At 41.7% G+C, this 68,876-nt stretch overlaps 2 protein-coding genes across 3 annotated transcripts in view; both read right to left on the bottom strand.

Moving 5' to 3' along the window:
• The window catches only part of gja9 (gap junction protein alpha 9), a 1,593-nt gene extending 124 nt beyond the window's left edge, over positions 1–1,469 (bottom strand). Inside the window, exon 1 of the mRNA XM_033045326.1 lies at positions 1–1,469. This exon is cut by the window's left edge and continues 124 nt beyond it. Within this exon, the coding sequence (XP_032901217.1) occupies positions 1–1,469 (1,469 nt within the window).
• Positions 1,470–14,821: 13,352 nt separating this feature from the next.
• On the bottom strand, positions 14,822–58,291 carry rhbdl2 (rhomboid like 2). Of its 2 annotated transcripts, none has more exons than XM_033045324.1 (8): positions 58,060–58,291; positions 38,406–38,671; positions 36,620–36,768; positions 35,607–35,719; positions 28,472–28,572; positions 23,535–23,595; positions 22,502–22,563; positions 14,822–19,247 (listed from the first exon to the last, which is right to left on the bottom strand). In XM_033045324.1, exons 2-8 carry the CDS (start codon positions 38,631–38,633, stop codon positions 19,068–19,070), a joined length of 894 nt encoding a protein of 297 aa, XP_032901215.1. In that variant the 5' UTR covers positions 38,634–38,671; positions 58,060–58,291; the 3' UTR covers positions 14,822–19,067. The 2 variants fall into 2 exon arrangements, with proteins under 2 accessions (XP_032901215.1, XP_032901216.1); XM_033045325.1 differs by lacking the exon at positions 14,822–19,247 and adding an exon at positions 22,283–22,338.
• Positions 58,292–68,876: the final 10,585 nt, after the last annotated feature.

Here is a 68,876-nt window from a genome sequence, read left to right as displayed (position 1 = left end):
CGACTGTCGCCGTTTCCACTATGCTTCGACTCTGAGCTGGATTCACAGATTGAATCAGGGGAGTCAGGTCTGCTGGTCCGTTTGAGGTCTGTTTTCGAAGCTGCCCTGGCCCGGGTAGCATTGAAGCCACATCTTCCCTTGTTACTTGGCTCGGATTCTGTGGCAGAGCCGCTGCCTTCAACCTCTGTGCTGCAGTTAAAATAGGCACTGGCTCGACGTGGCTTGCGACTGGCGCTGGCTGAAATTGCAGTGAACGATGCCCTACCTGCGTGAAGGGTCGGGTATAACAACCCGGCCGTTGATAGTTCCATCTGACTGGCTGAATTGGAGCTTGGTGTGGAACTGCCAACGGGAACGGAGGCAGTGTTAGAGTGATCCAACTCTTCGCTACGTTGCCTTGGAATCTCAGATCCATTTGACTTTTTTTGTCCTTCATTGGCGCTGGGGGCTGCATTATAAGTTGAGTTTTTCTGATTGGCCACGGGTTCTTGCTCCTCGCCTTTCTGACATAGTTTCTGGTCACATTGAAGCGATTTGAATTCAGGCGGCGGTGTGAAGATCGGATATATGATGGACTCCACTTGTTGCTCAAGCAGCAGATCGTAGCCGCTGGGGGCGGAGGGGGTCATCATCTGTTGTGAGGGCCGAGAGACGGCGGCACAGATTTGCTGAACACTAGAGTTTTTCTGCGATTTGTTCATGTACATGTCTCCCACTTCCTCCTTCAGTCTGGGATAACAGCCAAAGAGCCCCAACTCGATCTTCTTGCAGCCCAGGTGAATGATTTCGAGGATGTTTAAGAACAAGGAAACTGCAGCAATACTCAGCATGAACAACATGAACACGGTCTTCTCGGTGGGCCTTGACACGAAGCAATCGACCACGTTGGGGCAGGGGAACCGCTCGCATTTGTACAGAGGATCCAATCCCAGTCCGTAGAGCAAAAACTGCCCCATCATAAACCCCACCTCGAACACAGACCTGGTGAGGATGTGCAAGATGTAGGTCCGCAGAAGAGAACCTCTCAGTGGAGCTTTGTTTAACTTTCTGCGCTCCAGCAGTCTCAACTCGCGTTCCAACCTGCGCCTATCTTCCAACATTGTCTCCGGCTCTTCCAGTTCACCCTTCAGCTCGACTTTTTTCTTCTGCCTCATCTTCTCCAGCGCCCTCAGCCGGTACAGGGCGTGACCCATGTACACCAGGGACGGAGAAGACACGAAGATCACCTGCAAGACCCAATATCGGATGAGGGAGATGGGGCAAGCTTTGTCGTAGCAAACGGTGCGGCACCCTGGCTGCTCGGTGTTGCAGAAGAACTCTGACTGCTCGTCGTTCCACACATCCTCAGCGGCCACGTTCAGGACAAGCATGCGGAATATGAAAAGGATGGTCAGCCATATTTTCCCAACGATGGTGGAGTGGATGTGTACTTCTTCCAAAATCCCTCCAAGGAAATTCCAGTCGCCCATCCTCAACGCTTATTTCAGCATGGAATCCTGACAACAGGGGGGAAAAAAGCCGTGTTAGAAGCGCAATTTGATGTTTTGTGAATTGACATAAAATACAGCATGCTGAGTAACTCAACGGGTCGGGCAGCATCTCTGGAGGACGCGAAGAAGGATCCCGACTCGTCTATCCATGCCCCCCGGAGATGCTACGTGACCTGCTGAATTACTCCAGCACTTTGTGCTTTGCTCAAAATCCCAGCATCCGTAGTTCCTTGTGCCTCTATTGTAAATTGATACGTTTGTTAGGAAAGGTATTTGTGGGTACTGAGTCAAGAGTAGTTGGACCTAAGAGTCAGATCAGTTATGGTGTGATTTCTACAATTATTGAATAGGCTCTATGGGTGAATTCTTGTTCTCACATTCCTGAACCTTAAGAGTACTCGGTGGTGCCATAGGTGAATGGCAGGTTAATTTATTTTTTTTGCATTGATGCATGCAACATTTGCAAAATGGCATGAGGGAATGCCTATTCAAAGTACCTAATACCAACAAATACTCGAAAAGATATGATGGATACTCAAATTAACTATTTAATCAAATATCATAGGGACACATGTGATACTTGGAATCTGTGCTGTAGATGGTGCTGAATCATAACCTCACAAGTCCGAGATGTTCGGTTTCCCCCCACACTCCAAAGACGTGTGGGTTTGTACGTTAATTGGCTTGGTAAATGTAAAAATTGTCCCTATGAATGTAGGATTGTGTTAATGTGCGGGGATCGTTGGTCAGCGCAGACCCAGTGGGCCGAAGGGCCTGTTTCCACGCTATCTCTAAAAAAATGAATGGTCTCGCTCATTTGAATAACTTTTCATTTCAGATGAGGGATGATTATGAATATTTTACATCAAGTGGTAACACAATATACCTTGTTCGTCCTAACAGTGATCTTTTTCTATGGATATAGTCCATCAAAGAAAGTACATATCTATTATCAGTCTTGATCATCTTCACAATCCCTTTAATGAAAGCTAAATAAAAATCAGTGAAGTTCTTTCAAAAAGATTAACTCCCCATGGGATTGAAAATGTTACCATTAGGAATACATATGCCATAAACGAGAAGGGCCAGAGAAGGAAACATTTTATGGGGCTGTATATAAATGGATTGGAACAATGAGGGAAAGCTTATCTACAAAGATTTGTGCACAAATGGAGTTCCTTGCATCTTTTATGATCAGGGAGATAAGATTTTCTCTGTGAAGATGGAAGGGGATTTGTAATGAATTATGCCTGATTGGAATCCCAGAGATGCTGGCCACACTTTGTCACTTCCCTTGCAATAAGATTCCACTAAACCTTAAAATACCATCACATGGAATCCAGTATGGCACACCAGTCTTCACGGGTCAAAAGACAGGTGGAACAGCAACACGTTAACAAAACAATTGTTTCATATAATTATCTGAATCTTAACATAATAGTGTGAAGAATCCCTGTACCCAGCAATTTCATTTAAACTGATGAAGGTTAGGGAGACCACACAGGGGAAAGGGCTGGGTGGTCTCTAACACCAGGAGGAAGATTGGGAAGAGGATCTCCTGTAGAGTCGGGATATGAAGTTGGGGAGGGGATCAGTGCAGTGTCATTGCACCACATTCAATCACTTACCTACTTCCAGAGTATCAACTTTGTGTTGGAAGAGACCCTATTGTCTGCCATTCCTATGTAGCTCTGAAAGATTCATTCAAAAATTACATTAGGAATTTGACAACATTTTTGAATTTTTCAACAATTCTGTCATTTAAGCATGTTGGAAGATTGGAAAATCCACAAAAAATATTTTCTTGTCAGGCACACAAAACACAAAACTGTTAATGCTTTCAAACTTCACACAATGTACCACCAACACTGTTGTCAAATTAAAATAATAATACATTTTATTCAGAGTATGATCACTGTAATTAGCTGCACATTTGTTTTTGTTATACTTTAAAAAAAAATGCCATTTCTGGAATGTTAGTGATTCAGCACCTAAAAGAATCTACTATTCAAATGAAGTTCCAAATGGCTGCCTCATTACAGTGAGCACTCTTCAGATTTACACTGAATGCAATTTACAGAATATAACAGGAACTTCAATGGATTGTTAAATCCATTGAAGCTCCTGGCTGTAGAATCCAAACACATACAAACACGTCTAAGCCTCAGGTTCAGCAATCCACTGCCAAAATGGGAACAGAGTTAAAGATACGTTTTGATAGCTGTGCTAAGTAATGCCAAGTGTGTCTGTGAGTGGTGCTGATCTCTGTTACTTTGCTGGGGCATTTATAGCAGAGGTGAATCAATTTGCAATGGATTGCATTGTGGTTGCAAAAATAAACTAAATCAACATCCCTGAAATAGTGAGATGGATGCCTGGAGGATATTCTGTCCTGCATACAAAATAATTAAAATAGAACATGTTAACGATAAAGAAGAAAGATTCTGGATTTAATCAAACATCAAATCAAAATTATCTACACATTTCTTGATTAAATTATGCATTTGTATGTAAAACTGAGGTTAAAATGGATTTTGTAAGGACGTTGAACTGTAGATTCCATCTGATCAATAATGTTTTTTTAGAGTCAGGAACAAATCAATGGGTCATGTCCAATTTCACACTTAACTGAATAGTCTCTCATGTCATTTCAAGACTATATGTTTCTATCTAACCAAGAGGTAATATGATTTCCTTCAACATAATTAGGACAGAGCAAATATTATTGATGTAAGAATTAGGTTTGCTTCATGCTCACTTCTTGATGTTCTGGGTTTCTGAATGCTGCACACTTAGAGTGGCAAATAGCAGAGTAGCTTCTATGTGCAGCAGTCGTTGAAACACATCCTGGGAAAGTAATCAGCACAGATTGTCATGGTGAACAATGCCAGGAGTCATATATAATGAAGATATAAGAGACTGCAGATGCTGGAATCCTGAGCAAAAACCTAAGTGCTAGGGGAAGGCACCACCTGTGGAGGTAAATGGGTAAACAATTGTTTGGGTCAGGACCCTTGTACAGATTGCCATGTAAGTGAGCCTGTATGAAGTGCCAAAATAAGTTTGCTGTTGTCCTTATGAGGTCAAGGTCAGTGCCATATTGAACCAACTCCATTTTTCGCTTCAGGCACTGTTCAATTCACTCCACATTTATCTCTCCCTTTCTAATAAATTAATGAATAAGCACTCATGCTCATTTGCATCGCCAGACATTCATCTTAGCACCATCAGCAACCCACAAGTACACTTTGGGGGAATACCAAGCACTATTTAAGTGACTAATGCAGGTGCCTTGCTCAGCTCTCAAAATAATAGTGTAAGTCAGATGACTCTTCTTCTCTGAAATTGGCCGTGGGATTTTTGCAGACTGCTTCTGCTGAGATATAAAACGTTGCTGCATTGCCAAAGTCACATATAGCCCTACCAACAAAATGGGGAATCTACCTTTTTTGATAAATGTGATTTTTACATTAGATCTGGCTGTAGTGCAGGCATTGCAATAGGACAGGCATTCGTGGAAGCTACTCATGCCCTTGTACCTATTTCTCTGCCAACTTCATGTAATGAATGCCCTTTGCACAATACAGCTGTCTTCTGCACATTTTATTATTCAGAAGCCTGTACAGGTTCCTTGAATCCTGGATCTTCAAGAGGTCTCTCCATCTACCATCTCCCCTTCTATCATTGTAACCCACTATTGTTCCCTCCCTGCTAACACTCTCCAACAGCTGAAAGTGTGCTGCCTGCATCGTGGAGTAAAGGGGCTGTCCCACTTGGACGACCTAATTGCGAGTTTAGAAGAGTTTGAAAAAATTACATGTTGAAGACCTTCGACTATTTAGAAGACCTCCTTCGACCTCCTTCGACTATGTTAAAGACTAGCTTTGACTCGCTACGACTAACTTCAGGAAAATTGGACACCGAATAGTGGAGAGTGAAGAAGACCTCCTTCGATCTCCTTCGACCTCCCTTCGACTATGATGAAGACTATCTACGACTATCTTTGACTACCCTTGATTACCTACGATTAACATGCCGACCTACTGCGACCTACTACGACTAAACCTACGAGTAAATAAAGTATCGCTTTTTTCCATGGTGACCTTTTTTTACTCGGGGGCATTTTTTAACATATTGAAAAAAACGCCGCAATCTAGCTGAGGCCTCGAGTACGCAAAGACCACTCTCGAGCATGAAGGAGAGTTACGAAGACCTCCTACGACCTTGTGTCGACCATACTTCGAGTATGAGTCGAGGGCAAAATCGCCAGAACTCGCGGATTAGGTTGCCCAACTGGGACAGGCCCTTAACTTTTAAGCACTCTTCCTGCAGTCAGAATTTTGAGAGAAGGTGCTATGAATAACTTGTAACCTGAACCCTACTGCTCTCAATGAATTTCACTTATTGAAATAGCATTAGGAAGACTGGTAATAAGGATTTTAAAGCCTGCCAAATATCTAGACTAAAGTCTAGGGGGCCTATGTTACCTTATGGTGATAAAGACATTGTTTTTAAAAAAGAAAACGCTGGAAACACTTGGCAGATCAGGCAACATCTGTGCAAAGAGAAATAGTGAATGTTTTGGGTCAGACACCATTTGTCAGGATTGGGCAAGCGAGAACACAAGTTTTCAGTAACAGTGAAGGTGGGAACGGGATGGGTAGAACAAAGCGAATGTCTCAGAAAAGATGGTACCAAATGAGTGAATGTAATAGAGTACGATTTAGTAGCACATTATATTTTATTGTTGTTAGTACCATGGCTGTACAGATCAAACTATAATAAACAGAAAGGAAAATAATCAAACCTAAATGATGTTAGGCAGAGAAGGCCAGTTCTGATATAGATAGAAAGGATGGGTTTGTGAACTAATGTTGGAGAATTCGTTATTGAGTCCAGGAGATTGCATCATGGAGGCTTTTTCCCTCCAGCATGTTAGGCCTTGCTGAAACAGTGTAGGAGGCCTCAGGCAGATAGATCAGAGGAGTGGGATGGGGAATTAAAGTGGCTACAGTAGTAGGCTCTGTACACCAAGAACTAACAATGTGATAAAACTGTCAATTAAATGTGAAGAGAACTAATGCCTAACATTAGTACACATAGTAATGTGGAACATATGAGCTGAAAGCAAAACACTACAGTAGTAGATCATATGGCCCACCATTGTTCAACCAGATCACTACTGCTCTTGTGCCCAAACCCCTTTTTTCGTGCTCCTTGATTCCTACTTGAATGTTTTCAAAAGATAATTAACTAATAGACAAGGATTCATCCATGAATGCAGTTGGTATAGATTTGCATAATACATTCAATCTGGTTCCTCATAAAAGTTCATTAACTAAAATTACAGCTCATTAAATTGAAGGCAAATTACCGGCCCATTCAGTTAGATTCAATAAACTGGGAACCGGCCCCACCCCCAAACCTCCCATCTCCGCCGAATAAAAAGGATTTGGCACACGCTCAATCTGGAAACAAGTGGATAGCTGTATCCCCAAGGAATCTTATGGGTCATATGTTAATTTATTATTGGCCAAGATAACATAATAGTTCATAACCTTACCTTCACGGTGCAAATACTACGTTCATTCTCTCATCCTTAAGGGGCTGTCCCACTGTACGAGCAATTTCAAGAGCTCTCCCGTTTAAAAAAAAATCAAACTCGTGGAAAGTACATAGCGGGTACGTCGGAGCTCGGGACATCTCTTAGCGGTTTGTAACGCTAACAGCAGGTATTTCAGATTCAGATTCAGAAAACTTTATTGTCTGTCGTAACAGAAAATCTTCTATGACGTGGCTCAACATACAAACAGGACAATGTACTGATAAGCAGTCATACAACACAGATTCCTGTGAGCACACACAGTGTGTATAGATCTTAAAAGCAAGTATAAAGATTAAAAACTGTAAAAATAGGCAAGATAAAAGTTGTGGATACGTGTAAAGTGACAGTGCGTCAGGGTTAATTTGTCCCTTGTTCATTTTTTGTTTAAGCTGTTTATGGCAATGGGTATGAATGAGTTTTTGTGGATGTTTTTCTTGGATAGGGGGACTTTGGAAGTTGGAAGGACTTGTGCAGGGGGTGGGTGGTATCCTGTATAATGAGGTTGGCTTTCCTTTTAACTGCCTGGGTGTGGAGTACTGATAATTGATTTTGAATGTTGCCAGTTATTTTGCTTGCTTGATTGATGATCCGGGAAAGCTTTGATTTGTCTTTAACAGAGGTGAGGGTGAACCAGGATGTGATGTTAAAGGTGAGTACAGATTCTATAAGTGATTTATAGACAGCTGTTAAAATGTCCTGTCTGACATCAAAGCTCCTGAGTTTCCTCAGCAGGAACAGGCGTTGCTGTGCCTTCTTGTACACAGAGTCTGTGTGCTGGGAGAAGGACAGGCGGGTGTCAATCTCTGTGCCCAGGTTTCTAAAGGCCTCTACCTGCTCAACTGTCTGCCCATTCAGCCTCAGAGGTTCAAAGAGAGGTTGGGGGGGAAGATGTTCGCATCCCCCCACAACACAGCTCCTTGGTCTTGGAGATGTTAAGCTCCAGAGAGCTCTCTTTGATCCACAGCATCAGGGTGTTGGCCTGCTGATAGTAGGCAGCCAGAGAAGTGTGATCCTTGATGTGGGCCACCAGGGCCATATCGTCTGCATACTTAAAAAGGGAAATGTCACTGTTATTGTTTGTTATGTTGTTTGTGTAAATGGAAAATAAAATCGGTGATAAAACACAACCCTGGGGAACACCAGTGTTTAAAATCATGTTCTTGGATTTAAAACCATTTACCACCACATGCTGAGGCCGGTCCTGCAGGAAGTCTTTTATCCACAGGATAAGTGATGGGTTGACTTGTAGATCCAGAAGGCGGTTGCAGAGGGTGACCGTGTTGACTGTGTTAAAAGCGGAAGAAACGCAGTAAGCTTTGGGAAACGCAGTAAGCTCGGGAAGACTCGTGAAGATTTTTCAACACGTTGAAAAATGTCCACGAGAGCCCCGAGTACCTCCGAACGGCTATTACCATAATTCTCCGAGTTCAAATCAGGGGAAACTCGGGAGAACTCTTGAATTAGCTCGTACAGTGAGACAGCCCAATAATCAGTGCAAACACCGCATGTTTCGTGCCCTACACGCACACACACACACACACACAGTGTACATGCTGAATATCCATGAGAGACGCTTTCTCAAGGTGCCATATCTGAGCTGCAGAAAGTAGCCAGAAGATCTTAAAATTGATATGGCTCAGACCACATGGAAGAATTCCTATGACTGAACAATGATTCTCTCCATATCCTTCAGGCACATAACCAAATGCAGGTTAGCATGAAACAGATCTCTGTACAATAGACAAAGAAGCACAGAAGAGGGAAGACAAATGAAGTTGCTTCCTCTCAGTGGAAAAAACATCTACTATTGCAGTTTTGTTTGAGATGTGGGAGTTCAAATTAACCAATTAGTCTTCTTCCATTTTCATCTTGATGTATATTTGTAATATCCCGAGTAAATTTACCAGTATTGCATGGATGTTGGATCCAATCTCTTCCTTCTTCCTGCTGATCTTTTCAATCTTTAGTTGAAGTTGTGATTCTGACTTGTTACATCATGGCTTGTTACACCAATCCCAACAAGAACGCAAGAGGTATCCCCACCATCTACTGCATGCACATAAGGCACTGCCTCAAGATGGCACCATCTATCATCAAGTTCGTCCTGCATCCAGGCCATGCACTTCTCGCGCAACCATCAGGCGGAAGGTACAGAGGTCCCAAACCACCAGATTCAAGACTAAGGTCTTTCCTTCCTGTCGGTTGAAGGAAAGACCTGTTGGTTTTTGAACAACCCTACCTCGGCGATGGAACGCTATGAACCACCTCTTTCACTACCAAGTACTGTTTTCTTAATTGAGTTTTTAATTGTCTTGTTTTTAAAAACAGCCCTTTACACTGCCTTGTGGAATTGATGTGCAATTTATGTAATGTACCTTTCCGTATGCTATCTCAATCTATGTGCCTGTGATTTTTAATGTAACTCGACCTCATTGTACTTGTACATGTAACAATAAACTTGACTTGACTAAAGCAGCAAAACCTCACATTCCCTACACAAACTACCCATGTCACTCTTGTTAACTGTCCTCAAAGCAATGGAAAATTCTGTCCAAAAATCAATATTGCTCTATTTAATTAGATGTCAGTGCTGTGATGAATTACTAAATGAGGCCAATCATTACAGTTATTTGCATTTAAAGGAGAACTTAACCTTCCAAATGTATTCCACATTCATGAATAGATTGGGAATTACTGGAAGAAGATTAAAAAACTGTGCAATATAATAGTTTACATCTATTTTACACACATTAGTCTGCATCATAGACTACAGTTCAGCCTTCAACACGATAGTCCCCACCAGACTGGCCGGGAAGCTAATGGAATTGGGGCTCAACACCTCCCTGTGTGCCTGGGTCCTGGACTTTCTCACCGCCAGGCCCCAGGTAGTCAAGATGGGAGGGAATACATCGAAGTCCCTCACCCTGAGCACAGGATCGCCCCAGGGTTGCGTCCTCAGCCCCCTATTGTACTCCCTGTACACACATGACTGTGTGGCTAGGTTCAGCTCCAACTCAATAATTAAGTTTGCTGATGACACTGTGGTGGTGGGCCTGATCTCAGACAACGACGAGAAGGCCTACCGGGAGGAGGTGGCAGATCTAGCACTCTGGTGCCAGGATAACAGCCTCCTCTTGAACATCAAAAAAACGAAGGAGCTGATCATGGACTTTAGGAGGGCACATCATCCGAGGACGTACACTCCATTGAGGATAAATGGGGATCCTGTGGATAGGGTGAACTGTTTTAAATATCTGGAAGTCCACATCTCCGAGGATATGACATGGGCATCACACTCCTCAGCACTCGTGAGTAAGGCAAGGCAGCGCCTTTACCACCTCAGGCAATTGAGGAAATTCAGAGTGTCTCCGAGGATCCTCCAGTGCTTCTACGCAGCGGCGGTGGAAAGCATCTTGTCCGGGAACATTACCATCTGGTTTGGGAATTGCTCTGCCAAGGACAAGAAGGCTCTGCAGAGAGTAGTGCTTTCGGCCAAACGCACTATGGGAACTTCACTTGCCCCCCTGCAGGAACTATACATCAGGAGGTGCAACTCCAGAGCCAACAATATCATGAGAGCCCCTTCCACCCCTGCAATGGACTGTTCCAGCTGCTACGGTCAGGCAAACGCCTCCATTGCCATGCGGTGAGAACGGAGAGGTTGAGAAGGAGTTTCTTCCCAGAGGCCATTCGGACTGTAAACGCCTATCTCACCAGGGACTAACTCTACTGAACGTTTTTCCTTCCATTATTTATTATGTAAAAGAATATGTGTGTTATGATTGTGTTTATAGTTTGTTTGGTTGTTTGGTTGTTTGTCTTTTTGCACAAAATCCGCGAGCATTGCCACTTTCATTTCACTGCACATCTCGTATGTGTATGTGACAAATAAACTTGACTTGACTTGACCTGGTTGAAAATAATTTTCCTAGATCCTTAACCAGACAAGGACAAAAAATGAGACAAAGTCCGGGATTAATTCAACAGGTCAGACAGCATTCCTGTGGAACATGGATAGGGAACGTTTCAGGTTGGGACCTTTCTTCAGACTGATTGTGGGGGTGGGGGAAAGAAAGCTAGAAGAGAGGAGGGGCAGGAGAAATCCTGGCAGGTAATAGGTGAACGCAAGTCAGGGGGGACTTTGATAGGCCGAGGGTTGGACAAAGACCAAAGATGCAAAAACTGAAGGTGCAAGAAGCAAAGATCCTATAGCGGAGCAAGATAGACCACTCCTGCTAAATGCAATGGTCTGACGTTTAGTACACAACCGAGTGGAACGTGGGCCTTTTTTTCATCCATTTCAGTAACCCGACCCGACTCGCAGCGTAATGAACGTGCGGGGGAACAGTTTGTGTTAATAAATTATAATTTTGAAAATGAGGTGAAGATTTTTACCAAATAACTTTTATTTTTACGAGGATGTTTCCGTAACCGGCTTCCGTCTCCGCACTATTTATCTTTGCTCCGCTATGGGATCTTTGGTGTGGAGACGGAATCCGGTTACGGAAATGGGGCCGAAAATTACCCATGAATCTGCCCATGACCGTACTACGTTTTTTTCGTCGAGTGGTCTATCTTGCTTGCTATAGGATCTTTGGATTGAAGAGTTGCGAATTGCAAAGCTACAGGAAGGAATGTAGGTGGAGGGGAAGGGGGTGGGGAGAATTAGGTGCGAGTCCAAATGGGGCACAGGCAGAGGGGGAGGGGGGGTAGAAGTGGGTGTGGGGAGAAATGGGAGGGGGAATAGGTTTATTAGAGGTTACCTAAAATTGGAGAATTCAATGTTCATACAATGGGTTGTAAGCTACACAAGGGGGAAATGAGGTGCTGTTCCTCCCGTTTACATGTGATCTAACTTTGACAATGGAGGAGGCCCAAGACAGAATGGTCAGTATGGGAATGGGAAGATGTGTTAAAATGGTTAGCAACCTGGAGATGAAGTAGGCCTTGGAAGACCAAACGCAAATGTGCATCAAAATGGTTGCACAGTCTATGCTTGGTCTCGCCGATTATAGCAGGCCATATCAGGAATATTGGATGTAGCAGATGAGATTAGCAGAGGTGCATGTGAACCTCTGTCTCACAAGGAAGGACTGCTGAGGTCCCTGGACGGAGGCGAGGGAGGAGGTACAAGAGCAGGTTGGGAAAGGTATGGAGGTGGTCAGATGTGACTGATGGTGGGTTCATGTTGGACATGACGGGAAGTGAGAGTATGGGATAGTGTCTTTGCAAAAGGCTGAGTGGGAGGACGTGTACTCCGGATAAGCATGGAAGTTGGCAGATTTGTTGTAGACATCAATCGATAGTTTATCCCCTGTTATCCCCTGACAAAATTGGATAGTTATATGGAAAATTGGATAGTTATATGGATGGGAAAGGAATGGAGGGTTATGGTCTGAGCGCAGGTATATGGGACTAGGGGAGATTATGTGTTCGGCACGGACTAGAGGGGTCGAGATGGCCTGTTTCCGTGCTGTAATTGTTATATGGTTATATGGTTATATGGAGGACAGAGATCATGAAAGGGAAGAGAGGTGTCAGAAATAGTCCAGGTGAATTTGAGGGCAAGGTGGAAGTTAATGAAATCAATGAGTTCTGCATGCGTGTTGGAGACAGCTCTGATGCAGTTGTCGATGTAACGGAGAAAGAGTAGAGGGATGTACCAATATACACCTGGAACAAGGGCTGTTTGACATAAGCAACAAAAAGGCAGGATTACTGTGGCCCTTACGAGTGCTCATGGCTACATCATCAACTTGGACAAAGTGAGAGGAGTCAAAAAGAAGTTGTTGAGGTCAAGTTCCGCCAGGCAGAGGAGAGCATTAATAGAGGGAAATTAGTTGGGTCTCTGTTCAAAGAGGAATCAGAGGGCCCTGTAACCTTTCAGGTGTGGGGTGGATGTGTAAAGGGGCTGGACATCCATGGAAAAGATGAAGCAAAAGGGGCAATAAAGAGTTGAGGGTCCTGGGAGGTGTCAGATGCAGGTGGGAAGGGACTGCATAAGGAGTTCTAGGATAAAATCAAGGTATGTAGAGATGAGTTCAGTGGGGCAGAAACAATGGGCCTGCTAGGGCAGTCCTGTTTGTGGATTTTAGGGAGGAGATGGAAGCGGGCAGTGTGGGTTTGACGCTGCGGAGTGGAGATTGCCAGAGGTGATGAGACGCAATCAGGGAGATGATGGCCTGGTGTTCGTCTGTGGGGTCATGGTCAAGGGGTAGATATGCGGAGGTGTCTGAGAGCTGGCACAGCAGAGGTCAGACTACAACGACACCTCCCATGTCGGCGACTTTAGTAACACTGTTGCGGAGTCAGCAGAGGGCTGTACATTCGGGAGGGGGGGGGGGGTTGGCTGAGATTGGAATGGGTAAAGGGAGTAGCGAGGTCAAGGCAATTGATGTTGCACTGGCAGTTGGAAATAAAAGTCCAGGGAGGATAAATGCCAGCAGGGGGAGTCCTAGAGGAGGAGAAATGTTAGAGACGGGAGAAAGGGTTTTCACTGGGAGGCGAGGATTCTTTACTGTTGAAAAAAGGCCCGGAGGAGGAGGCGACAGAAGAAGAGCCCTATGTCATGGCAGGCTGGAACTTGTTGAGGTGTGGGCGTAGGGGTACAAAGGTAAGGCCTCTTGAGGACTGACCATACTGCATCCAAAAGATGGGCATCAGAGGGGATGGTGAATATATGACAGCGGTGAGGGCTAGGGTCCGAGGGTGGGGGAAGCAGAACCGTTGAATTGCTCTTGTAGATCCACTGTTGAGAAATGAACGGTTTAATTGAGGAGCTGAGGGCTTCCCTGAATGGTGTATGGAGGAGTGTTGTTTGAACGGATGAGATTGTGGTGGGAATATCGTTGTTCTTGTTGTTAAAGGGGTAACACTTTACTAGTAATTTCTTGACTCTGTAGTTAGTATCTTTGTAAACTGTCTTCCATGGATTCTAATCTAATATTCATTAGATACTGTATCTAACAGATCTTTGTGTTCACTGTCATAGTCAATGGGTTCTCTGTCTAAATACTCCTGTATTGCTCCAGCCAACTTTTATTCAAGTTTTCTCCCCCTTATCATAATTAATCTGAAGAAGGATCCCAACCCAGAATGCGGCCCACCCATTCCCTCCACAGATGTTGCCTGACCCATTGAGTTACTCCAACACTATGTGTTTTGCTCAAGATTCCAGCATCTGCAGTTCATTGTGGCTCCAGCATTGCTCATATTGGCTATGTTGTGGTACATTAATATGTGATACAAATACTGTAGCCCTAACATAAATAACAGGCTCCTGGTGAAGTGATTTACTTCATGAGTGTCATTGAATTCAAGATTCTTGCTCTAAATTGTTCAGTTGTATCTGATATCTGGAGCTACATCCATGATTCTGAACCATTGGCAATGATCTGATGATTGGGAATACAGTGATATATTGTTGAAAAATAAAAGCACACGTGCATTGTAAAAATTGAAAAATTTAGTAAATGTCATCACCTTAGTTATATCCCAGCTAATTTTGCCTAATAATGGTTTTTATCTTGGTCTTGGTCTTAGTTAATATTATGTTTTCTAATAATAAACCTTGACTGTGTATTTACCTGAATTTCATTTTTAACAATACAAAATGTTTAAGAGAATATATTGCAATGTAAGGAAAATTCTACGAGAGAATCTAGACAACTCCAAGAGGTACTTAGAGCAAGTTAAAGTTTGTGCAACAAAATACACTACTCATGCATCAATGAAGGAGCATAGTTCCACTTTAATTCATTATACTTTTCACAATCAAAATATGTACAGGCAAATGAATTAGCAAAATTTTTTTTTCATCTGGTAACAGTCATAATTCGCATCAGAGTTGTTTTCCACCACGGTTATTTCCCAGATTACAAATAGGTAATTTACAAACTTTTTCCTACATTTTGGAACACGTGTCTTTTCTACCAGGAAATTTTTCGCTGTAATAAATAGTGCGGGAATAGTGCACTGGGATGCCCATGAGGCATTTCACTCTGACTTTTTGATTTACAAAATGTTGCTTAATAACATGTTTGCCCAGGAATGCATTTCTTTCATTGGTCAAGGATCTATTTCATACCTATTTCATAGGTAAATCAGAGATCCACACTTCTGCCCATGCATCGAGAAGAGGCAGGACTCGAACAGACAAATCAGTCAGACACTAAAAGAGTGGTTCAGTTCATTCTGACATATAAAACAAAATCACACATGATGAATGGAGCTGGACAGTGTGACAAATTTAGCCCCGGAGTTGCGCAGAGCACAGGTAACTTTGGGGAAACTGTACTGGAGTTAAAATACACCTTATCCGGCTAACCTGCAGACAATATTGTCACTGTGAACATATCATCAAAGCACTTAATTGTTAAAGTCAAGAAAACTGTAAATACACTTTTAAAAACTTCTCAACGGATGTAAAAAATGACAGATTTTCCCTATACAGTTGTATGTTGAGTTATTTTAAGTATTAAATGTTAATATAAAAAACGTTTTTTCATAAAAATGAATAAAAACAATGTATTTATAAATTGGCCTTTGCAATAGTGAAGTATGGGCGTGCTCTCTCTGGGGAAGCAAGTCCTTTACACCAATTGTTAAATGTTGTAATTTCCTTTACCCCCCAACACCGAGGTGTTCTTAACCCCTTCTCCAGCATCACTGAGGGCAGGAGGTTGGATTATCACTGTATTGATTTAAATGATGTATAGTAAGGGTAAACATAAATAAGAGACTGCATGGTATTTATTGCTGTCCAAACAGTGAAACAAGGTCGGCTGTAGGCCATCCTGTCAGAAGAACACCTTCAATTTGTTTGGTTCTGTCATTCCAGCATAGACATTCAGCGAGTGTCAGTGGTTCATAATTCCCCTTATCTATAAAAACTCAAATAATCTCTTGGTTTTGTAATGAGACTGCACAGTATTCTTTTGCTGTCAAAACAATGAAACTTGTCAAGAGCAATCATATGTGGCTGAGACTTGGGTCATATATTGTAAGTGGATGAGTTTCTGTCATAAATGTAAGTACAGGTTTAAATATAATTCATGTATTTTGATATGTGCATGAAGGATAGGTGATCTCTACAGTGTGACCATTGGGCTAATAGGAATCTAAGACTCAATGCCTCCCATTTTCAGAAAACATCGCTTCATCTTAAACAATTCACGATTCTAAATATCAAATTGCAGAAGCAAAAATTCCTCCGTAAAAATTCCTCGGTCTAAAATATGTTATTTTGGAAATAAAAAGTTGGTGATCTTTGAAGGACCACTGTTAAGTTAATGTCAGAATACTATTCATAATCTAATACCAAATATGCCTCAAATGTCTAGCTCCTACAATTGATACACATCCTATAATATCGCTGTGAAGGTGTCGGCCTTATTGTAAACAAGGGTTCTTTTATAAATCTCCACACCTCATATGGCTATTCCTCAACAGAAACTCAAGTCCTGAATTATAGAGTGCGTGTCCATTATTTTTCATCCATTAAAATTAACAGACAAAATCAGGAAGCATGTACCCAAATTCCTGATTAATGCTTTCAAATGACAAAAGGTACATGGCAGAAATGCAATAAGTAAAATTAGTAAAAAATGACCTGTTAAAAAATTGTATAATTTCCTGTACAATACAATACAGTACAATACAAAGTAAATAAATCTATATTCACTAACCTAATTATAAATTTAATAAGCACTATTATTGGCTGTCAAAACTGACAATAGGTAATACTACAATTATCTTCTTAGATTCATAAAAGCTGTAAGCAATTTCTAATCTACAATAATTCCAGTAATGTAGTAACTGCAGAACAATGTCCTCCACCATGTTGTAAACACACTGTTAATGCTGGGCTTCATGAGCTGGTAACACTAATCTGCAGCATGCATTTATCTTCTCACCACAGTATTCATATCATACGTTTTAGATCAGAGCACTTTTGTATTCACAGTGTGTTTTCGAGCGGATACTGCAACTTTTAAATTTACAATAAGTCAGTCACATGTCATGTGAAGGTTATTATGGACTCAAAAACATTATTGTCTTAAATTATGATTTCCATGTAACTTTAGCAATCATATATGTAAGACCAATGCTCTAAAGAACCATTGCATTGGAATATGTAAGACTTTCTTGGGCAATTGAGCAAACATTTGAATAACTTGGAAATTAAGGGTTATGAGATTTAGGCAAGAAAATGAAATTAAAGTTAGGATTACAGCAAGGATGGTCTTAATGAAAAGCAGAGCGGGTGCAAGGGGGCCATGAGGCCGGGTTTTTACTTCAATTCCAGATGTTCTTTGTTTTTCAGTGACAGTCATGCTGTCCATATGTACCAATGCAATCCAAAATAGAACTGTCGAGTCGTACAGCATAGAGTCGAGTCTTTTGACCCAACACCATGCCTATCTGTACTAATGCCACATGCCTGGATTAATTCCATATCCTTCTTTGCTAGTTCATTCTAGTACCAGTCTAAAATCAAAATGAATCACAGCAAATGACCATTAGCTTTGATCTTTCGTTTGCCATTATTTCAACATCAGTAATAGCTCATTATTTAAAATAGGTTAATGCCAATGTTGAGAACAAATCACCTGGGTAAAAAGGGTAATATTTCCTAAATTATTTATACTTTTCATGTGCCACCTTATGTTACCAAGCAACATGAATGTATCTCCCAACCACATCATTCAATTTATATAGGAACACAAAATACCTCTATGTGGATGGAAAGCAAAGTAAAATGGCTCTTCAAGGTGATAAATCTATCTTAAAGTCTTAGGGTTATGTGATAGGAGAAGAATTAGCCCATCGTCTATACCATTCAATCATGGCTGATCTATCTCTTCCTCCTAACCCCATTCTCCTGCCTTCTCCCCATAACCTTTGACACCCATACTAATCACGAATCTATCTATCTCTGCCTTAAAAATATCCATTGGCTTGACCTCCACAGCCTTCTGTGGCAAAGAATTCCACAGATTCACCACTCTCTGACTAAAGAAATTCCTCCTCATCACCTTACCAAAGGAACGTCCTTTAATTCTGCTGCTATGATCGCTAGTCCTAGACTCTCCGACTAGTGGAAACATCATCTCCACATCCAACTAACCAAGCCTTTCACTATTCGGTAAGTTTCAATGCGGTCTCTCCTCATCCTTCTAAACTCCAGCGAGTACAGACCCAGTGCCATCAAATGCTCATCATATGTTAACCCACTCATTCTTCACCCAAACGAACTGCTGATACCATGAGGACAGAGGCTGATGCCAGGGGTTCTGACTAAGATGTCATAGAAGCAATGGCTGATAACTACGCCACTACAGTCTTACAAGAGATTCTCCAATTAGAGTAAAATAATAGTAAACAAAACTTAGATATAGAAAGGACAAAGTATGTACAGTAATACATTTTAAACAATTTGTAGAGAAACAAGGAAAGTGGCTGGAAGTCAATGATGGTATGGGAAGTCCTGCAACAAAGGTTTAAAGATGCTATTGTACTGAAAATGAGACATGTTTCTGAATCTGAATGTAGCCAAATTCTATATACGTATGCAGATAATTCCAACAAGCCACTGCAGGTGCAAAATTCAGTTAGTTGCTCATGTGATTATTTTAGTACGCTACGGTTTGCAATTTCAGAAAAAAACAGTAACAGTTGTTCTTCCTATTACAAAAAAATCTAAACATAAATTCAGCACCATAAAATTGTCCAGAAACAGCTTTGTTTTTCATATGTTCTTCTTTCTCTATTCCACGATAAGGTGAGCAACAAAAATTATAACAAATTATGCTCATGGCAAGGATTAATATTAAGTCACTGGTCTTGTACGGTGTCATACAAAATGATTGTTCCAACTGTGCTTCTCTGTATTCATGTTGTTAATAAACTGTCAGTGTTAATGTATATTTTACAGGAACTGTAAGAACATATGACTCCTCTCCCCTCATTACTTAAGAAGCAGGAGATAGGAAGATGTTGAATATGATGGCAAATACGACACAGGCAACATAGGCCAAAATCGAAGCCCAAAATCTGGGATCCTTCAAGAGTTTCTGGTCATAGCAGCTGAAAACCACATAGCCAATTGTCATTCCAGCTAAACCGCCTGCAATGTGAGCCACAAAGGACACCTGTAGGAAGTAAGAAACCTAATATTAGAACACGGGATCAAAGTAGTTCTTTACATTCTCACTCCGGCGAAGAAAATATAATCACAGGCGAACCGTTTCTGGATTTGCTTTAATTCCTTCAAAACAATAATTAGAGTTCAGCATTTATATCAGTTGACAGTCTGACCATTATATTCATTCAGCAAAATGACCTAATTTGTTCATCTATTTTCAGGTTACATTCACGTGGAGATTGTCAATGGTTTAAGAAGAAGGATTGCCATAGAAAACTTGTACTATATTTCGCTCCATCTGTTCGGTTACTGAAAAACAGTTAATGTACATACGAAATAGTCTCTCCTGCTTTGCACAGGTGCCAGCACTGGGGAAATATAACCATTAACGTGTAGGCAGCTCTTCCTGTTCCCCATCAATCACGTAATTATTCATAAGAAATTAATTTACATTTATATTCTATTTAACGCTGTTGAGATTGTCACATGGCTGTTCCAGACTGATATAATTGTTCAAAATGTAGAAACAAGGAACTGTAGGTGCTGATTTACAACAACAAAAGACACAGTGCTGGAGTAACTCAGTGGATCAGGCAACATCTCTGGAGAATATGGATAGGTGATATTTCGGATTGGGATCCTTCTTCGGTCTGAAGAAGGGTTCTGATTCGAAACGTCACTTAATAATGTTCTCTAAAGATGTTGCCTGACCTGCAGAGTTACTCCAGCACTTTGTGTCTTATTTTGATATGATTGTACAGTTACTTATGGGACAAAACTTAATCCTGATTTTTTAATTTTTGTGGAAACAAGCAAGACTTTGTAATTGATCAGTGATACATGTAGCTATTATAATGATATGACACCGTAAAGACAAATTTTCTTCCACTTTCTACCAAGTGATCTAAGCTAAGCTGCTCATAGATGTCCTGAGCCGGTCTCCATATCAAAAATCAACCACTGTCACTGCTGATAGATATCTGGTGCAATAGCTCACACATGAGGCATAAAATAAGGACCAGGTTGGTCTCAGCCGGGAACCCTTTCATACATAAACAGCCTAAGGATCCTAAGCTTCTCAGATAAATTTATTTGGATGCTGCAGCAGAGGGTTTTGAGATGTCTTTGATAATAGGCTAGCATAGAAAATGGTGGAGAGATAAAACTAATGGTGGAGAGGTGAAACTAATGGAGACAGAGCTTCCAAAAGAAAGAATGAAGAGACTCTCTGAGCCCCAATTTCAACATATATTAGACAACCAAGGATAATCAGAAATAACTGGGCTTGTGATTTCAAGTAAACTCTTTGGTGTGTTGCCATGCACAAAGTTAATGTGGATTAATTATTGATACTTTAAAAAGTTGATGTCTGTTATCTACCAAAACAATCCATGGTATGTAGCCTGTAGGAGATTACAAAAAAAAACGTTATTATAGGTCCAGGAACTTATTAGATAGGATTACAACTCCAGTGAACCACTTTAGGGCAAAATGCACTGAGTCCTTTTGCACAATTTACACTTCGAGCGCTTTGCTTACCTTCTGCAGGTTTCTGTCGCTTAAGTTGCCAAAGCTGGGGTTAAATCAGCTCTCAGCAGTGTGAAGCCACAGCAGCAAGAAAGGAAAGCCAGAAACAATATTAAACTATCTCACCAATGGCAGGAAAAGGCTGAAGAATGGGAAGGATTAATGAAAGTAGATAGATGCATTATTGGATTTCAGAAATACTCAGCTTCATAATATTTCCAAGCAAGTAAAGCCAACATAATTTGTTCTTAACATTCTAAGTCATGAATCTTGCAGAAACCCATCTGATCCTGACAATCAGATGTTGTCGAAGATGTTGTTGTTTGTTACAGTATCTATAAGCTCCAGGACTAATGTCATCTTGGGAAACTAGGAGATTCTGTGAGTTCACACTGACCTTTTGAGTGTTCGATAATGTAAAACAGATGGCATCATCACCCATTAAACATTTTAAAATAAGCAAAAACCATGCAAATGTCAAAATGACCCTAACGTATTCTTTACATGGGATGCCCAGCTGAAAATAATGCGATGAAGATGGCTTCTAACAATGCACTTGGTGAGATCAGTTTACAACATCTCTATAAATCAGCAGGAGTTCATATATGGTAACCTGATCCTTTACAGGCTTGTAGAAGTTAGAGAGATCACAGAGCAAGACATGGTTTAACATACAGCTGAGAATTTTCTTCAGATTAGCAGTTAGTTGCAGGTCCTATTGGTGACACTTGTGGATCCGATGTTTAAATGCTGCTCAGGAGTAAGGTTCAGAAACATGACCCCTTGGAAGGTGAACTTTCTTAAGTCCCTCCCCCCTCCATGTACCGACCCACCTAAATGTCCCAATCTGCCAAACCTGACTCCCTGATCCACTATCTAATCCCTTCACTTTATCCCTATACCAATCTGAGCATCCACCACTGTGTGTAATGTCCCTCTGGTATTAACTCAACACCTATCTGACCACAAGGGTTTTGACAGGCAGATGGTTGGAACAAAAAGCCAGAGATAGGAAGAGAAGGTGTGAGACAGGTTTGAATGGTTGCGGACCGTGAAGTCAGGGGGAGGAAAGTACCAGTAGGGGGAGGGTAGAGGTTTGGAGGAGAGAAATAGGTAGAAATACAGGTGGGGCACAAGGAGGATGGGAAGGTAGGGGGCACAAGGGGGGAGGTGGGGGAAAAGGGGAAGTTAGTCAGAGGTTACTTAATATTGGAGAATTCAACATTCATACCATTGGGATGTAAGCTGCCCAAGCAGAATATGAGGTCCTGTTCCTCCAGTTTGCTTCTGACCTCACTTTAGCAACAGAGGAGGCCCAGGGCAGAATGGTCAGCAAGGGAATGGGAAGGGGTGTAAAATGGTTAGTAACCAGTAGACCTTGGCGGACCGAGTGCAAGTGTTTAGTGAAATAGACGGCAAGACTGCGCTTGGTCTCACCGACGTACAGGCCACTTCGACAGGAAAGAAGGGCCTTTCCTTCAGTGTTTCATCTGAAGAGTGGTCTTGTTTTAGTGCAACTCATCTCTGGTAGCCTAGATTTTGTTACAATTTTCAAAACCAGCAAGCAATCTCTGATTCAGATGTAAAAATGTAATCATTAATTCACAATTATTATACAACATTACCAATCACTAATTTGTTTGCTGCTCAGCAAATATTTGGTTTAAGCCTCAGGGCAAGTCATTAAATGTTGAGCACAATCAAGTGGTTTTAATCAACATCTGTAATACTTACACGTAAACCACTTCCTTCAACAAAAAACCTTCTGTACAGAGCAAAGCCCACATCAGTGCCCACTGAAATAAATAAATTCATATCTTTAAGTTGCTACGTAATACTGAATAGCAGAAAAAAATACAATAGGCCAACAACAACGGTAAATAACGCAAAATATTTCAAAACCAGCAATCCATTCACACAATGAACACTTTGGCTTTGGTGTAACTAGCAAAGGCCTCAGTAATAGAAGGTCTACTTGTGGCAAACCTGCAACAATGTCTGCAAGTGTTCAACCCTTACACTGTCAGGCTTTAGATTATCAGTCACAACATGAAGGAATTTCTTGACCCAATGTCCACTATCTATTTCTTTTGGAAGCACTCCAGGATATGGGTGTTGTTGATAAAGCCAGCACTTATTGATGAGTCTTTTCTGAACTGCTGCTTTTTGTGTGTTAATGAAAGAGGCTGACTACCGGATTGGAAGGTGCTGTCAAGGAAGGTATTGCGAGGTGATGCAGTACATCTCAGGGATGGTAAACATTCCATCCATGGTGCACCACTTTAGTGGGAATGTCTGCTTAAGATGAAGAATTAGGTGCTGGACAATTGGGCAGGCTTGTCGTGTATGGTGAAAAGCTTCTTGAGTGTTGTTGAAGCTGCATTTATCTAGATAAGTAAAGAGTATGCTCCTGACGTGCCTGGGAGATGGAGAAAAGGATTTTAGGCGTCATGAGGTGAATCACTTTCAGCAGGACATCAAGCCTCTAACCAGCTTCCAGACATTTGTAATGCAGGGTGTTTATGACAAAGGCCACCTCACCTAATATTCCACAAATGATAGGTTATCAAGTAATTCTCTCCCACACAAGTCTCTCTCTGGCAGTGCTTAAAGCCACATAGGAACTTCTGCATGATATTTTCTCACAATATGGCAGCTGAGAGCTAGATCTAACTGGGATATGCTGGATAGGTGTGTCTCAGGGACTATAGTGATAGCTGGGCAGACCATAATTTAATACAATAATAAAAAAATTAAGAACACTTACCTATTATCAAAATAAAGGCCAATCTGAAAACACCAAAGACTGGCAACATTTGTTTAAAATTCTGAAAACAAACAAATAGATTCATCATAACTTTATGGGTGTTTTTAATCATGAGATAGACTTTCGTTTTAGAAATAATATACTGCTCAAAATTAGCATCAGAATGTCTTTACCTCTTGTTGTGGCAAAGTCATGAACTGATAAATCAACCTATTATGTTTGTATGGCTGTAACAGTCAGTATATTTTGTAAAAAGCCAATGCTGAAAGAGTTTTCCTACTAGAGGAATGTACGGAATGTTTGGTTTTGCAGCTGATGTGGGTAGAGTTGGTGCTTTTACATCAGATTTTTCTCCCACGCTACTGGCAAATATCATGATCTGTTGCATCTCATTACTGCTCGGTCATCTCATGATCTCTGTAAGCGCAGAAGTTATTCTCCGTCAACAAATCTTGAACTTGTTTGGTAACCGTTTCCCAGCATTTAATAAGTAACAGTCTTAGCCCAGCATAGTGACACAGCTGGCAGAGATGTTGCCTCACAGCGCCAGAGACCGGGTTCGATTCTGACCTCGGGTGCTGTTCTGTGTGGAGTTTGCATGGTCTCTCTGTGACTGCGTGGGTTTTCGCCAGGTATCCTGGTTTCCTCCCACAACCCAAAGATGTGTGGGTTTTTGTAGGTTAATTTGTGTCTGTAAATTGCCCCTGGTGTGCAGGGAGTGGATGAGAAGGTAGGATAACATAGAACTAGTGAGAATGGGTAATCGACAGTCGGCGTAGACTGAGTGGACCGAAAGGCCTGTTTCCCTGCTGTAGCTCTAAACTCTATCAATTATCTTGATGATAAATTCTAGCCCTTCACTGCAAAATTCAAATAATTCATCAATAAGCAGCAACTTGCCATTGTTATTTTGCAAGTGTGGTTGATTAATTGAATATCTTAGTAAATAATAGATTGTCTTTACATTCATTAAATGGTATTGTTATACTTTCACGAGCTGTAGGATATATTATGTGTGTATGAGTTTAAACCTGCTGAAAATTGTGGTTCCACAGTTTGTTACTGTAGAGGAAGAGGTTTCCATGATGCATTTCCTGTCAAAACTCTTTCATCCAGTTAAAAGGAAATGCTCTCTTAATATGTTTTTCTTTTACAGTTTTTGTTGAATGGTGTAGGCTTTTGGCCAACCTGCAAGTCTCTTTAGAAAATTTCAGCTATTTCTGCGATTGAAATAATATTGTAAATCAGCATTGACATAAAACCATTCTGTTAAAGCATCCTCATGGAGCTACACCTCCATCACATCTTAAATGATATTCGACATGACCCACATTAGATGGACAATGTAGGTTAAAAAGTGGCTTCAATTTTCTGTAGCTGAGATGTAAAATGTATTGCTCTGTGTCTGCAACAGTAGTCCATATATTGAACTCCCGAGACAAGTACATTTTTGATAGATCAAAGTCTAAAGGATTCAGAATGAAAGAGGTTAAATGGGCTTGAAGCACAAATCAACCATAATCTGGTTGAATGGTAAAACTGTCACACGAGACTGAATTACCTCCCCTTGTCCTCTTATTCTCATGGAATACTGTTTTGCAAGAGGACGGAACATCCAGAGTTGACATTAGGTCAAAGGAGAACAATAGAAGCTCCTTCCAGCAAATCCACACACAATAAATATCCGCTGTTTGGAAATTTGTGGATAATAGCTAATTCTATGATAGGCCTATATAAAAAGTTCCAAACTTGATAGTAGCACGCAGGCATCAGTAGTAACCCAGAAAGTGTGTTCAACCCAACAGAAAAGTGAATTTTCCTTCACGTGGTCAGAAGCTTAACAAAAACTTTATTGTTCTTAATCATGACACCTGCCCGATGACTGATTCTCATTTAGAAATACAATGGAGCTAGTTTTAATTAACTTTCAAAACAAAACAGCCCCTATGGCTGGTTACTAGCACCTGATTTTAATAAAATGTAATTTCATTTTTCAGTTCTAATTGAGAGTAGAATGCCATAAATGCTAGCAAATCCTTTCTCTCTTCACTGTCTGACTTGCTGAATGCTTCTGGTATTTTCTACTCTTATGTTATTTTGTGATCATTTACAGTAGTCAATGTGCTGTTAAATATTCTGTTGCTTGTTTTGATTAACTTTGCTTTCCTTCCAGCTGCATGACAGGGTCAATCAGTGACTGCATGAAAGGCATGCTGATTCACAGTACTACAGGGGAAATGGCTCAACGTCACATCCATAACATCTGTAAAAGCACAATAAATCATTTTCTTAATTTTAGTTCAATTATACCCTAAATCCATCTAATGTCAGAATGAACATAGGCCTGATTATTCTCTAGGTTTTCCATATTTAGAAATGATTTACTATGATTCCTGATGAGAATCTGTTAGCCTTATAAATGTGCAATTTGATATATAAAAAAGATAAATAACAGCTTTAAGAAAAAACAATAATGCAAAATAAATTATTCTTAAAAATCTGCACATAATGTATAATATATAATGTACAAATGTATCTATCCACCCCTACCCCACTTACAGTAAAGTCCAGTAAGAGCCCATAGATTCATTTGAGAGAGTGAGGAAAACACTAAAAAAGGGAAAGGCTGTTGATCAGGAAGATCTCACTTGTTTAAGGTCATTCCCATCCTTTACAGCTACAGAATAAATTGACCAGCTCGGAAGAATTTGATGAACTGTAATGCAATTGCTGACTTTCACCTCTGAGATGAACTCAGCTTTCAATCATCCTGCAGCGTTCTGCTCATTCTTTTACTTTGATTTTGTATAAATGGAAAAGAGAAAACCGGTAATGGTTTCTAAAGCTCAGGCCAAGATACCACCTGGTATCAGCTTTACAATAAGGTAAAAGGACTGGAACTCAAAGATACAGTTTAAAAGCTGTGAATTCTGATCCAAATTTATTTGAACCAATTAACAACAAAGCAGAGGAAAATTCCGGAAAATGGAATAATGATTTGAAAAAAAGGAAGGTAAAGATTTTGAATGAGAATTCATCGGGAAAATAAAGAGTGAAGGAGAACATTGGGAAATTCCTGTATTTCATGGAGAAATCTCTTGATACCAAAGCTTTTGTGTTCATCTAACATGTCCAGGGAGGGTCTGAGTCTGATATCCAATTTACACCCAGCCATTCATCTAATGTTCCAGTCAAGTAGATTATTGAAAGTCAGGACTTTAAGAAACAAAACATAGCTGTTGTTAAAATATGATCATTCTGCCACATGCTTAAAACCCATAGTACTCACTTGTGGTCGGGCTAATGAATTCATGAATTCTTCAGCTCAGCCACAAATTGTTACAGTGGATTTCTATGTGTGCAGCAGAATGATCATATTGTACAACAGCAAGAGCTTCCACTCGATTTTACAAAATGCCTTTTCATTTATCATTACATATGAAAGATGGGCATTCTTTGGCTTTGGAAGACATAGCACCAGCTGTATCACAACACAACAAGTGTGAACGGGTGATCAATGATCGGCTTGGACTTGGAGGGCTGAAAGGCCTGTTTCCATGCTGCATATCAAAACTTAATTGTAAAAAAATATCCTTGCAATAGAGCATGAAACAAAGTTAAGGGAACATAGATAGTGAGGTCTATACGTCTGGTGGTGTAAACAGATGTAACTGTCAATTTATTTTGTCGCACAAATTCTCAACCAGCAACTTTCTACGGCAATCTATTAACAATTCAAACCAAAGCACAAATTGCACAGACTGAAGAAATGTCTCGACTCAAAACATCACCCATTCCTTTTCCCCAGTGATGCTGCCTGTCCCGCTGTGTTACTTCAGCATTTTGTGTCTATCTTCGGTGTAAACCGACATTTGCAGTTCCTTCCTACATAATTCTAACCAAGTCAGTTTGCTACTGAGTGAATAACATGTCTACTCACACAAGAAAATAACAAAAAAGGACATTGGAGTGAAAGAGAAAGAGTGTGAAAATTGCAGATAAAAGTGTGAACTAAAGTATGAGGGCCCTTAGAAGCATTAAAAGTGAATTAATTACTAGGCCCAGTATTTCACCCCTTAAGCGAATTGAGGGAGAAAATAGCGGTGGCTCTAACTATAATTTCCTAATCCTCTGGGTCATGGCAGGCTTCCAAAGAATTAGTAGATCATTAGTGGAACCAAGGACTGGTTGGAGTTTTAATTAAGATTTAAAATAATTAGGAAAGTTAATAAAAATTAGGATATTTACATAGTTTGATTCAGGTTGTCATCTTGCGAGACTAGTGTCAGTTTTATACCATACAGTGCAAAAGAAGACTGACGGCACAGATTGTAAATTGCCCTTCAATTAATCTTCATGAAAAATTGAAGTAAATTCACGAAGGGTCAAAAGTGGAAAGGTAAAATGAGAAGAATGAATGGAATCATTTAGATGTAATGAAACATACTTCACAAATGTAAATAGTTTGAGAATACCGTGCAAGAGAAAATACCAACGCTTTCAAATAACAATGCCTTAGGTCCAGGTGGCAGATACACTTTAAAATGCACTAAAACACATTGCAGGTTTATCTGAAGCAGGGTCCTAGCACACAACATCACCTGTCTGTGTACTCCAAAGATTGTGCCTGACCTGTTGAGTTAATCCAGCACTTTGTGTCTTTGTTTTGTAAACCAGCATCTACAGTTCCTTATGTCTCCATTGCATCTTTGTTGATATTTACACATTATTTCTCCTTCAACCACAAATACGTATTTCATGGAACAGACAGGTAGTTAAAAAAAGAATACATAATAGGGAAAAGACTCTAGAAGGAATTTATCAGCGGTAATTTAAGCTTTTTAAAAAAAAGTCAAACCATTTGCTCTATGAAGCGCAACGCACAAACAGCCCACAATATATTAACAAACAAATCTTATGTAATTCTAACTACTTACCACTACAACATTCATGAAGTAGCCTCCCATCAGAGCATAGCCTCCACCTGATGCTCCAACCAGACTGAGATTGGGGTCAAATATTGAGCTCGCCAATGAGCCTGCAAAAAAAAAACAACAAATAACTTCCCCTGTCCAACTGTAGGATGCCCAATGGGTGGTGCTGTATTTTTTAAATCAATGTTCATCAAGAGCAGTCTTTTTCTTTAAAGGTGTCAATGAAATTATACATATTAAAATGGACAGTTGCAATATCTGCAAAGACAAAACATTCTCTGCATAATAAGCCCCACTCAGTCTTTGAATTTGAATAATTGATTGTTAGTATTTTCAAAGACATTCAGAGTTGCTTTGCTTTCAGGTTCCATTCATAATAGAACATTCTGGTCAGCTGGATAAAATCCTAGTTAAGAGCAAAAAGGGTAATTTCCTACATTTTAGATATATCATATACAAGCCTAAATTACTTCTTGACGAAGTGATTTAGTTCCTCTCTGGATTGCATCTGGATCAACTTGATGTAATGTACCACAAATAGATTCTCAAAGCAGAAGCACAAGACCGTGTTGGAAACTATGGTTCTTATTAGCTTGTGGATGCACAAGTTATTTCAATGCAGTTCTAATCTCTCATACAATCTCCCTGGCAGGGTTTACACCAACCAATGTGCAAGATAAGACCATTATCTCAATGTGCATACTTTCTTTATTTATTCAATCACCCATTGTAAATATTGCTGCCAATGCAAGCATTTATTAACCCTTTCTAATTGCTCCTCCTACAAGCAGTAAAGATTAGTTAGTAAATTAGGCTGCCAAAGTATACAGTCGAATAAAGATCAGCTAAAATAATGGGCAGAAAATGGCAGATGGAGTTTAATCAGAGCGAGTGTGATGTTTCTGCACATTGGGAGGTCAAATGTTTGGGGAAAGTAGACAATTAATGGCAAGACCCTTCACAGCACTGATATACTGAGGAATCTTGATGTCCAAGCCTATCACACAAGTAAATAAAGAGGTCAAAAAGGTTAAAAGAACATTTGCCTTAATCGACTGGGACACTGAATTTGCAGAAGAGGTTCACCAGAATGTTACCTGGATGAGAGGATATTAGCTATAAGGACAAGTTGGACAATCCTGGACTGTTTTTCTCTGGAGCGACAGAGGCTGAAGGGAGACCTTATAGAAGTACATGATATTAAGAGAGGTATATTTAGGGAAGACGGTCAGAACTTTTCTTTCAGGTTGGAAATGTCAAAGATTTAAGGTAAGAAGGGCAAAATTTAAAGAAGATATGTGGGACAAGTTGTTTTTCAGAGAGAGGGGTGGATGTCTGGAATCCACTGCCAGGAGTGGTGGTGAAGGCAGATTTAATGGTGGCATTTAAGAGGCTTTTAAATAGGCACATGGGTGCAGTGAGTGAAGAAATATTGACCACGTAAAGGAAGAGGAGATTAGTTTACACTGGCATCATTTTTGACATAGACATTGTGAACCAAACATAGAATGAACATCCTGTGTATGTTGCAAACAAGAAAATGTAAACCAACAGATGCTGGTTTATACTTATTCTATTTATGTTCTATGATGCAACTACATTGATGGATCTGGAGTCTCATTGGCTGGATAGCATGATGGATTTCTCTTCCTGAAGGACGTCAATGAACCCGATAGATTTTTACAGCACTCCAGTGGTTCCAGGCTTAATGTTTCTGAGGCTTTGGTTTAATTCCATGTTTATTTAATTAGATAAATTCTCACGGGAATTGAATTCGTGCCTCTGGGTCAATTGACCAAAAACCTGTCCGCGAGTCCAGAAACGTAACCACTGTCTTGCTGTATCCCAAGGATGGGTTTGACATCAGCACAGACTCAGTGACGGGGTGGAGGGTGTGATGGGAGTGGAAATGTAGTGACGGTGACTAATAAATGCATACAACATTCCGGTACATGTTAGAAAGAACAATTTAGATTGGGGTAATTCATTAACATTTTATTGGTGGGATTTACTCCTCCACTTCACCCGTGTCACAGCATGGCATGATCCAACTTCATCAAAAGTGCACAGATGCAATAGTGGAGGAGGCTCTGAGTTTTAGTGAAAGCAGACCAATGGACATAAGTAAGGAAGAAGTGCGGTGAGATATCATTTAATATCCTCCAGGTGGAGTAACAAGGTTGAAGATCCTGTTTCCCAGCAAGATGAGAAAGAAAATAAAGGTGTGGCTGGTCACAGCCAGGGCAGATGGATTCCATAGTGTACGTGACCACTATGGCACCCTCCCACCAGTACTGCCTTGTCCTCACACTTTCAAATCCCCCTGTACCCACTTCATTATCTAGCAAGTTCAGGTGTGACTTTTGAATGCAGTGAGTTAGCTAATAGCAGATTATCTTGTTTGTGTTGATGCCATATTTTGCTTGTACTTGTGTGATGTGAATGTTGCTTATCTATGAATTGCCGAAGGATGGATGTTATTGAGGTTTCTGATGCTCTCTCCACATCCCCCTTAACTCAATTCTAGATGACATTTTCCAAGAATATTATTGAATATTTAGACAATAGACAACAGGTGCAGGAGTAGGCCATTCGAGCCAGCGCCGCCATTCACTGTGATCATGACTGATCATCCACACTCAGTACCCAGTTCCTGCTTTTTCCCCATATCCTCTGACTCTGCTATCGTTGAGCTCTATCCAACTCTCTCTTGAAATCATCCAGAGAATTGGCCTCCACTGCCTTCTGAGGCAGAGAAAGTGACTGATGAACAAGGACCCCAGATCTCATTGTACTTTGTCTTTTCCTGACCTGACACCATTCAGATAATAATCTGCCTTCCTGTTCTTGCCACCAAAGTGGATAACCTCACATTTATCCACATTAAACTGCATCTGCCATACATCTGCCCACTCACCCAACCTGTCCAAGTCACCCTGCATCCTCAAAGTATCCTCCTCACAGTTCACACTGCCACCCAGCTTTGTGTCATCTTACTTTTAATCCCTTCATCTAAATCATTAATGTACAGTGGCTTGCAAAAGTATTCATACCCCTTAAACTTTTCCACATTTTGTCACATTACAACCACAAACGTAAATGTATTTTATTGGGATTTTATGTGATAGATCAACACAAAGTGGGGCATAATTGTGAAGTGGAAGGAAAATGATACATGGTTTTCAAATGTTTTTACAAATAAAAAACTGAAAAGTGTGGCGTGCAAAAGTATTCAGCCCCCTTTACTCTGATACCCCTAAATAAAATCCAGTGCAACCAATTGCCTTCAGAAGTCACCTAATTAGTAAATAGAGTCCACTTGTGTGTAATCTAATCTCAGTATAAATACAGCTGTCTGTGAAGGCCTCAGAGGTTTGTTAGAGAACATTAGTGAACAAACAGCATCACAGCATCACCAAAAAACACACCAGACAGGTCAGGGATAAAGTTGTGGAGATGTTTAAAGCAGGGTTAGGTTATAAAAAAATATCCCAAGCTTTGAACATCTCACGGAGCACTGTTCAATCCATCATCCGAAAATGGAAAGAGTATGCCACAACTGCAAACCTACCAAGACATGGCCGTCCACCTAAACTGACAGGCCGGGCAAGGAGAGCATTGATCAGAGAAGCAGCCAAGAGGCCCATGGTAACTCTGGAGGAGCTGCAGAGATCCACAGCTCAGGTGGGAGAATCTGTCCACAGGACAACTATTAGTCGTGTACTCCACGAATTGGGCCTTTATGGAAGAGTGGCAAGAAGAAAGCCATTGTTGAAAAAAAGCCATAAGAAGTCCCGTTTGCAGTTTGCCACAAGCCATGTGGGGGACACAGCAAACATGTGGAGGAACGTGCTCTGGTCAGATGAGACCAAAATTGAAGTTTTTGGCCTAAATACAAAACGCTATGTGTGGCGGAAAATTAACACTGCATATCTCCCTGAACACACCATCCCCACTGTGTAAAAATGGTGGTGGCAGCATCATGCTGTGGGGATGCTTTTCTTCAGCAGGGACAGGGAAGCAGGTCAGAGTTGATGGGAAGATGCATGGAGCCAAATACAGGGCAATCTTGGAAGAAAACCTGTTAGAGTCTGCAAAAGACTTGAGACTGGGGCGGAGGTTCACCTTCCAGCAGGACAACGACCCTAAACATACAGCCAGAGCTACAATGGAATGGTTTAGATCAAAGCATATTCATGTGTTAGAATGGCCCAGTCAAAGTCCAGACCTAAATCCAATTGAGAATCTCTGGCAAGACTTGAAAATTGCTGTTCACAGACGCTGTCCATCCAATCTGACTGAGCTTGAGCTATTTTGCAAAGAAGAATGGGCAAAAATTTCAGTCTCTAGATGTGCAAAGCTGGTAGAGACATACCCCAAAAGACTTGCAGCTATAATTGCAGCGAAAGGTGGTTCTACAAAGTATTGACTCAGGGGGGCTGAATACTTTTGCACGCCACACTTTTCAGTTTTTTTTTTGTAAACAAATTTGAAGACCATGTATTATTTTCCTTCCACTTCACAATTATGCGCCACTTTGTGTTGGTCTATCACATAAAATCCCAATAAAATACATTTACGTTTGTGGTTGTAACGTGACAAAATGTGGAAAAGTTCAAGGGGTATGAATACTTTTGCAAGCCACTGTATATTGTAAATAGCTGCGGTCCCAGAACCGAGCTTTGCGGTACCCCACTAGTCACTGCCTGCCATTCTGAAAGGGACCCGTTAATCCCTACTCTATGTTTCCTGTCTGCCAACTAATTTTCTATCCATGTCAGCACTCTACCCCCAATACCATGTGTTCTAATTTTGCCCACTAATCTCCTATGTGGGACCTTATCAAAGTCCAGGCACACCACATCCACTGGCTCTCCCTTGTCCATTTTCCCAGTTACACCCTAAAAAAATTCCAGAAGATTAGTCAAGCATAATTTCCCCTTCGTAAATCCATGCTGACTTGGACCAATCCTGCTACTGCTATCCAAATGTGCTGTTATTTCATATTTTATAATTGACTCCAGCATCTTCCCTACCACCGATGTCAGGCTAACAGGTCTATAATTCTTAGTTTTCTCTCTCCCACCTTTCTTAAAAATATTAGCTACCATCCAATCCACAATAAACCTGCACCCATTTCCACTAATAAGCACAGCACACAATATTAATTCCAGAGCCTCACTACCAGGTTAGTAATGACCAGTCAGTGATAATAAAATAGTCTTGTTATTACAGTATGGGTTAATTTTTTTAGGAGTGGCTTTAATCTTGCAGGCTGGCCAAAACTAATTAAAGCCAGGCCAGGAGTTCTTAAATGGGAAGTTCATTGTGGCTTCCTGGTGGAATAGTGTTTTGCAGGAACTGGCAGAGCAAAGCCAGGGAGCATGAATCCTGATTCTCAGCAGTAGCTCCCGAGGTAATGGCAGATGAACAGGAAGGGATTAAAGCCGTTTCCCCACTATTATAAAGGGGAAGTCAAAGCACAGTCAATGGCAATGGGAGGAGACAGTAATCAAGGAGAACACTCGGAGTACAATTTCAAGGATGTGGAAATAATGTCAGAAGATGTTTAAATCTATCACATGAGGAGTGATGTCAATGAGACATCTTCAACATCCTCTCTTACTAGTCAAGCAGCATGGAAGGAAACAAGTGGACATCATCCACTCACCAACAGTTTGTCAGTCATCACCTGGAACAAGTTCTGATATAACCCATCCACTCTAATGCATGTATCACTTCTCTGAGCTTTACACTCACAGCTCGCATGCTCTGCTAAACATCAGCAATACATCACTTGGAAAATTGCACAGCACATGTTACTGCACACCCCTTTCTCTCGCATGGCATAGTGCCACAGAATTGGTGGTTGCAGCAACAGCGCAGCGGGGGAGAAGTAGTTTGATGTCTTAACAATAAGGGAAAATCACCAGAGAATTCATCATCATTGGCATGTTGGAGATGATGGGAGTACTCATGGTGATGTGGGACTGTCAATTATTCTCACAACATCTGGACGCCTGTACTCCAAGTGAGTTGCTCTACCAACAGTTGTGCATGTGGTGCCTTTTGCTCTCCACACAACAACAACAAAAATCTTCTCCTTGAATATAGAGTCTCAATCACCTCCCTAATACAGCAGCACGCTTTTCTGATGTTACCACCTGGGATGAACAGACTAATGGCCATCATCTGTGCGGTCCATGTCAGGCTATGGGACTTCGACACACCCATGCATCCAATCTTGCCAGCAAAGTTGCCAGCAAATACCGCACTAGATTTTCAGGAGTAATTGTAATTTCTGGCATGCCTACCAGTGGGACCTCTGCCATAAATGTGCACTTGCATACACACACATCAGACACTAGATCAGAAGCACAGTTACAGATTTGCACAGAAGAGAGGCAATGTTCAGCTCAACTTTGTGCCTGGGGACTTTTCTTTTTTTTTAAAGAAAATCTATGAAAAATGAGAACCTTTGAAGTTGTAACATGCACAGCTTATGGCAGCTTGGATAATTATGCTGTAAAACCAGTTCTTCCAAGTGTTGTAGCCCTTAGAAAGTCAGGAACAGTGGAGTGTGTTTGGCAAAAGGAAATATTACAAAAGATGTTTCGGAATGCTACTTACAACATGAACTAACATGTGAGCACAGATATGTTGACTCCAGACTTTGCTACCTATCTGTTTCCCATTTCCCTTTTCAAAGCTACCCATTCCTCAATTACAAACATATAATGTGCACCAGTTTACAAAGCGACATGGTGGTGAACTAGTGAACTAGTCCAGCATCCCAAGTTTGGTCATGGTCTCTGGTGCTGCCTGCAACACTGTGGGTTTCCCCAGGAGCTCCAGTTTCCTCCCACATACAAAGATTTGCTAGCTACTGTAAATTTCTCCTAATGCAGATGGTTTCAGGAGAATCTGGGGGAGTTATAAGGTCGTAAGTGATAGGAGTTGAATTAGGCCATTCGGCCCATCAGTTGCTGGACATATGCAAGAGAATAGGGCTGCAGGGAAATGAGGATTAGTGAAATTGTTCTCAATAAATTACTCTCAATAAGTGTGGGATTAGTGAAATTGCTCTCAATAATATGGCGAGCTGCCTGTCATGAGAAACACAAGAAGAGTAACTCACCTCCAATCACACCCGCGATGTACACTAGGCCAACTCGGTGGCCTTTGTGAATCAACTCCAGAGGGATTCCCAGAATAAGCTGCATGAGAAGGTTCCCTATCAAGTGCTGGACACTACAAATATAAAAAGAAGCAAAGCGGTTATTCATAGTGATAATTCTCCTGAGCCATCTACATAAATCCTCTCTTCTAGCCTGTCACAACATCCATTCCTGGAGGTCTAAATGATAAAAACAAACTTTTTTTTTAAAGCTCATCACTTTTGAAGTTGTAACATTGTTCACAATTTTATTGTTTCAATTCAATTTCAAATCCTATTGTATAAAACCAGCCAGATTCTTGTACACAATGCCCACGTGCGTTTATGCAACAAAACCGCAATTTGTAAACTCCACTCAGCCAAGCTTTAGGATTGTGGTTTTTGAATTGAACTAATGGATACGGCATGGAACAGGCTCTTTGGCCCACTGAGTCCACATCAACCATCCATCATTCACACATTCACGCAACTCCTATGTTATACCACTTTCGCGTCCACTCCCTACACAGGGGGCAATTTACATAGACCAATTAATCTACAGATTAAAGAATGTGGAAGGAAACCCGGAAGGAAGAACATGCAAACTCCACACTAGAAAGCACTCGAGGTCAGGATTGAACCTGTGGGTCTGGCGCTGTGAGGCAGCAGCTGTATGAGCAGCGCCACTGTGCCGTCCACAGTGGAATTGTTACACAAATGACTTAGTAGTCTCCCATTTGTGGAAACCTAATATTAAAATGAATGACAGTTTTAAGTAATGATTGAACATCTTCTCACAGGCACTGACTTTATGTGCACACGGTCTGTACAGATATTTGAGAAATTATAGCCACACCCTATTTATTTTCAATATACACAGCCTTCAACTATAATTAAGATCCAGAATTGTGTAATTGAAGGCAACATTACAACCATTAATCTTCTGCACAATGATATCTTTGCAGGAAAACAAACTTAATTGAATAAACTCTTACCCAGCATGAACCAGCATGTATGAAACAAATCTCCAGGCTTCATGCCTCTTCTCAGGCTTATAAATGAAAGGACTTTCCATAATCCCTGTATCGAGGGTAATCCACTGTTTCTGAGGCATCCAGACTGCATAATAAATAAAAACAGCCAGCTGAAAAATAAAATGAGAATTTCACAATGGAAAATGGATGCAAACATTCTCCCAAAGTAAATAACAACGTCCCACAGATGACAGTTGCTGTACTCTTCGGTACTCATAAAAAACAGAAAATGCATGCTTGGTCAGAAATGAGCTGTTGCATCATGTCATGTAACAAATCACTCTTGTGGTATGGATGATTGTTTCTGTCACAGATCCAGCACACTTTGGTCAACAATGTGATTAGAATCCACAGACGATGAGAATCAACACTTGAGCAATCCATGATCTGAGCTCCCAAGGGAGACAATTCTCCAATAATGACTTCAATGCCAGTGCTAGAAAGGATTCCCACATGTGGGAAAGCATACATGGCAGGGAAGGAGTGGGAAACACTGCTCCAATGGTCCTTCTCCTAATACCATTGTTTTATACCAGTATTTCATAATACTGAAATAATCAACATCTTGTTTCTTCAAAGAAAAAGGTGCAGGGTTTCCGAGCAACATCAACGTCCAGGCATTGGCAGTTATATTATTTTGTCATCCAAGCAGGAGATCACAAGCATCCTCCACATCTTGACAGATGCCAACACCTGCTGGATGGTCCATTGCCTAATCTAGTCAGCTGCAATAATCTGGTCCCAAAAGAGTGATGGCAACATAAATGACACTGCAAGAATATTGGTATCAATGGACTCAGACTCAGAGATGTTACAAAGAAAGCTTCACTCAGCTAATTTCTTATAGTCAATCTGACAATGCCAACGAGAGCTGCAGAATGGCCACAGTGCCTGGTCTGTTCTGAAGCCCACTGTAATGCACACCCTTGAAGAAACTGTTGGCTTCTCTACATGAAAATATCAGGATTAGTCTGAATAATTGTCTTCGCTCCATAGATGCTGCCTCACCCACTGAGTTTCTCCAGCATTTTTGTCTACCTTCGAATTTCCAGCATCTGCAGTTCCTTCTTAAACATTAAGAATGATTTTGATGATAATGATCAGGAGATCCAGAGCCAAGAAATCAAAAACATTGTGCATTCTTGGACTGGGACTTTCTTCACTTCTAATAAGCTTCCTTCTGCAGTGGAGTTCTACTGGATGAGTCGGAAATCTCTGATATTCATAAACTGTGCTCCAGAACCAAGATTATTTTTTACCTCAATACACAGACTTTTAAATCCCTTGAAACTAGATTTACTGTAGATCCCATTGAACTATATTTTAGTGTCTCTCACCACCAGAGACATTTAAAAATAGTTCAAATGTCTTGGTGATAGAATTGGCCTCTAAAGGATCTTATTGATAGTCAATAATTTACCAATCTAATAACCAATAACCAAGTCCCCATCAAAGGTTCCATCACGTGTAAATTATTCTAGGAAGATTGGAAGTTTCATTGTTATAATGGAGTGGGTAACACAGTTATATCATTATAAATGGAACAGCCAGAGGCAAATTGTGTGAAGGCTTTTATCTATTAGTCATTGAGAACTAGGGGTCATAGAATCTGGGACATGCCCACCATGGGGCTGTGATATGAACTCCTAGGAAGCAAGGTCTTTTACAATTGAGAAGGCAAGATTGTTTCCATTTATGTTACATTTATGAGCTCAAGGTTGCAAGTTGCCATTAATGTAGACTCTACCTCAGCCAAACTTATGGAGACAATGAAGAGTGGTGGAGGGAGGCAATTTGCTCTTTCCATATAGCGACTCCTGATTTCTTCTGGAAGCATCCATTTTGACACAGTTGTGTGAAGCTTGTGACACCATGAGCAACATTGAGATGCTTCCTTGTTCCTTTCTTCATTCAGGTTTTCATTTTCTGCGTTTCTGGGCTCCATCTCCATCTTTATCACGGGCTCCATCGCCATCTTTATCACCTGATCAAATCCTAATTCAACGTTATCGGCTGAAAAAGAAAGTCATAACAGGCAATTACAAACTCATCAATAGCCATCAGTTACAAATTGCATTCCTAAGTTCAGGCATTTAATGCTTGGTTAATGAGTAGAAACAGGAAAAGCAGAGGAAACCAAGGCACATGTTGTATTTCTTTCGTGCAGTGCCACAATGTACCCCTAGACCTGATAACCACTGGCTATTAAAAGTATCAAACGCTGTTGACTGGTTAACAAATCAGGAAATGTTCACGTAACTTTTTTGCATAACTCCAGAATCTTTTGTTTCTGTCTCATTAAAACCAGAAATATATGTCTAGTCAGTCTGAGCAATTATGATTAGTAGGCTACTGGCCAAGAAGAGAAAAGTTCCAGATCATGTGATTAATTAATGTTCTCGACAGACACATTCAGGGAATTACATGCAATGACCTACCTTCTTCATGTTGACCCTCTACTATTTAGTTTAGAGATACAGCGTGTAAACAGACCCTTCAGCCCACTGAGTCTGCACCAACCACCTATCACCCATACACTGGTTCCATCCTAAACTCTAGGGACAATTTTACAGAAGCCAATTAACCTACAAACCTGCACATCTTTGGAATGCGGGAGGAAACCAGAGCACCCAGAGAAAATCCACGCAGTCACAGAGGGAACGTACAAACTTCATACAGTCAGGATTGAACCTGGGTCTCTGGCGCTGTAAGGCAGCAACACTACTGCTGCGCCACCATGCCAGCAACACAATAAACAATGTATTTCTTTTCTACATGATGCTCCTTGGTGACATTTTGCTGCATGGTGTCTGATCCATGATCACGATGATGAAGTGCTACTCTATTTCATTGCTACCATCTCCCTCAATCCTCCACTGCTCTCTGTTTCAATGAAATCCAGCCTTTGATGAGCCAATGTAGGTTTATATCAATCAACATGTAGTGTAGGAGTAACATACTGATGTAGACAGAGAGTAGGCATAAATGGATCCTGTTCTACAATGAGCAATGTGCTACAGAAATTGGTCCTGGGATCTAAACATTATACAGGATAAGATAAGTGATAAAGTCAACAAAGTCTGTTTACTAAACTTGCTGATGACGCAAGTATAGATGGGAAAATTAGTTATGTAGAGGACATAAGCAGTCTATGAAGTGAAGCAAAGAGGTTACAATATGTGGATGAATAAGATTTGCCAAACAGAGTTTATTGAGAAAATGTAAAATTGGACGCATTAGAAGGAACTTTTTTTTTAAAGTATATTGTATAAATGGCGGATGATGATGGCCGAGGATCAAGGTGTTGTTGTGCATGATTCTCAAAGGCTGCATAATTACAAAAGCTCACAGAATACCATTGTTTATTGTTGGAGGAATAGAATACAAATCGAGTAACATTGTATTCAGCCAACAAGGTCATTGGTAAAGCCACATCATGTACAGTTGTGAGACACAAAAAGCTGAAGTAACTAAGCGGTTCAGACAGCATCGGTGGAGAAAATAAATAGGTGGCGTTTCGAGTCGAGACCCTTTTCATCTTGGAAGCAGTTCAGAGAAAGTTAACAGACCAACCTCTAGAATTATGTATTACCTAATAAGGAAGGCTTGTATCTGCCAGAGTTTAGAAGAGCAAAAGGAAACTTGTTTGAAACATAACATCCTGAGAGGTCTTAACAGGGTAGATGTGTAAAGGATGTTTCATCTTGTGGGAGAATCTAATGGCCAGTTCTCACGGTGCGACCTGAAGCAAGATGTCACCCGAGTGAAGTGGTCGTGGTCCAGCACGAGTTCCGCACGATAAAGATTTCCCACGATAAAGAGTTCCCACGGTACTCGTCATTTCTGTTATTTGTGCGAGTGACTTGTCCGTCTCCCGATCTTTCCCGTTAATCTTGAATGAACATCGTGGACTGTAGTGTTGTTAATCACGTGGCACAAATGATGTTACTTTTTTTCACACACTATATTGTTATTTTTCACCCAAGCTCTTTAATGAGCTGAAGAATAATCTGATTTTTTTTAGACAAATGTTGTTTGGTGTGATGCACCTTCTCTCAATATGTGCAAGAAGTCGTCTTTTTATTTTGTCAAATAGGAATAAAGACTGTGTCTCACATTGACCGTGATGATTGTCTTATTTTATTATCTACTGAGAGGTGAAACTTTCAGTCTGAAGAAGGCTCTCGACCCGAAACGCCACCCGTTCCTTCTCTCCAGAGATGCTGCCTGTCCCGTTGAGTTGCTCCAAGCAACTGGTGTCTATCTTCAAAGGACTGACCAGCGGGCTGGATGTCGGGGCTGGCGTGTTGCGTTTCACAGACCGAACTGTCCAATTAATAGTAACAGATGGGCACTCCCTCTCAACCACATTCTCTTGCCTTCTCCCCATAATCTCCTGACAGCCGCACTAATCAGGAATGTATCTATCTCTGCCCCTAGTCTTCACCCTTTTGACAGTAGTTTTGTTTTATTGGAGACGCGGGAGACAGCGGATGCTGGAATACTGAGCAAAACACAAAGTGCTGGAGGAACTCGGTGCATTTGTGTTTAAGAAGGAACTGCAGATGCTGGAAAATCGAAGGTACACAATAATGCTGGAGAAACTCAGCGGGTGCAGCAGCATCTATGGAACGAAGGAAATAGGCAACGTTTCGGGCCGAAACGTTGCCTATTTCCTTCGTTCCATAGATGCTGCTGCACCCGCTGAGTTTCTCCAGCATTTGTGTGTGGGGGTGGGAGTTGGGGGGAGGGGGGGAGAGAGATAAGGCAGCCTGAAGAAAGGGTCGCATGTCCATTTCCCTCCGTAGATGCTGCCTGGCCCGCGGAGTTCCTCCTGTCTTAGAAACTGCTTTAGACAAAAAGAGACACAAACTGCTGGAGTAAAATAGCTCAGCAAGTGAGGTACCTGAACACTCAAAAATGAAAAAGAATGAAAATGTGATTATTTCACCTCCCTTCAACTATTTTGTGTTTCAGCATGAGAGGGATTATAACATTAGAGACATTCATCTTGTAGTGATGTGTTAATGAAGAATTGCAGACATCAATCTGATAGTAAAAAATATATTTATTTAACAATGAGGTAAAACAAGCACTGACAATCAAACTGCTCAGTTACTCACCGTTCGCAGGAGTTCCCACGGTACCCGCAAGAGTACGCACGGGCCACTGCGTTCATACAATGTTGCAACGCTCACCAAAAAGTGCTCAAGGCACTCTTGGAGAAATTCAAAAATTTTTGAATTTTCTCCCGACCTTACCAAGTCACACGACTACCTGCCGTTAGCGCGACGGAGGTCCTCAGTGGTCCACGAATGCCGTACTGCTATCGCAGAATTCCCACGATGTTAAATCTTGTTAAGTCTTGCTTCAGGTCGCACAGTGAGAAAGCCCTTTAAAACTGTGGATCACTGGTTAAAAATCAGGGGTTGCATGTGTAACACCGATGAGGCAAAATATACTCTCTCGAAGGGTTGTGAATCCTTTGAACTTTTTGGTGGAGGCAAGAATCTTTAAATATTTTTAAGGAAAGGATATTCTTGATAAGCAAGGATTGAATGTTTACTGGAATTCAATTGCAGTTATACAATCAAAGTAGACGTTGTTTTCTTAAACAACAGACGTTCTCCTCCCCTTTATTTATTTGTTCATGTTTATAATATGTCTATTCACTTAAACATTGCGAAAGCCCACACAACAAATTCCTTTGCTTAGCCAACGACTCTGACACATCATAAAAACATTAATTTCCACGACTGCAACTTTGCCCATTTCCTTCCAGACTCAATCCATCTCTCCTACAATTCCGTTTAAACCAGCATCTGCAGTTCCTTCCTCCACATTTCCTACAATTCTTATCCACGTCTCTTTTACCTCCAGTTCAAATGCTTCCTAGGTTCTTCCTCTCATCTTTTACCCTTTACAAATATGAGCTGACCTAAACCCACATCCCTACTCGCACCACCAATTTCCATTCTCACATTAGATGCGATCACGGTTAGCTTACTATTGCCCAATTTTGAAACCCTCACCCTGTTTTTAACCTCGATGCTCCCCAAGTCTTTAAACGTCCACTGCTCATCCAATTCAGAAATCTTGATCATGCCTGATTCCATTGTTCCACCAGCGAATTAACCCTTATGCCCCGAAGATTCTGAATTCCTGTTAAAAACCTCTTTGGATCGCTGTCTTCCTGTTTGATTCTCCTGTAATCTAGAAACCTAGCTTTTATGTATTCCTTCTGATACTTCCTTTAGTTAATTTCATTTCTTGTCTGATAATGCTCCTATTAATTGCCTTATTAATTTGCTACTTTAAAGTAAATGGAAGCACATATTATTTAAAAGGTCACGTGCTCCACGGGGCTTGTGGACAAGTTGGAGAAATAAGTTTTAGCTTTTAGGTTTATTATTATCCACATGTTCGCGATACAGTAAAAAGCTTTGTTTTGCATCTATCCAAATAGACCAGATAAGTACCATGCATAGATACAATCAGTTCAAACTCAACTATGATAGGGAGAGCAAAGGGGAAAATAGAGAGTGCAGAATATAATTCTCAGCATTGTAGCGCATCAGTTCCTTAGATAAAGTCCAATGAATTTCCTCAATGGGGTTGAGGTGAATCCCTAGCTAATGGAAGAACCCTTCAGAAGCCTGATAACAGAGGGGAAGAGCTGTTCCCGAGTCTGGTGGTGGGCACTTTCAATCTTCTGTACCTTCTGCTGGACAGGAACAGGGAGAAGAAGGAATTACCGTTATGGAACAGGTCTTTCATATGTTGTCTGTTTATTTGAGGCAGTGTGAAGTGTAGATGGAGTCAGTGGTGTGAAGTCTGGTGTGTGTGATGGACTAGTCTACGTCTACGTCTACAACACTCTGCAATCCTTTGTAGCCTTAGACAGAGCTGTTTGCACACCAAGCTGCGATGGATCCCATGAGCATACTTTCTATGGAGTATCTGTAGAGGTTTGCAAGGGTCACTGGAGACATGCCAAATTTCCTTAGTCTCCTCAGGAAGTAGAGGCCTCTTAGCTGTCACATCAATGTGGTTGGTCCACAACAGATCATTGGTAATATTAATGTCAAGGAACTTGAAGCTCTCAACCATTTCTACATCCACACCATTGATGCTGATTGGAGCATTGGCTTCAACACACTCCCTGAAGTCAATAACTAGCTTCCTTCGCCTTGCTGTCACTGAGAAAGAGGTTATTGTCCTGACACCATGTCACAACGTTCTTAATCTACTTCCTGTCTCGTCATTGTTCAGGATCCGGCTGTCCACAGTGGTGTCAACTGCAAATTTGTAGATGAAATTAGAGCCATATGTGGCTGTACAGCCATGAGTGTATATAGGGGGGGATGGAAGGGGACTGAGAATGTGTCCTTTGGGGGCACTGGTATTGAGTTGTTGTGGAAGAGTTGTTATCACCTATCCTCAATGATTGTGGTCTGTGGGTCAGAAAGTCAAGGATCCATTGGCAGAGGAGGGGCGCTGATTCCTAGAGTTTGGAGATGAGTTTGGATGGGATTATGGTGTTACAGACAGAGACATAGTGAATAAGTAGGCGTCTAACATAGGAGTCTTTATTGCCTAGGTGTTCCAGAAATGAGTTTTGGGTCACGGAGATGGTGTCTGCTATTGATTTGCTGCGACAGTAAGCAAAATGCAGTGGATCAAGACTGGCTGGGAAGCTGGAGTTATTGTGCACCATTACCAGTCTCTCAAAGCACTTCATGATGGTGGATATCAGAGCCAATGGACACTGGTCATCAAGGCACGCTGCCTTACTCTTCCTCGGCATGGGGATAATAAGTGGGCTTTTTGAAGCAGGTGGGAACCTCAGAATGGAATAGTGAGATTAAATATGTAGATGGTGTTAAAGCTGGATAGACAATTTCAGCTAAAAATGGATATAAGGCAGTGATCAGAAATTGTCTCAGATCCCAGGGGAGATTGTGAAAAATAATGAGACTGAGAAGTTGCTCAAAGATAGTGTTTGGGCAGTGAAGAGCGCAGTGTTGCTAAAGCAGAAGAGAAGGGGGGAATTTGTGTCAATGGCAGAAATGACCAAGGATGCTCAGTAAAGAGGAGGAAGCAAACTAAAAGAGGGCATTAGCAATGACACTGATGGGAGGCAGTAAACAAGTATTGATGATTTTAATGGTATACTGACGGAGAAAAGTAATTGAGTGAGGTGCTCAAAAGAAAGTATTGCCTCAGATGAATGTGAAGAGACTAAAGCAAGATTTGAGAATGAGCCCCTTATCATTAATGTTTGCATTGAACCAATATTTGTTGTTGTACCAAGGCAATGAGATGTTTGTAAGGGATGGAAGTTATTCACCAGGATCCCTTTTTGGCTTGTCAGCCTATCATTAGAATTACCTGCAATCAAATTAGAATTGATCTCATTTTTATGGATTCAATGGGCAACCGATAAAGATTGATCGATAGAAACTGATCCTCCCCTTCTCAGCTCTCCCTCAGACCTCTGGCTCCTCTTCCTTTCTTCTTCCCACCCCCCCCCACCCTGCATCAGTCTGAAGAAGGGTTTCAGCCCGAAACGTTGCCTATTTCCTTCGCTCCATAGATGCTGCCGCACCCGCTGAGTTTCTCCAGCAATTTTGCCTACCTCCGATTGATCGGTGGAGCTGGATGGCATTAGTCAAATAAAATAACAATGAGACACAAGAAACTGCAGATGCTGGAATTTTGATCAAAACACAATGTGCTGGAGGAGCTCAGCGGGTCAGGCAGCATCTGGACAGACGATGTATCGGGTCGGAACTTCCTTCCATCTGAAGGGTTTCACTTGAAATGTTGCCTGTCCGACCTGCTCTGTTACTCCAGATTTTGTGTTTCCAATAAAATAACAAGCTGGCGGAAGATGTTGACAAGATTAAGTGTAGTGGTCACTGGGAGTAGAGGCTGAGGTCAAATAAGGGAGGGAGAAAAAACAAAATTATGAACAGTCTTGATATTTAAAATATTTTATTATTTTTTCTGGAACCTTCCCTCGCCAGTTTTGCGTGCAATATAGATCCTTTGGGGCATTTCCCTTCCCGCCCCTCAGTAATTTTACTTCTTTTCAGATCTTCTATTATGAGAGGAGCAGGATAAAACACAGGAAACCTTCAGAGCATATTTGGAAACTGTAAAAGCACGTCATTCATTTTTTAATGGAAAAAACACAAAAACACAAGGAGCTGATTGCAGATTGGCTGGCATGTGCCCACATAAATAATTGCTTGCTTACAATTGATGTCTATTTAAACAGGAAATTATGCTCAACAATTTAATAATGTGGAGCTTTAGAAACATTAGCAGGAAGTCTAGAAGGGACTCATTCTGAACTCTTGACATCTGATTATCACAGTGTCGGGTTACTTGCTTAATGAAAAGGAAAAAATCCTTTGGACAAAATAATTTGCTTGAACTTAGTTTTTTATAAGTTTACACCGTAGACCCTAGTGCATGTATTTCTGGAGTCAAAGCCTCTCACTGTGTCATACGTTCTAATTAAACCACATCTGGAAAACACATGTTAATCTGAAGCAACCGTTCTCAGTCCCACAGTAAACTCTTACCTTTGACATATAGAAACAAGGTACTGCAGTTGCTAGTTTACAAAAGAAAGACACCGAGTGCTGAAGTAACTAAGCGGGTCAGACAGCATCCCTGGAGAACATGGATAGGTGATGTTTTGGGTCGTGACCTGCAGAAGAGTCTGTAGAAAGGTCCCAAACAAAAACGTCACCTATCCTCTATCTCTATCACTCTATTACTCTACCAACAGCTGCAATTCATGCAGAAATAGAAATGATGAAGGATGTTCAAGGCAGACAATGAAGCAGGCAAGAAGGACACTTAAGTTTAGGTTTACTATTAGTGTCATGTGTACTAAGGAACAATGAAAAGCGTTGTTTTGCATGCTATTAATCAAATCAGATACCATACATGAATACAATCAAGCCAAATTCAAGTTCAAGTGCAATAGGTAACGCAAAGGGAAAGGTACAGAGTGTAGAATAGAGTTCTGAGCATTGTAGCATAACAATTCTAGAGACAAAGTCTAATGCAATGTGGTAGAGGAGAATCAGGGCTGTACTCTAACTTATTGAAGCACCATTCAGAACCCTGATAACAGAGGGGGGGAAGTCTGTTTCTGAGTCTGGTGGTGTGCACTTCAAGATTCTGTACTTTCTGCCTGGCCTGACCTGGGAGAAGAAAGAATGACCAGGGTGGGACAGGTCTTTGATTATGTTTAGGAAGAAACTGTAGATGCTGGTTTACATCGAATGCAGACACATAAAGCTGGAGTAACTCAGCGGGTCAGGCAGCATCTCTGGAGAGAAGGAATAGGTGACGTTTCAGGTCCAGATCCTTCTTCAATCTGAGAGTCAGGGGAGAGGGAAACGGGAGGTATGAAAAGGTACAAAGAACAAATGAACGACAGGTATGCAAAAGGACAAGTCATACCCAACAACAATGATCAAGGAAAGGTGGAGCCCACAATGGCCCATTGTTGGCTGTGAGAGAGGTGATAACGAGTGATATAAACATTGAAACTCAGCAGGATGACAGTGAAACTAGTACAACAGCTAGGGTGGGACTAAAACCCAGTGTCCAGAATGTTGATTTCTCTAGCTTCAATGATCCCTTGCATCCCCCCTCTCTCTCTGCATCCCTCCCCCATCTTAGTCTGTGAACAATGGTACACTGTTGGTATTAGTTCTGGGCTTATTATTTGTGAGATATGTCAATGACTTGGATGTGAATGTAGGGGGTATGATTAGTTATACTAGTATAGACGACACAAAAGTTGGTGGTGGTGTAGATAGCGAGGAAAGTTGTCCAAGGCTACAACAGGCCAGCAATTGGATGGAAAGTTGGGTGGCATAATGGAGTAAATGTGAGGTGCATTTAGGAAGACAAATAGAGGTGGAATGATATAATAAATGATGGGGCGCTAAGGAATGTTGGTGAATTATCAGACTGGTATACAGGTCCAGAGTTCTCTACAATTGGAAACAGGTTTACCTCACAAATTGAGTAGGCATATGGCATGCTTCGTTCTGAGACCAACACATAGAATACAAATGTTGGTTTAATGCAACATTGCAAATTTACAACAGTCGTTCGACTTCACTTGGAGTATTGTATGTAGTTTTGGCTGCCACCCTCTATGAAGTGGTTGTGCTGGAGAGAATGTGGAGGAGATTTACCAGGATGCAGCCTGGATTGGATGACTTTCGTTTGGTATTTAAAAAAAAGGCATTGATTTAAGGTGAGCAAAATAAGTTTTTAAGGGGATTTGTGGGGATAGGTTTTTTTCCAATACTTTTGATATCTGGAACTTGCTAGCAGAAAAGGCGGTGAAATCAGATACGATCATTATGTTTAATAGACATTTAGATGGGCACTTAAATAGGCATGGAATTAGACTAAATGGGAGAAAACTGAATTAGTGTAGAGAGGAAAAAATATCAGCATTAACACAGTGGCCAACTGGTTATTTCTATGACTATGTTTCAATTGCACTTTCTTTTGTATCTGCACCTCTCAACTGTACTTTTGTTTAATGAAATACTCTCATTAGTTAATAAGTGACTATTGTACTGTCAGAATATCAAACACACTGCCTGCCATTCACTGTAATACTCCATTTTGCCATGAATTGGTTCAGACATGCCCCACCTGCATTGCTGAACTTTTTGTTCCCATAAAACCGTCTCTCTTATCTTTGTCACTCCTCTTAACATCAGCTTAATTTCTGTCTTGTGTGTGTTAAGTGGACATAGGTTTAGTCATTTAAACCCAGACCTGCCTAGAACATGTCTATCGCTATTGGAGGTCATTCTACTCTAGCACCAACCAATCATTAATTTAGGAATGTACTGAAAACATTGTTTCTCCACTACTCTCTTTTTTCTTAAGGTTCTTTCCTTCTGTTCTCACCAACATTCCCACCTTCAGCAAGTTTGAGAGGCTTCATCAGTAACACTCTGTTTTAACCTGGTCTTCTGAGGGGAAATGGCTCTGTAGGTCTGATGCCCCCTTCAAAACACATCTACTTTTACTCTCTGTGGGCTTCAGTGAAGAATTAACTCAGAAGGGTCACAACGTGCGATCCATCCCAAATCTGTCTCGGTCTCATCGCTGGGATACGTTAAGTTCAGGGTTTAAGATTGAAAGCCTCTGCTGCAGCCTCTACCTTTCCTCTCCTTCCCAGGCTCCACTCAGACATAGCCAAGAGTTCACATCTTTCAGTTGTTTCTGCAAAACATTTGGTCCACCAAGACTATTGCTTTTCCTGTCCACATATCATAATTATTTTCAAAAGTTGACTCTTTAACAAAAACAGGAAATGCTGGAAATAGCCAGTAGGTCAGGCAGCATTTGTGGAAAGACAAACAGTCAATGTTTCAGATTTGAGACGTTTCATGAGAACTGGAAAATAAAGAAAAGAGGTTTAGCTTCTGTAGCCGAGAAAGTGAGGGAGGAAGGGGTAGCACAAAGGGAATATATCTGATAGGTGATGCCAAATTAGTTAATAAAAATGTTGGCAGTTAGAAACACCTTGCATTCTTCAGCTGTACGTAGTAATAATAGCCTGGATTACTGGATAGGTCCCATTCTCACTAATATAAATACACTAAACAAACATAGAAGCATATTGTGCTTCTAACAACTACCAATAGTTGTTTTAACTTAAAGATAGACACAAAATGGTGGAGTAACTCAGGCAGCATCTCTGGAGAGAAGGAATGGGTGACGTTTCAGGTCGAGACCCTTCTCCATACCAGAATCTGCAGTTCCTCCCTACACAGTTGTTTTAACTCAATTGGTCTCACCCTATTAGTGACATTCTCACTGACTTCCTCTCCCCCTACCAACCCTCACGGTCTCTCAGATCCACATCAGCTGGTCTCCTCTCCATCCACAAATCCAACCTCCGCAGTTTTGGGGACAGAGCCTTCTCCAGGGCAGCTCCCAGGCTCTGGAACTCCCTTCCCCAACTGATCCGCAATTCCGTGTCCCTCACCATCTTCCAGTCCCGCCTTAGACCCATCTCTTCACCTCTGCCTATCCTTAGCCCCACGTCCCCCTCCCTTTTCATCTGTGCTTGAATTGCCTCATATTGTGTTTTGAATTGAATTCTGTCTTTAATTTGTGTACTAGTCATGTCTCTACTATTTATTTCATTCCGCTTACATGTTTTTCCTCTACTTGCTAAATTTTTGTAAGGTGTCCTTGAGACTCTTGAAAGGCGCCCATAAATAAAATTTATTATTATTATTATTATTATTCTCTCTGTTGTGCCTATCCCACTCCCACCCTCTCTGCTCATGAAAAATAACTTGCTTTCTCTTTTTCTCTGACTGACAAATGGTTCAGACCTGAACAGTTAAAGGTACATCTCTTCACACTGACCCTCAACACTGATGCCCCTTAGGTTTGTATGTTCAGTCCCTTGCTCTACCCATGGCTGTGTGGATAAGTAAAATAACAACTCAAACTTTAAATGACACTGTTGTTGTTGGCCAGATCAACAATAATGATGAGTCAGAAGTACAGAAACCTTGTGTCATGGTGTTAGGACAACAACCTAGCCCTTAATATCAGCAAGGTGAAAGAATTAAGGGCCTGTACCACTGTACGAGGTGGTTCAAGCGTTCTCCCGAGTTTTCCCGATTCGAACTCGGAGAAAGTCCGTAGTGGGTCCGTAGGAGTTTGTGAATGTCCCGTAGTGGCTCGTAATGCTAACGGTACGTACTCGGGAAACCCGGCAAACTCAGAAACAAACTAAAAAAATACTTGTGATGAAAAAAATTGTTACTTTTTACTCGTACGAGCCGCTACGAGACATCCACAAACTCCTACGGACGTTCTCCGAGATCGAATCAGGGGAAAACTCGGGAGAACTCTTGAATTACCTCGTTCAGTGGGACAGGCCCTTTAGTTTTTGACCTAAGGAAGAGAGGAGTAAACACAACCCTGCCCTCATCATCAGATCTGCTGCAGAGATGATCAACAGATTCTAGTTTCTAAGCATCCATAACACCGACAAACTAACCTGACCCCTTCAGACTGAACCAGTGATCATGGAAGAACAACAGTCTATTTACATTCTTGGCATCTGAGAAGATTCAGCATGTCCACAAGGGCTCTCTTGAACTTTTACAGACGTGCTATGGAGAGTATTTTGATGGGATGCATCTCAGCCTTTTTTGGCAACTGCTCTGTTCTTGACCATCTGAATCTGCAGAAAGTGGTGAATTCAGCCCAGTCCATCACAGGCTCGTCACTTGTTTCCGTCCAGTCCATCTTCATGGTGCACTACACCAGGAAGGTTGGAACCATCATCACAGATGTCAGTCTGCCATTCTGGCCTGTCCCTGTTCCTTTAGCTACTTTCTGGGAAAAGATGCAGGAGATTGAATGCTCGGATGTCCACACTTAAGAACAGTTTCTTCTCCAATCCTATCAAACTCCTGATCCAGTTACCTCTTTCACACAGCCTTCCTTAAGATGTTGCTCTATACTCTTAATCTTAACTCTATCTCTTTGGGGAAACCCTTTTACTGCACTTTAATATTCTACACTACTTGAATTGCAATCTGGCTCAATTCTGCTGTTTTGCATTCACTGTTGTATTTATTATTACTGTTATATATACCGTGTACACTGTATGTGAACATTGAATTTCATTGCACCCTGGTCTATATGACAATAAATTAATCTGAATCTGCCCAACTATTCAATTCAATGATACTTTATTATCACATGAACCTGGTTACAGTGAAATTCTTTGTTTTGCATACAATACACAAAGTACACGAAGAGCCGCCACGTTCCCGGCACCGACAAAGTTACAAACGTACACATTAGATTCATGTTGGTCCCTCGTCGTTCTCGGCATCCCCACCCTCACCCCGCCAGGACCATCTTCATTTTTGGCAGCCCCCTGCCGGATCCCTCTTTGTTCCGGCAGCGCAGCACAACCACCTCTCCACGGTCCATCCACCTCTCCGTTGCCTGTCCTTGGCCCGACGACCTTACCGCAACATTTCCTCGACCCGACCGCCTCTTTTCTGCCCATCCTCGGCAGGCCGCAGTGTCCGCACTTGCACTAACTGAGTGTTTCCAGGATTTTCTTTTTGGTTTCATATGTCCAGCATTTGTAATTTTTTCTGATTTGTTATTTACTTTTAAATTAATCAAAATCTATTTGTCATATCTGCAGTTTTCTATCATCTCTGACCCACACATTCTCCTATATTTCTTTGGTTCTCAGGCCAATGTGTATGTCTCAAAGACCATACAGGTTACAGATATCTGCTTTGTTGTTTTTCTTTACATTATTTTCCTGTGACTTTTCATTTACTCCAATTCTCAGTTAGGTCTTGCATTACAAAAACATGCTGGGTTTCCCTCCAAAAATACTCAATGATATAATTATTTTTTGTAATAGTTGTCAAGGTAACTACAGTGACAATTAATTTGTGTCGTAAAAAAAAACCTGTGTTTGGGGCTAGAATTCTTAAATACAGAACAATTGTCGAAAAGAGGGGAATCAGATTTCCTTTAAATGAAGACGCTCTTGTGCATGAGTGAATAAATCACAAAGGCACATTCACAAATTACATAGAGGAAAGAAAATAGTTTCAATGAAACATGCTGTGCTTTAAATTTTACCTTTTAATTTAATACCCTGTCTTTACTGAAATCAGAAATGTAATTCTGAAGAAGGAATTCACTGTACCTATATTAAGTATAATTTATTCAGAACTGTGATCTCAGTCATAATACCAAAGCAAACAATTAGAGGCCTCACCATGTTGAACAGGAAGTTGTTGCCAAGGATGATTACACCAAGTGAGTCAACAATAGCTTTCAGTGTTTTGCACATTGCACAGCACCACAGTTATTTTTTTTCATTTCATACAGATGCCTGGTGACCTTGGAAAAAGTCCAGAGCAGAGCAACGGAACTGATTCCCAGTTGACTCAGATAGGCAGCACATGTCTAGTCCGTTCATGAACTTCTTTGAGACTAAAAATTATTCTATCTGATTAGGTGCCTACCCCACTTCCTCCTTTACCCCAGCTCATGAAGCAAATTTCCTCTAATATTCCTCCATGCACGATCCCCAATGTGCACCCTCTTTTCTTTTCTCTCTGAATCTTTCCTTCATGCTCTTTCTGAACACATCTTGACTATGCTACTCCTACAACTTTAATCCCACTAAATTACTGACCACACACCTCCCACTCCATCTCCATGTCAACAGATATTATTAACTGTGCTCTCCCCTCAGATACAGTCTTTTTTGCTTTCAAATCTGACACTATCACCTCTTCAAAATAGTTCATCTTTAAACACCCGCATAATGCATAGTTGTTATATAGGCATCCAAGTTGGTGGAGGATCCAGATGCTGAGATATGGAAGAACAGCAACATCACACTTTTTAATTTTACTAAATACATAACTTTCTTTCAATTTTTTTCACTGTTTCCTTCAGCTAGAAGTGGGTCATGAGTTAGACGATGATTATAAATAAGATCCAGCCACCTAAATTTTTTCTAAACTGTTCCTAATATAGTCATACATTTTCCATGCAATGTAAATGAACTCTGTCTGGCTGAGTGTTTTGGGCACACAAACATATCAATCTTTTTGCGTTGTTTCCCTGTTACTGTGAGCGGAAAACACCCTTAATCCTCCCTCCATTTTAAATGTTACATTTCTGGCATAAGGAGAAGTCATAATTGAACATAATTGAATAAGGCTCAGAAGATGCATGTTCCTGTCACTCATTGCATGAAACAGCTCCATAATCTTTATTCATATTCAGCTTGGACAGCTTGCAACCCTATGGTATTAACATTGAATTTTCCAATTTTAGGTACTGGTGACTAACCCACATACAACACCTTTCCTCCACTTCTTTCTCCCCCACGATTCCCACCCTCCACTCTCCTCCCCTGAAACCTGGCTGACTTGCAAGGTTTTTCCTCTCCTCCTCCCCCCTCCACCTGCTTCCCTTCCACGGGCTAAACAATTCGCAACGTTTCTATTCCCAAGCTTAACAATTCACAATTCTTAAACATTTTGGGCTCACACCTGTCTTTTCATCTCTGGCTTTTATTCATCAATCTGCCTATCAAAAAACATCCTCGCCTGTGTCACCTATTACAAACCATGCTTTGTCCTGCCCCTCCTTTCTTCCAGCATTATTTTCTGCTATCCCTCAATCCGTCTGAAGAAGGGTCCTAATCCAAAACATCACCTGTCCATGTTCTCCAGCGAGGCTGCCAGAACTGCTGAGTTACTTCAGCATTTTGTGCCTTTTCTCCATAATTGTTATTCACTTATTTTCAAAATGAATGCTTAAATAACTTTACAGAATCATTGGTTTTAATCTGTGGGGCAATTTAAAATGGCTTCACAACATTTGGTTAGACCAATTAATTAGTGGAGAATAAGATGATAGCTGGATCCAGCAAGATTCATTATGATTTAATCAGGGTTGAACTAAAGAGCAATAAAGCAGTAACCACACTGTTGGTGCAGGAAGGAACTGCAGATGCTGCTTTAAACCAAAGATAGATACAAAATGCTGGAGTAACTCAGCGGGACAGGCAGCATCTCTGGAGAGAAGGAATGGATGATATTTCGGGTCGAGACCCTTCTGCAGCTGTTGGCACTGTTCTATGGACTTCCACTCAGTCCAAGAGAGATGGGAGAGCAAGTGTATGAACAAATTATTGATCTGCAGAAGCACTGGTGCAGAAATGCTTGTAACTACCCGAATATTAATGATGATGAGAGTTGTGTAAAAGGTAGAGAAGTCATTGAATTCCTAATTTGATGTTGGAAATTTTAGTCACTATGTAGTGAGCTCAATAATGAGGGATAGAGTACACTCCTGGATTTGGCAATGCTAATATTTTTGCCATCATTATTGTTGCTATTCTAAATCTGCTATTATTTGATTCTAACCCAGTCACCTGACAGAAATTGATTGATTTTAAGATAAAACCATGCAGTAGACTCTCTTCTGCTGCAACATCCCCTTCAGAAAAGACATACAGATCGCAGACCAACATTTTAACTTTCAGGCCATCTCATCATCCATCTGCCACATTAACTGTGGTCTACGAAGGATAGCCATTACAACTTTGCCCACAAGCTGACAACAGCAGGATTTGCAGCCAAAACCAAAAGGAATTTATACCAGGAAATCTTTTTACTTCCCTTGTGTTAGAGCAAAAATGGATCACTTGGAGTACCTTATCTCCCACCCCCTCTTACAATTTCCTCCAAAACTCATCCCCTGCAACCTTTCCTTTAATTGTTATTACACCATGAAACTATCATTACTGACAAACTTCTGCAAACAAAGAAATCCCAAAGCAGCTGATAGTGACCTTTCCCTCCTCCACAACTTCTGTTGTTTGCAGCCACTGTCAACAGAATCAACTTGAATTCATATGATTTCAAGGCACTTACAAACTAGTCGCCTGCGGTGATATACAACAAATATCCTAAAGTGGAAGAATTTTGACATGTGCAACCACTCCTATGGTGCTGGATCATGCTGGATCATGCTTGTACTTGTATCAAGTGAACAGATATTTTGGAGCATGGAGACAAGGTCCATGGTTTGATATCACTGATGTTAAAGTGCCTCACACTTTCCATTAATCATTCCCCATTAAAATCCAGACAGATGTTCAATTTGATCCATTGCATTGAAGGAATAATTGGTTGTAAAAATGTTGCAAGGACATGGAATAATAAAAAAGACAAAACAATAAATGAGCAGGAGCCTGAAAAACTGTAACATCCAGATTCAGGAACAGCTTCTTCCCTTCAGCCATTAGGCTATTAAAGATTCAAGATTCAAGAGAGTTCAATAAGCTCTGAACTACATAGACTATTATTGCACTATTATTGGGGGTTTTTTTTATGTGTACAATGCGTGAGTGTATATATACACACACTGAACTTTTTTTGCTCATTTGTTATATGGTTTATATTGTACTATGTTTATATATTCTCTTGTGCTGCTGCAAGTAAGAATTTCATTGTTCTATCCGGGACATATGACAATAAAACACTCTTGACTCTCTTGACTTGACTTTTTTTACTTTGGTGGATTTTCAACAAGTTTATCTGGTAAACTCACTGATAACATGCAGAGTGAGCGAGGTGCGGATATAGCTTGTTTGGTTCGTCCATCTTCCTCATATTCCACCTCCATAACCAAACTCAGCTGCCCTATTCAGATTTCAGTCATTTTAACCCCTTTCAAATCTCAAATTTGTTATTTCTTGAACACATTGTTTTTACATTTAACCCTTTTGAAATATTTGTCTCCTGCTGGTTCTTCAGCAATTATTTGCAAAAATATTACTACCATTAAAAGCACACTATCACTTTTACTTTTTTTTCTGACAAAAGGTCTTCAACTCAAAATGTTAACCTTGTTTCTCTTCCCACAGATGCGACCTCACCTGCTGAGTATTTCCAGAATTTTATATTTTTATTTATTTTCAAAGATTTCCAGCATTTGCAGTTATTTTTATTTTCAATTACTTTTAAATGTTTACAATATATAGAAAGTATCTAGGGTGCAAAATAATCCCTCTTTTTCCCCTCAAATGCAATAATATATTTCTATTGCATGAACATTTTTTCAATTGAAATATTTTAGGACCTGAAGAGAGAGATGTGCCAAATCATTATTATGCTATTTAAATCAGATGATGGAATTGTTGACATTTGTGGAAACATAGAACAGGCGATGGTAGTGATTTAGACTTCAATCTGTTGGAGGTAATCAGTGGGTTGAGCAGTATCTGGGGGTGGAAAGGAATGGTGAATGTTTTGGGTTGAAACTCTGTATCAGAACTAATAGTGGAGAGGGTAGATAGCTAGTATAAAGAGGAGATGGGAAGGGATGAGAAAGAAGCAAGAGGTAGGTGATTGGCGAACCAAGAAGGGGTGAAGAATGACGAGCCTATGGAGATAAAATTGAGTGAAGTGTAAAAGTAACTTGCCCATCCAATTCGAACTATTTCGCTCCTGTAGAAATTGAAAATACTAATCAATGCAACCTGACTGTCCCTATCTATCAAAATACTCTTTTGTGAGTTTTGTTTGGCAATGCGTGGGTACAGAGCACACATTCAAAGCAACTAAAGGCATCCGTGGTTCTACACTATTTATCCAGTTGGCAGTGTTCTGGACATTGGGATGTTAATATGAGAAACTGACATACACTGTATCTTGGCTGACGACCATGGGCATTGTTGAGAAATGTGGAAAATTCTATCCCAACTCAAACTTTTGCAGACACTGACTCTACATTTGTCCGCACAAATTTTATTTTTCAACAGTTCCTACCAATGAATCTAAACGATGTTCTATCATTTATTACTGAGGTCATCTCACCTCCACCACCCAATCCTTGTGCAAGTACTGATCACTGATCAGATCTTTGGCTTCAGGTTTTGGCACTGAGCAAACATGTAAAAAGCAGCATTGAGGAGCTAAATAAAAACTGTTGAAATTACTTTATGCATACTATAACAAAAAAAAAATTGTATTATCAAACAAGATGATATATGGTGCGAAGGGTAGGCTCAGGATTTTTAGTCGGATTGAAGTGCAGTAAAATGTCATGGATTGAAACCTACAGAGTCTCTGGCAATAAACCATCAGATGGAAAAATCAACCTGTGCTCCATGGGACACAATAGGAAATGTCGGAGGCTATTTGTGGAAAACGCATTGTGCATTATTTCCTGCTTGTATATTGGCTAATCATATGAAAGTGCTTTTGCTGAGATAAATGAACAATTACACACAGGGCTTATATTTCAGAGAAAAACTGTTTTTCCTGACAATCCCAAACCTTGGAAACTTCGGACGCTGGAAATGTTTCCTGATCTGGTCCGCGTTTGCACGATCAGGGTTCTTGGTAAATAATATTTGAATAACAAATAATCACCATTTACATTTTAGACAGAGAACTGCAGCTTTTAATTTGTAAACAGGTTATTGCGCATTCCAGTCTATTCAGGCGCCTCTCAAAATAGAGAGCAAACCTGTTTAGTCTAACGTAGTAACCGAATATCCACCCCACTCGGACGAACACATTTACTGCCAGATCTCTGCCACCAACTTTGAAAAATAGCCTTCACATTGATGACAATTTAAGGACGGCTGGAACAAAGACTTGTCAGAGCAACAAAGTCATCTCACAACTGCTGATTCCGACCTATAGCTTCGAAGCGATTGTTGCAATTGAACGTAAGACTGGAAAATATACTCGCTCTATACCTAACTATATGTAACATCGGGGGATGAAGAATTCGTTTACCTGGGTCAGATGTTCTCCGTACAAAGTCTGTCGAGGATCTCTTTCCAGATGTTTTTGAACGAGCGAGCTAATGTTGTGAATCCGGAGTCCACATCCACTAACAGCTCCGCACGTTTTGCAGATTCGCTGTAATTTTCCCAAAGCTCGATTTTGCCCGTAAAAGTTTTGATCAATGTTCTGGACTACCGGGATCAAGCTGATTGGTGCAGTGGAAGCCAGAAGAACCCGTAGAGGTTGAACGAGCTGTCAATTATCCCTTGTCTCCATGCATTATCCATTGTGCTGCTAGGAGGAAGAAGCTTTCATAAAATGTTAAAAAACGCAAATTTGAACACACATAGCCGTAGCACTGCTTCATCTTATATAGCTACATAGAGTCATAGTGAGTTAACAGTGTGTTAATAGGCCCTTCGGCCCAACTTGCCCACACCGGCCAACAATGTTCCAGCTACACAAAAATGCTGGAGAAACTCAGCGGGTGCAGCAGCATCTATGGAGCGAAGGAAATGGGCAACGTTTCGGGCCGAAACCCTTCTTCAGACGAAGGAAATGTTCCAGCTACACAAGTCCCACTTGCCTGTGCTTGGTCCATATCCCTCCAAACCTGTCCTATCCATGTACCTGTCTCACTGTTTCTTAAACGATGGAATAGTCCCAGCCTCAACTACCTCCTCTGGCAGCTTGTTCCATACACCCACCACCACCCTTTGTGTGAAAAAGTTACCCTCGGATTCCTATTTTCCTCCTCACCTTGAACCTATGTCCTATGGTCCTCGGTTCCCCTACTCTGGGCAAGAGATTCTGTGCATCTACCCAATCTATTCCTCTCATGATTTTGTAGATCTCTATAAGATCACCCCTCATCCTCCTGCGCTCCATAGAATAGAGACCCAGCCTACTCAGCCTCTTGAAGGTAGACACAAAATGCTGGAGCAACTCAGCGGGACAGGCAACATTTCTGGAGAGAAGGAATGGGTGCATTTTGGGTCGAGGCCCTTCTATAGACCCAAAACGTCACCCATTCCTTCTCTCCAGAGATGCTGCCTGTCCCGCTGAGTTGCTCCAGCATTTTGTGTCTATCTTTGATTTAAACCAGCATCTACAGTTTTTTCCTACACAACCTCTCCCTATTGCTCACACCCTCTAGTCCTGGCAACATTCTCGTAAATCTTTTCTGAGCCCTTTCAAGCTTAACAATATATTTCCTATAATGTGGTGCCCAGAACTGAACACAATATTCTAGATGCGGTCTCAACTGCAAAATGACCTCCTGACTTCTGTACTCAATACTCTGACTGATGAAGACCAAAGAGCCAAAAGCCTTTTTGACCACCTTATTTACCTGCAACACGGTGTTGAAGGAACCATACACATGTACTCCTAAATTCCTCTGCTATACAACACTACCCAGAGGCTTACCAATTACTGCGCAGGTCCTGCCCTTGTTCGATGTCCCAAAATGCAACACCTCACACTTCTCTGTATTAAATTCCATGAACCATTTGTCTGCCCATCTGGCCAAACGATCCAGATCATGCTGCAATCTTTAACAACCATCTTCACTATCTTTTTGTATCACAAACTTTTGTATCATCAGCAAACTTGCTAATCTTGCCTGAACGTTCACATCCAAATCATTGATGTAGATGACAAACGATAACGGGCCCAGCACCGAACCCTGAGGCACACCACTAGTCACAGGCCTCCTGTCCGAGAAGCAACCTTCCACCATCACCCTCTGCTTCCTTCCATGGAGCCAATTTGCTATCCATTCAGCTATCTCTCCTTGGATCCCATGCAATCTAACTTTCCGGAGCAGCCTATCATGCGGAACCTTGTCGAACGCCTTACTGAAATCCATGTACACAACATCTACAGCTCTGCCCTCATCGGCCGTTTTGGTCAGGTCTACACTGTGTGATGCTGTCACCATTTCAATTCCATTCACCAGGCCATTTTCAGGGCAATTGGCAGATAGGCTGGTTGAATAGTAAATTGTTAAAGGACATGGATGGCTGCATGCAAAACAGTGTTTGGCAAAGTTTTTGCATTGAAAGGCAAAAGAGCCATCTTGCTCACAAGACAACATATGATGGATTTCTAGAATTTAAAAAAGCATCACATCAATTGTTTTTAATGCAATTTAAATTGTTTTTTAAGGAAATGTTTTATAATGAAAATAGTAATTATTTCTTATATTACAACAGTAACTGCACTTTGAAAGTACTAAATTAGTTATATGCACTTTGGGAAGTCCAAAGTTATTAATAAAACTCCATATAAATGACAATAACAACATGTGTTTATATGGTTCCTCCAACCCAACTAAACGTTCTTTACCACAGTTCACAGCATAGTTATCAAACAAGATTCAACATTGTGCCATTTTAGGGGAGATGAACAAAAGTTTAGTCAAAGAACCAATCCTTACAGGAGGAGAGAGGTAGTTTTGAGGAGGGGGTGTTGGGGTTCTGGTCTCAGCTATTGAGGACATAAATGCTATTGATAGAACAATTCAGGAACCACAAAGAGACCAGACTGAAGAGCAGATATCTCAGAGAGGTTCTCCCCGGAGATCCAGTTTCCTCCCACATAACTGTATGTTGGTGGGTTAATTGACCAATGTACATTGTCCCAGATATGTAGTTGTGTGGTAGAATCTGGGAGTGGAGAATTGATGGGGAGAATATGTTTCAGGGAATTTCTCAGTTAGTCACTAAAGACTCAAAGACAAAACATTGTCCTTTGTGCTACTTGGAGGAAAAGGCTTTCAGCAAATATATATTTATCTCACTAGATAATATGAAAAGAGGGAAAGGTCGGAGGAAAATTTGAAAACAAGCATAACAACTTTAGAAGTTAAAGCTTTACAGATGCTAGCACTAGGTGATGGGTGAATAGGCCAAAATACAAGGGCAGCTGTGTTTCAAATGCTCCAAATATATGGTGGGTGTGAGAGAGATTTGCCAAGAATGCATTTAAATTGTTAATTTTAAAGTTATCAAGGCTGGGATGAGGGTCACGGCTTCAGATAAGTTAAACAAAGACAAAACAGGACATTGATAGAGATGGGAATGTCAAGTCAGTGAATCCAAAGGTTTGTGGTTCAAAACTCACCTCTGGGTTAAATATGACAATATCATGGCAAATACTTTGATTCATTTTCAAACAATTGAGAGCGTAAGCTGTGGAATTAGTGGCCAGGGGATGGAGAGGAAACAGAATTTGTGATAATGGCTCTGAGCTTCCCATGATCTAATTGGAGAACATTTCAGCATATATAGTGCAGAGTGCCAGACAAGCACTTTGACAATCGAAGAACCAATAGGCATGTTAATGAGGAAGTCTCAGATGTTTATTTAGAAGATGACTATTTTTTCAGATGATTTGCTAAAGGGCAGAATTGGAACTAAGAGAGCTAAGGAAAGATCTTTGAACATCAAAGGTAATGGCACAGGAGTAGGAAGGGAAAGCATCTGTGTGGACAATAGCGGTGCGATCGCAGCTAGCCGGACCCCAGTGAAACGAGTATGAAAGACGTGTGGCGTGGTTAACCTTGTCAAAGACAAACCCAAAAAGGTATTGTTATAATTCTTGTTATAATCACAATTATTTAAATGCAAGTTTTATGCCATTATTTCAATGCAAGTTATTATTTTCTTCATCTTGTTTGTTTTTCCTTTCTAGGATTCCAAGCTGCTGGAGCACCTTTACACTTCAGTTCATAATCATTTGTGAATCTAAATTAGACAATTTAGTCAGCTGTGTATTCTTCAATTTCATAATGCTTCAATTCTATCCACAAACATACACTTCCAAAAAAGGTTATTGTAAAGTTTTATTTTTTTCAGACTGAGAATTTGCTTGCAATCATTGATATACATCAAGTAATAATCACTAAAATATTTTAACTTTTGAAGTAAACCAACAACAAATAAATGTTTCTCTTGGTTGTGTGGTTATGGAAAAGAATTATGTTATTGCTTTTACGAAGTAGAATTCAGAAAATATTAGAATTCAAAGTTCTCAGTGATGTCCTATCAGCTAAAAGGCGTGTGCAGTTCTGGTCACCTAATTACAGCAAGGATATGGAGTCCAGAAAAGTGCAGAAGTTACGCCACAATGCTGCCTTGGTCTTCTTTCGTGTCCATCTTCCATGTTTCAAATGTTGACATCGCTGTCATCGTCCGTCCTGAAAAGGACGCAAACTTCCGACGACAATCAATGCGAGCCATCACTTGTTGCAATAGATGGTGGTAGCACAATTAGCTCGGGATACTTCCAGTTTTCAGCCCCGCGACGTGGACGCTTTCGCTATGGGGCCGCTGCCTTGGTTAGAGGGCATTAGCTATAGGAAAGATTGGGCAAACTTTGATAGGGGAGATCTGATGGAGATATATAAAATTATAAGACAGAGAGAGTAGACAGAATCTTTTTCCCAGGGCGGTGCTGTCAAAAACTAGGGGGCATAGCTTTTAAGGTGAGAGGGGCAAAGTTTAGAGGAGATATGCTGGGCAAGTTTTTTTAAGAGTGTAGTGAGTGCATGGAACACTGGATAGGCGCATGAACATAGAGGGAATGGAGAAATGTGTATCAAATGCAGGCAGATTTGTTTAACTAAGCATCATATTCAGCACAGACATTGTGGGCCTAAGACCCTGTTGCTGTACTATATTATTCTGTGTTCTATTTATAGGCATGGAATGTAATGTGGTTCACAAGTCATGGCCTGTTCTGCAAAGATAAAACGACAGCTAGAAATTATGGTTACAATGAGCAGTGCAAAGCCTACAAAGAGCAGACTAGATATATTCCTAAGAGGAGTGGAGAGACGGGCAAAGCCAAATAATTTGGTCAGAAGTAACGTTTAAATTAGGCCTATAGTTGTTGGTTAAATAACTGTGGTGTCATTTTCTGTGTCTAGACATCAAGATGACTTTATAGTGAATAATAAGTAACATGAATGAAAACGAAAATGCTTTCAGAAATGGTGAAAACGGTGAAGCTAATTAGAAGCCATACAATGATCTTTCACCTCGGTGCAACTTATGTCCTCCGATTCCCATAATATTCAAAACTCTAGCAGTAATGCATAAGAAAATTCCTCTTCCCTTGGTGGATAGCTTCCAAGGCATAGTCAGAATCTTTTTCCCGGGGTGGAAATGTCAAATACAAGAGGTCATAGATTTAAGGTTGGAGGGGAAAGTTTTAAGATGTGCAGGGCAAGATTTCTTTGTGTTAGATACCTGGAAACTGCTGCCAGGTGTGGTAGTGGAAGCAGTTATGATGGTGGCATTTAAGATAATTTTTGTTAAACACATGAATATGTAGTGATATGGATAATGTTCAAGAAGGGATCAGTATAATTTGCCATCATGTTCGGCAGAGAGCCAGTTCCTGTGCGAAACATGCTCTTATCCTCTCACACTGCCATTTCTGCATGCCAGTAATCTGATATTGTTAAATGGAGCAGCCTTGGCCTACTTATGTTTTTAAACTGCTGCCAATTTGTGCTTCTGGCTATTTCAGCTTCACATATCATTGCCTACTTACTCTCTAAACCCAGTGCTCTTGGTTGTCAAAAATCAAACTGCAAGATCTTGACCTGCAACATGAATCATCCTTTTGGTTCCACAAACACCACTGAGTTTCTCAGGCATTTGTTTTTTTTGCTTATTTTCTCTATTGTCACCCAGGTTCACTGGTTTATAAAATACCTAGTATGTTATTATGAATTTGTCAACTATGTGTCATCAGTACTCCAAAATATGAAAAATATGTGCTTCTAGAATTAAAAAAGGCACGAAAAAGGAACTCTTGAAAGCAGACACAAAATGCTGACGCCCTTCTTCAGTCTTGACCCGAAACGTCACCCATTCCTTCTCTCCAGAGATGCTGCCTGACCCGCTGAGTTACTCCAGCATTTTGTGTCTACCTTCAATTTAAACCAGCATCTAGTTCTTTCCCACACAACTCTTAAAAGCACTGTATATTCATTCTAAGGGTTGGTCTAATTGCACCCATTTGTATTTACTAATTAATAAGAGGTTAGATTATCTACTTTGGAAACATCCTGAGTTAGTTTATTAAAGTTGATTATATGTAATATTCTCCACACTGACTATTAGCCATAGATTAAATTGTAGGCTGCATTAATTTGGGCCCAATATCTGATGATATGCTGGCTCTGGAGAGGGTCCAGAGGAGTTTACAATGATTCCAGGAATGAGGGGGTGAGCATATGATGAGCATTTGACAGCACTGAGCCTCTACTTGCTGGAGTTTAGAAGGTTGAGGGGGAACCTCATTGAAATTTACAGAATAATGAAAGCCATAGTGGACGTGGAAAGGATGCTTCCACAGGTTCTAGATTAGATCGGGTGTCAGAGGTTATGGGGAGAAGACAGGAAAATGGGAAAATGAGGTCTGCCATGATTGAATGGCGGAGTAGACTCGATGGGCCGAATTGCCTAATTCTACTCCTATAACTTGTGTTGGTTTGTTGGTAGCTGTTAATTCCCTTACCAAGGTTGCTCTACAATCTAATTCCAACCATCCAAAAACATTGAAATTAATTTTATTAATATATCAACCAATTCGCAGCAAATACTACAAACAGTAGGAAATCAGATTGATTGCAAATGTGAAATGAACTCGAACAAGCAGAACACTCGTTTAAGAACATATTAATTATGATTAAAAATCTGTTATTCAAGAACAAATTACGCATTTAAGAGTTGGGATATTTGCTTCTATTTTATGTTTAGAACGACTTCTGTAGCGGAACAATTCGTCAGTCCTAATTTGAGAGGGTGTTGCAGTTGAATGGTGCGGCTGCACTTTGCTGCAGCTCGGCTTCCCCCGGACCCTCCGGTTGTTCTTCTCCCATCAGCGCGTCTCCGGCTCCCTCCCGGCGCTCCGAGTGTCCGAGCGCCACCTCTCCCTGTTCCTGCGCTCCTCGCGCCTCCAGCGCCCCTTCTCCGTGCCTCGCTTCCTGCGGCTCTTCGGCCCCTCGCTCTTCCTCCAGCCCTTCTCTCCGCTCGCCCTCAACGTCAGCCGGGCTGCCGGGCTCCGTTTCCACTTCGCCGCCGCTCAACACCTCGAGGTCGGTGTCGCCGAGCAGAGCCGCGCCCAGGTCCTCCTCCTCCTCGGCTCCCAGCGCCCGGTCCAGCTCTCGCTGCAGCTCGGCCTCCGCCGCCGATCGGCCTCTCCCCGGCTCCTCTTCCTCCTCTTCGGGCTCGACACTCCGCTCCTCATCCTCTTCCACCGCCTCCTCCCCCAAGGCCGACGTGCACGGCTCCCTGGGCCCTTCGCCCTCAGGCCCCGGCAGGTCGCCGACCTCCAGCTCTCGCTGCTTCTGCCCCTGCGGACCCTCCAGGCCCTTCGGCTCGGGTTCTTCCCGCTGCTCCTCTCCCAGCTCGTTCAACCCCACCCTTTCCTGTTCCCCCTCCGCCTCCTCCTCCTCTTCTCCCCCCGCCGGCCCGTCGGCGGTCCTCTGCTTCTCGGCCTTGTTCTCCTGCCTCCCTTCCCGGCTGCGTTTCCCCTTCTCCCGCCGGCTGGCCAGACGCCTCCCCAGCTGCTTCTTGCGTCCGCGGGCTTTGCAGCCCTTCTCCCGGTTCCTCTTCCTCCGCCGGATCCTCCAGCTCCTTCCCCATTTTTCCTTCTGCATCTCCATCCTCCCCACCGGCGGCCGCTCCTCCGTCCGACGCCTCCAACCGCCGCTCGCTTCAAACGCCCATCTCTCGCCGCCGCGCGAGCCCAACCGACGCGGCTCGTGCACTAGCAGCGCCCCGCCCTTGCACGTGCTCCCTTCCTCTCCTCTCCTCTCCCCTCCCCTCCCGCCCGAAGCTGACGCGCATGCTCGCGACACCCTGCAGCAGAAGCGTAGACACCGCCCGCCCCTTGGGCTTGGCTGCCGCGCGTGCTCAGTCTCACCCGGCAATAAGCGAGTTCGGTATTCCGACTGTTCGTGCCCAGGTCAAAGGTCACTATGCATCAACATTGCTGGAAAACCGCTGTGTACATATACACTTTCATTTCTTCCGTTTTTTTCTAGCTCTGATTCTTCTAGGTAAGAAAACACTGCTTTCAAACTATGAATTAGTTGTATTTATTGTTCCTTTGTTAAAAGCTAAGATTATTTTTTCATTTGTATTTATGCTTTATGCTTTGGTGAGACAGCAAAATTGTGCTCGTCCGTGGTCCAGGTTGGACTTGGGTCTCCGGTGCTGCGGGCGTTGTTGTGTAGCTGCTGGACCTGTGCCGTCCCTGTCTGGGGGCAGCCGGAGGTGTCGGGCCTCTTCCAGCCGGCGAGGGGAAAAAGGCAGCTGAGTTGCTGCAGCACTTTGTGTGTATCCCCGCTGATGGTTGGTGCTCGGCTTTCATCGGGGGGACCTGCCAGGGCCGCTGGCGGTCCCCGGACCGCTGGAGAGAGGGTTCCTCGGAAGCTGGAGTGGGGTTGGGCTGAAGTTGGAGCTTCTTCTCTGCGCTGGCTGTGGGCCAAGGCTGCTGGTGTCGTCTGTCCGGGGTTGCCCCGGACCTTGCCAGCCTCCCCCCGGGCAGGGATGGGACACTTGGGGGATGGAAGGGGGTACGGGGTGGTCCAGCCGCACTTGCAGCGCCGCGGAACTGGGTTCGATCCTGGCTGCAGAGGAGGCTTGGGTCTGTGTGCGCGCTCTCCCATCTCTCACTCGCATCTGCCCCCTCTCCCTCGCTTACACCTCGCTCTCACGCTACCTGTTCCTTTGGGGGTGACGAGGAGTTGACCATTTATGGGAGTCTCTCTCGAATCGAGAATTTCATTGCTCATTCGTATTCATAGATGAGTCTGAATTCCATTGCCTTGAAATTAGCAGAATAGCGAAATTCGACTCAGAAACTATTATCGTTGTGTTCCAGTCTAGAATACATTAATTTTCTTATAATGTGACCACATTGCACCTCTGTTCCTCAGATTAAATATATTTTTACACATAAATTATGAATAAAGATAAGAACTTATACAGTTTCTTCAGTCAGCGCTTCGTTCTCTTTTTCTATATGGCGAATGACTTTTGACAAAACCCATGCTTCCGTGCGTTTTTCGGAATACCGATCTCGCTTATAAACGCGCAAATCTGAACCTCTTTTGAAACAACCGTGCTGCATTTGCGCACTTGGGGAGGGGAATGCATAGGGCTTCAGACGTTGGCACTTGCACTATTCTCATCCGTTTTAGATCCAGGGGATGAAGACTGGAACAGATATTAACATGCCTATTTAACTTTATTACATTATATCTGTCTGGACTTCAATGTAGAAGCAGTTCCGCAATGTCACCTATTCCATTTCGCCAGAGATGCTGCCTGACCTGCTCAATTACTCCAACCAATAAGCGAGTTCGGTATTCCGACTGCACATGCCCAGGTCACAGGTCATTCGTGATAAACATTCTCGGCAGCTCAGCTGCTGCGTGTATATAGACATGCGTTTCATCCGTAGTCAGGATCGAGCCCGGGTCTACGACGCTGCAAACGCTGTTGAATTGCTACTGGACCGTCCCCTCCCGAGTGTCCCATCCCTGTCTGAGGGCAGCCGGAGATGTCTGAGGTGACCCTGGATTGACGGGACACCGGCCCGGTGCATTGGGGGTCCCAGGCTAACAGCCAACGTGGAGAAGTGCTAACTCCAGCTCAACTCTGCTTGTCCCGCCGGGTTAAGCGACAGCACTGGACTGACGGGACATCGGCCTGGAGAAGTGATGGCTCCAGGCTTACTGCCAGCACAGAGAAGAAGCGCTAACTCCAGCTGAACTCTGCCTGTCATGCCAGGGATGGTCCATTAGCAATTCAACAGAGCTTACAGCGCCGGAGGTCCAGGTTCAATCCGAACTACAATGAAACGCAGGTCTATGCACACGTAGCAATCGCACGCGTCACCTCTCTCACTGTTACACCCCGCTCTCCTGTTATCCGGCAACCTCGTTCCTCAGATTAAATATATTTTTACACATAAATTATGAATAAAGATAAGAATTTATACAGCTATACAGCCAGCGCTTTGTTCGCTTTGTGTGGTGTGGTGGAGTATGGTGCGGCGGAGCACAACGGCAGTGGCTCAACTGCAGTCCGCATGTCTTTTTCTTTTTTTTCTCGTTAAATGGATGCTTTGATTCTAGTTTAAAAAAATTTTTTAGCTGTGTATATGCGGGGGGTGGGGGAGACTGTTTAATATTTTCCCTTTACGGGGGGCCCGACTTTTTCCCTGTCGGGTCTCCCCTGTCATTGGAGCCGGTGGCGGCACCCGGCCGGAACCAACCTGAGGGTTTCAGCCTGCGGACCTGCCAGCTGGTCGACTTCGGAACAGGGAGAGCTGTGGTGGCACATGGCTGCAACCCGACTTCGGAGCTTCGGAGGCTCCTGCTGCAGGCCCTGTGGACGGTAACATCGGGGGCTCGCAGGCCTGTGATGGGAGACCGCTTTTCGGAGCTTCCGCAACGGCAACTTCTCCCGCCGGAATCGCGGGGTTAAATGACTGAGTGGGACCTAACATCGCACGGCGCAGCTCAACTGCCGCGGGACTTACCATCACCCGCCGGGGCTTTAACATCGGGAGCCCCAGTCGCCTTGACATTGCAGTTGGACTGCTGGACCGTGGGAGAAGAACAAAGGGAAGAGATAAGACTTTTGCCTTCCATCACAGTGAGGTGTTGGAGATTCACTGTGATGGATGTTTGTGTAAATTGTGTTAAGTGTGTGTCTTATTTTTTTTTGTAATGTTAAGACTGTAGAAAATGCAATTTCATTCAAACCAAGCTGTTTGAATGACAATAAAAGGCA

This window comes from Amblyraja radiata, chromosome 27, assembly GCF_010909765.2.
Source record: "Amblyraja radiata isolate CabotCenter1 chromosome 27, sAmbRad1.1.pri, whole genome shotgun sequence".
NCBI classification, from domain to species: Eukaryota; Metazoa; Chordata; class Chondrichthyes; order Rajiformes; family Rajidae; genus Amblyraja; species Amblyraja radiata.
This window is presented reverse-complemented; position numbering and strand designations above follow the sequence as displayed.

Coding starts and splice junctions, on each gene's coding strand:
- rhbdl2 (XM_033045324.1), bottom strand. CDS start 38,633: ATGGCGATGGAGCCCGTGATAAAGATGGAGATGGAGCCCAGAAACGCA. Junction 28,573..35,606: donor CATCGCGGGTGTGATTGGAG/GTGAGTTACTCT, acceptor TTTTTTTTGCAG/GCTCATTGGCGAGCTCAATA. Junction 19,248..22,501: donor TTGAAGGAAGTGGTTTACGT/GTAAGTATTACA, acceptor TACTTCCTACAG/GTGTCCTTTGTGGCTCACAT.